Source organism: Mya arenaria, chromosome 7, assembly GCF_026914265.1.
Source record: "Mya arenaria isolate MELC-2E11 chromosome 7, ASM2691426v1".
NCBI lineage: Eukaryota > Metazoa > Mollusca > Bivalvia > Myida > Myidae > Mya > Mya arenaria.
In genome coordinates this window covers 46,168,037-46,240,125 of record NC_069128.1, presented here as the reverse complement: position 1 = coordinate 46,240,125, position 72,089 = coordinate 46,168,037, and the positions used below count along the sequence as shown (strand labels likewise).

At 33.1% G+C, this 72,089-nt stretch overlaps 1 protein-coding gene and 1 pseudogene across 1 annotated transcript; both read right to left on the bottom strand.

Moving 5' to 3' along the window:
- Positions 1–42,386: 42,386 nt before the first annotated feature.
- LOC128239917 (uncharacterized) lies at positions 42,387–45,718 on the bottom strand. The gene is made up of 5 exons (XM_052956370.1): positions 45,596–45,718; positions 45,186–45,254; positions 44,673–44,784; positions 44,321–44,439; positions 42,387–43,853 (listed from the first exon to the last, which is right to left on the bottom strand). The coding sequence occupies exons 1-5, from the start codon at positions 45,704–45,706 to the stop codon at positions 43,425–43,427; spliced, it is 840 nt and encodes a 279-aa protein (XP_052812330.1). The 5' UTR covers positions 45,707–45,718; the 3' UTR covers positions 42,387–43,424.
- An 832-nt stretch (positions 45,719–46,550) lies between these two features.
- LOC128241182 (BDNF/NT-3 growth factors receptor-like) lies at positions 46,551–70,239 on the bottom strand (annotated as a pseudogene).
- Between the last annotated feature and the right edge of the window lie 1,850 nt (positions 70,240–72,089).

The window sequence follows — 72,089 nt, the reverse complement described above, 5'->3', positions numbered from 1 at the left end:
TTCCCACTGTTTTTCTATGGCGTGAAGATCACGTTTGATAGAAAATGAAATCATACCAAAAACAATGTGAAATTCATAAATCAATACCCTTTGTCATACAACTTTCTACAGAAATACGTTCAGATAAATCGAAACGAACGTGAATATTTTTTAAATATAGTTTAATTTTAAAGATTTCTTTTTTAACTAGTTTGATCCGATTATTTTCCTTAACTGTTTATACAAACTTGGATCGGTCCTCATATATCAAATAATTTATTTGTAACAATGGGTGATCTGTTCTTATTAATTACATTTGTACTCGAAATATAATTGATACTTTTTGATGCTCGACCCATAAAACAAGCACATGAGTTCTCTGATAGCTCCATTAAACATAATGTTAAGTGTACATGACCCCATTTAACGTTAGTGGCGTGTGCAATGATATCATTTACTAATGGCAAATGTCCAGCACAACCTACCAAAAGTAAATAAACATAAGGTTGTTGTAGCTGGCATTGGAACTCTTTTTTCAACTTATAGCGAACGTATTGGCATATTTGAAAATAGTTTAAGTCAAAAAGAAATTGCTCGTTAAAATATTTTCTGTCAGTTTTCCGCAATTTCTATTTTCTTCACACATTATCGTTTGGAATGAAATCAAAACAGTACAGCGGTCATCAGACTCATACATTCTAAGGTTTTTCCACAATAATGTTCTAATATGAAATTGAGCATAAAATGCCTTAGGTGTGTTCCTACATTTATTTCAAGACAGCGTGTTTCATAAATTGTCGGAAGAGCTTCTAGCCTCTCTAAGGAAATAAGACGTAAACATTACGTGCGAATGCCTTGTTATTTAACCATTAACCAAACTAAAGACGAGATTTAAAGAAAACCTCGTTAACAAAATGTCACGTTGCCTTATTTTGTAATAAAGTAAAATAAATAAAAGTTAAAATTTTAACTAAGCTATGCAGCTGCAATATTACTTCATAAATCCACTATTAAGACGTTTGGGATTCGCAAGTCTCAATGTGATTATATGCAATATATATTCACATGACCGGCCAAACTAAAATAAAACCAACAGGTTCGTGCTGACCAGCAAAAAATAACCCTGATTGCTTATAAAGTAACACTGATCAACAGTTGAATATAACAGTGTTAAATACAAGGACAAGCCCAGTAGTCGACAATTGAAAAATAAACCCTGTTTAGGGACACAAGGCAAGTGCCCAATCAGAAAAGAACTATACACACAAATATATATATAAAAAAATCAGGGGCTCAGATAAGCTAGTTTTAAACATATTAACAGTACGTTTACCTATCTAGACAATGAGATATCTTACCATTAAAATAAACTAGTAAACATGGAAGCATTTTACCTACATCAAACAATATTTTGTGCATGTATTGATTTGAAAATATATTTGTTATCAGTTAATATTGGTCCACTGTATTGTTCCCCTACATTTGTAGCCCCATTCGAGCATTTTCCTGGCTTATAAACGACCTAATGTATAACAAAATCCGATATCATTGTCAAATAATTATATATTAGAATATAGTGTCCCAAATTAATTGCTTTGTATATTTTTGTATGCCAATGGTTCAAACCTTATCTGGCAAGGCTTATACGTAAAATTTGCTGCAATATATAGTGAATAATGTATTCAAAACACACAAAGGAGATTCAAACCATTTATGGCAACAATTGTATTTATACTCAACATTTGTGACCACTACGCCACTCTTGCAAGTGTACTAATGATGTGTTATTTTACATTGATATTTATAGTTATAACAAAGTATGTCAACAAACTTCGCCGTTTGTGACATAGACAATTGGGGAATACTAAACAATTCTAACTAATGTACACAATTAAAACAGTAAAAACAGCCGCTTTCTTACTCAAAATGATATAATAATATCTAAGGCTGTCACAGTAACACTAAAGTACAATGTTCAGATGTCAGCAGGCTATAATTTTAATCGCACAGTCGTCATTTCAAATTCACAGGATTATGTAACATTCTTAAGCTTAACAATCCGAGACACTTTACAGCGTCAAACGTGTCTGACTCGATACCTGGAAGAATAAATGAAGAAGGTGTCGGTTTACCTTGGTTCCTGCTTTTTATACGCCAAATCCATTTTATTGGCGGTAAATATTTGTTTGAATGAAACAGATAGCGGTTCACCTGGGTCCCTGGATTATTAGGACGCATCTGTTTTAAGTAAGGATAAAATGAATGACATAGATGTCGGCTTAAGTTGGTCCCTGGTTAATATTGCCACCTCTGTTTTGCTTGTGATCAATATGTGATGAAACGCAAAAGGTAACGGTTCACGTGCGTTCCAAGTGTTAATGGCGCTTCTGTTTCCATGCCATTCAATATTTAAATAAAAACATGAACATATCTATGTCGGCTTACAGGCATTGCTCGTTCATCAGGCCACCTCTGTTTTACCGGCGCTCAATTGTTAATGGAGTAAAACATACCTCGGGTCACCTGGATCCTTTTTTTATTAGTCGTTTTTACTAGCAGTAATATTTAGAATAATGAAACAGACGTCATTTCATCTGTGTCTTTGATTTTTATTCGACCATTGTCTTATCTGCGATATTGTTTTTGTTTTATTGTTAGTCAATTATTGCAAGAATGAAACAAATGAAAGATAAAATTAATGTTGTGTTTTTTCTTGCTTAATTAAGGGTGTATATTAGTATGTTTGTATTAAAGTAAATTTTACCGATCTTGCGACATTTGCTTACCCATCAAATGACAATTCTCATCTTCATTGTGTATTTTGTTGTAGCATAGTCCGATTCAGAATGCCACCGGGAAACTTACTTCACACTTGTTTCTTATGTACTTCATGGTACCTTAACGTTTACGATGTAAAACACTAATTCACGAGGAACACATTCAATCGGTGTAACCAGTCCTCATAGCGTCATGTTTCTATGCACTTCATTTTAAAGCCGAGCTCAAGTCAACATTTTTTTTCTTTGTAATACATTTTAGAATAAACGCCAGCGGAGTTTGAACCACTACCTTATCGCCTCCGAAGCGAACGCTTGTCAACTGACTCAAAGTGTACTAGCAAGAATAACAACAATTCTAATGCAGATTCACGGTATCAAAGACGCGCCATAATAGCGAATGTAGAATTATCGTACCGTAGAATTTAGATGCTACTTAGAGCACAAAATATTTCCGCAAGGCTAATGGTTTGAGTTTAAATTCAATCAACCGACTTTTGCATCCGTCTGCCACATATTGAATATTTCAGCATGTTAGACATTTTGACGTTGCGACACATGTTTTACCTGAAGTCATTAACGACCTATTCTAAAGAAGATTATGTTTACTGCCTCTCCAGAGAGGTTAATATATACCCTATCGACGTACAACATATCGACCACATTTCGAAAAATATCCATGTACTATTAAACTGCAAGCCTGATTTACGTTTCAAATATACATGACTAATGTTAAAAACGACAAATGAAGCAAAGCTGACTAGATCTCGTTCATTACAGATATCAAATTTCGTTTTGATTCCATTTAATAACAATTTAAAGCTAAATCACGCTATGGGCCAGACATGAAATTGACCTCAAAATGTGTTGTTTTTTGTTGGTGATTTTTTGTTGATGTTAATGAAAATCAGGTTAGGGCTACTTAATGCAGACTTGCAAAACGTTTTAACATTTCGTAATGTCTTGTTTCAAGAATTTTCCTTGCATGGTTGCACGTCTAGCTTAGCGCTAAAAGCTATGGTGTATCTGCCTGATGAAGAGACCATGATAGCAACAAAACCAGAGCGCTTCCGTAAACTGTCATCCCTCCATTCAATGATAGACTGCACAGTTATTCATAGAGACCCCCAAATATTTTTACCTACAAAGTGCAACTTGGAGTGATTATAAACACCATAACACTTGTTGCCTGCTTGTGGCCTGCTCTCCGAACAGTTCCATCATTTTCATATCCAAGCCAAACCTTGGACGAGTGTCGGACAAGGCCATAACATTGGATTCAAACTATTTGGACCTCATCCCGATGCACTGGGAGACAGGGCGAGTGCGCCTCCAGAAATATATCACTGTATGTACCACCCAGGCCATGAGGAACATCTCAGATGCCTTGTGACTGCGTCAGAAAAATTAAAAAAAATGCAAATCATATAATTTGATTGAGCAAGTCATCAGGCGTCTCACAACTTTTCGTATTCTAGCAAATGAGCTTCCAATATCCATTGTGTCTCACATTGATGATATTCTTTTGGTTTGCAGTGCATTGTGCAACTTAAAACCACCAATTTACAAGACATAGTAAAATGTGGATGGTAAACATAATGCTCACCTATTTGACAGTGTTGTATGGATATGAAATTGATGGCACCGCATACAGTAAAAATGAACTCATTTTGTCAATGTCTTTGTATTAAGAGTGATAACTATCTGCTTTAAACTTGTACAAGCAATGGTAATATTAGTGCAGCTATTATGATGTAATTAAACAATAATCTGTGTTTTATTTCTGTTTTTTGTTTATTTCGAAAATGTACACCCATTTCGAACTAAACAGACATATGCTAATGCATTCTCACCATAGTGGCATATATAATTATTAAATAGGATAAAGCTTAGTTAAAGCTGTCGAAGAAAGGTCATTTCGATTTATTACAACTGTTAGAACGATGGAGCTCTTATGTTATTTACCATCATTTTGATTATTACTACTTCAATGTTAAACATCCATTGTGCAGATCGTTTTTAGCTATGCCATCGTCAAACATTGAAAGAATGAAAGAAATACTTGCAAACGTTTCATATAATTTAATTCCGACCGTTATCAGCAAGGAGCATCATAGCAATGAGATCATCCAAAAATATAAATAAATATAATTACTATAACATCAAATAAGATTTAATTAAAGCTGTACCCTCACAAATTGGTTCTTTTGAAAACTTTTTTTGACTTTTACATTTGAAAATGCCTTTTCATGGCAAAAACCCTCACTTAGGCTTTAAGAAAAATGAACTTACCGGCAGTTGCCCAAACAATGTTGTAGTGTAAGTCAACTGATATGACTTAATTGAAGGCACTGATGATTTGTGAGAGTGCAGCTTTAAACATTGAGAACAATAACAATGATGAGACAGGGTATGATCATGTGAAAATAGAATGCAGCACATATATCAATGATTCGAAAAGATGCAAGAATAATTAAAACTACTTGAATTACTTAATGTCATCATTTCATGTAATAGTACATATCGGTAGCAACATATTTTAACAGCAAATAATGTTTTATAAGCATTTAATTCTAATAAGGCAAAAGCGTGCCTTAGCTTTACTCCATCAAGCCAGAAGGGTTATCAAGTAATAGTATACAAACAAATTTAACCCAATACTGTTGAACATATGTTTCTGAAACCTTTCATTAGTATATTAATTATTATGACCGACAAACACTCATGTTTGAACATTTACTTAGATCATATATTTTTTAAATCTCATATCACCGCTGAATGCTAGTAAAAAATATATCGGTGTGTAGATTAAACTGCCATTTATTGGTATTATGCTCTTGAATTTCATTTTTGTCAGTTTTTACACTTTTTGCAGAACCACTTGAGAGCAATGCTTACTAACTCATCTGTCACCCCAGCACAAACATAATGTGTCCAAACACTACATCCATAACCCTGAACAGACTGCTCATTCTCACTTTGTGGCTCATCCAAACAATCCAAACCACATATACCACAGAGGAATACAGGTGTCTTTGACTCCCCCTTTTCTGGTTTTCTTTTCCGCTTCATTGGCTGTGTGCTGATTGGAATCAAAGCACGTGGTGCTGATATACCAGGACGTTCAACATTTTGCTCAGCAGCACCAGGGATGGCGTTGTTGTTTGGGTCAGATCCTGTGGTTATTAGCAGCGGAGCCTGGTTTTCATCTCTGTTAGAAGGCTGATCATTCCTGTTCATCCCGCAGATAGCCTGGAACATGTATTAAGTCCAAAATGTACTAAGACTCTTTTCTAGCGAAGACAGACCAAAATTGCATGTGAAACATACTCTGACAGTAAGACTGCCATGCAAAGTATAAATGAATAGGTCACAGAAGCTTCGACTAAGAATGCCCATTTGTCCCTGTCTTTGGAAATAGTAGGGGTGTTTTGTATCGAACACTATTTTGCCATTCTCTTCAAGAAGATATTTAATATTATCTTCTGTTAAAATTTGGTCCTTCACTGTTTCTGGACACTTAATTTCACATAGGCCTTTGCCACAACACTCACATTGTACAACCAAGTCAGGACTGGCAGCCAAATATGGATGTTTCATGGAAACAGTCAACCCAATCTCACTAGCCTTGATATGCCTGTGTTTCTTCATGGTGAGTGTGTATTTCTTCTTGGCTATTGGTTCTAATGAAGTTCCATGCTTCATGGCAAGACTTGGATTGAAGGCTTTTTTTCCAAGAAGTGTGTCAGTCAGGGAAGTCACATTTGCATCTTCATCCTTTTGAATAGATTTTGCACGACTGGCCACGCGATGAAACAGACTGGCAGTAATTCTTCCCCTACGCTGATGGTGCAATTCTTTGGAGGATGCTTGCTCTACAGTTTGCTTGCATATGTTATCACTCTCTTCATGTGTCATTGATAAGGCTTTCGCCACTGATTCTATTGAATGATGAGGTTTTTCCATCTCGCTCAAAGTCACATCAACAACTGATTTTGGAAATATGACCTTGGGTGTAACATGTCTTTTTTGTTCTTGCAACTGTTCAAAACACGACTCACTGGCATCTTCTTTTAGAATACTAAAGAGAACCTTCCTCATAGACCCCTCATTTGTTACCTTTTTTGTTTGTTCCTTATTAAGTTGAGTAAAGTTTTGTCTTTGCTTTACCTTTCATCTTCCTGACATCGCTCTTTACCATAGGATGATTTCATGCAACTCATTTCTACTGCCTTGAAAGGCCTCATCACTCGCTTTGTTCTTGGTACATTCCTTGTTGCTAGGACATTGGTTTTGGACTTCTTGGCAATGCCTCTTTTCACCGCATCTTCGACACGAAAAAGCACAACAGCAACATGATTGCAGCTGCACAGCTGCAGTAAGACACCAAAACTCTCCCTCCAACACCAGCAGGTCTGTCTTTTTCTACTACTATCCATGTGTCATATGCTTGTTGGTTTATTGCCATTGAGGGTGTCACTTTGGCTTTTATTATACATTTGTCACTAGTCTCAATTATGTCATGCATATGCACTTTTTTGAAAATACCTGTATCCTTTTCCTTCCTTGTATTCATTCAATAACCTATTGACTATCACACTAGAAGTCATTCCATTCAAGTACTCTGCAATGTTTGTAATGTAAACCGAGGGCCAGGTAGCTAAGCCATCCTTCTCACATTTCCACCCAGATGTCAATGAAAAGGAGTCCGGAATCACTTCACCTCCAGGGTTAGGCTTAGCCTTGTATTCATGCCGATGTTTTGCGAGCTCAGCGTTGGCGTCTACTGGCTGGTTTTCATCCCAGGCACAAAATGCCCTGAAAAATCAAGATCTTGTCTTTAAAATCTCAAAGTCTCTTTTGGCTAATATAAATAATTGCTAGATTTTCAACCATTTTTTTTAAATGGGGGTATTTTGTTGTTCATTAGATAAATGTTTGTGCTCTTTCTTAATGCATACGGGACCATAAACATGAGTTTCTAGATGAACCACAATCAAGATCATAACATTTCTCCTTTTTTACAATTAAATGTTATGCATCGAAGAATAAACTCAGTTCCTAGACAGTTCAGGACTGATATGCAAATACATACCGGTACAATAGATCAACATTTTTATTTGAGTCAGTATTTCTAAGGGGCGGCGAAAAAAGGATGTCAGGAGTTAGTGTTTGAGTGATTATAGGTTCGAGCCCATCATTGGCCACACTTTTCCTCACAATTTTTCTGTTAAGTGTTATTGTGGAGGTTATTCTTTGATAAAATACAAGTAATTAATATCAAATCACTCACCTTTATCACTCACAATTTTATCTTCCTAAGTAGAGTGCAACACAGCATTCAATTAAAAATGCTGACTTAAAACAGCCAAATGTTAAGCAATAATATGGAATGCTGGTTGTTCCAATTTTCTTGTATCAAAAAATCCCCAATGTTTACAACCCGTCCAAGTCCTCGCAAGTATAACGATTGAATGGAACTGCATTATTGTTTGGTTAATCAATCTATTTCAACCAGCTGCTCCAACATACGAGCATGTTCGTAAAATTTTAAGATCGTTTTCATTTCATTATCGCTACAGTATTTTGTGCCACTGACTTGTCTGTAATTGACGGTTTCTGAAAGTAGTGTTGCCATGGCCTCCATTTTACATGGCTTATTTTAATCCAAGGGAAGTAACACGTTTATATTTATCGCAAGGATGCAGACTGACTTCATATAAAACACTTCGTGTCGCTATTCAAACCGACCTCGTAGATTTTGTAGGTTTAATTCTTATATCAATATGTTGGCGATATCAGAAACCTAGAAATATCTAACACTTTACGGAAAATAAAAGCAATGATTGTGGTAAATGGTGCAATGCATTGTGGTACTAGCTGGGCATGCGCACTTTAAACAAAGGGAGGCAACAAAGAGTCCACTTATTTTAAGGGCATTAATTCATCTAGCAACCATAGAATGGGCAGAACAGAGGCCGGATTCCGTGGTAACGGTAGACCGTAGAAACGCAATTTACGCTTCGTATATTAAACTTGAGCGCGTTTAGTAGAAAAAATGAATACAATTAAGAACTAGAAATTACAGTTCAGTTCACCTTTAAAACGTATTGTAAGACATTTCATTAATACCGAAGGGATTTGATTCTTGTGATAAATATGGTCTAAAGTATATACCCCTCAACTGTTTTATGAAATAGAAAATGAAATATGTTAAATGCGAAGCAAACTAAGTGTATTGTTGGCATATTATGCAGCAGTATTTAGTGCAAAGACGAACATTTTCAGCTATTTTAGGGATAAAACAATTCGAAAAAAGTCAATGTAGACGATCAGACATTGGCGGACACGTTGCCAAAAATGGAAATACTTGAGATGATTAATGATCCATTTATAATTATGTATGTACTGACGTAGTTTTTGAAGCATAAATACGCATCAAAATACAATTTATTTCCTTTTTTTTTAAATGCCAACTGTTACACAAACATCAATATCTAGGACAAACTCAACGCGTACATTATTTATTATGCATGTCATTCCAAAATCCAATTAAACGTTTTGGCAGCATGTTATTATTCGCAACTTTTATATTTTATTCAAACACTATTCGTAACAATAAAGAACACGAACCAGTTTTGCAAGTAATAGTCTTTTTTGACGTCATAATGATGAAAGCAGTAGTAATTATATGAATATCAATGACTAGACGAAAACTTTAATTCACAAGACACTTAACATGTGAACATTAAAACGCAGGCGCTGGGGCATTGAGGCCATGTCCATTAAGCATAAAATATTACTGTATTATGGCCATGTTATTTTGTTCTGAAAGTACCAATTTTCATTTGGTTCAGAATGGCATTCGTCTTATATGCAAGGAAACTCTGAATATCTAACTGAATATCAATATATCATCATGGTGACGCAATGCGGAATAAAATCATAAGAAGATGAACTATTGCGCACGATGGCTTACAATAAAATAATTGATAAAATGTTTTCGAAATCACTTATCACCAATTTATTTCAATTTAGGTTACATTTCCCCCTATTGTAGCAGCAGTACGACTGGTGATTTTAATAATTATAATTATCAAATGAGGAGTACATGTTGTAAGCTTAGAATGTGCTGTGGTGTAAAAGGGCCAATTCAAAATATGTACAAACAATACATAAAAACCTTTACATAATACCCAATTTTAAACATATAAAATCAATATCCAATTATTTTGTTTGGCCTTTAAGAGTCAACGTCAAAAAAACTTTAAAACCTAGCCTTTAAGAACGTATTTGCAATAAAATTGTCCTAGATGCTTGATTTCGGTCGCGAATAAAACTCTTACGTGGTTTAGGAATATCTATTTCTATTTCGTAACGCCGTCGATATTAAACTGTGAATGTATTAGTCCGTGGGGATTTGCGTTTGTCGACCGATTTGTAGCCTTTCCCATAAAACATTAAAGTGAATATGAAATACGTACTATGAATGAAAACCATGCCAATGTTAATGATTAAAGAAAACACAAAATACACATACTCCTATTCAAATAATATTTGATAAATTGTGTGGGTGTGGCCTAAAATGTATGCACTCATACGCTTGAAAAAGAAATATCCTTAACAAACTCGAGTATTTCACAGACATCAGAGTTCAGAAAGCCGAAACATATGCAAGTTAGCATATTCAAGCTATGTAACCGGGTAAACATTAGGGGGAACACTTACATACAGCGGTTTATGACTCACATTTTAAGTGAATGAGTATGTACTTGATTTTGACTCAAAATTAGCGTATATGATCGATGCAAGTGAGTTATAATAACAAATGTCTTTTTAGTTTTGCTAGTTTTTTTTCTAGTTTTCTAAATCATTATTTTCACATGAAAATCCAATATGGCGGCATTTGTAGCGTATGTACAATTTCATGACGTAAGAGTGGCGGAGCGTCAGATGGTGATAGTGCGGGGTTCTAGTCGAAAATATTACCCTGGCATTTTGGCTATATGTTCTATAGATGCGAGGTATAAACATCAGAGCTATTGTACCTCCTACAAATGTGTACATTTTTAATTGGAATCATGTGTGCCGTTAATAATTGGTATCCGTTAATTGGTTACTTTATGCAGACGTGGGTTGTCACTTAACGATATGTTTTCGATTATTGAAATGACGTTAACTTTATATTTGCATTTAACCGTCTAGACCTGTGTTTGAATAATTTCTCCATTAACAGAATGGAAAGACATTAATTTTAGTCAATTTAATATTGAGACACATTTTGCCAAAGAAAATTCACGTTAAGAAGAACAATATAAGCTTACCATATCACATCTACATGAACGGTCGTCGGTTGTTTGGACATAAGGCCGCCTGCGGAGATTACATGGTCTGGTGATAACTGCTTTTCTTTACCTCTAAACACAGTTATATATCCAAAATAGGATGGAAGCAATTATTTTTTAAGTGCTAACTATCCATTTCTTGCATATGACACAGCGGAAATTCAATCTTAAATATAGTGTTCCATTGTGGTCTATCATTAGCAAACCGGCAATCTGGCCATTCGGTCTTGTCAGCGTTGTCTGAATAAACAAACGTCAACATAATATTGACACTTATAGCCATGTATCAAATTGCGCGTCTTGAATATATCGAGTATAATTTCAAAATGTGTATCAAGCTTCCAGTTTCAGCTATATATATTACATTGAAAAGTACTTTATTTGACAAAATAATATTAGTATGTGTTTGCGGTACTAATACTTATTACCACCGTAAATCCCTTGTGGTTTAAGTTATCGAGGTTTGTCAAATGCAATTAGTTTAAGATGAAGAAGTTGTTTAAATTCAAATGAAATGTGTGAACTGTCGCCTTCATATTTATCGTTAAAATGAGAACTTGCCTAAACTAACCAGCTTCTATGTGTAGGTATGTGTAACATACAGCCCGCACAGCAGGAAAATGTCACATATCCTCAGTTATCCTTAAATATTATGAAAATAATATGTTCAAAGCCAAAATTTTGTTACCATTTCTAAATTGAATTCCTGCTTTAGCCAAACTAAAGTACGTCTCGTTTCGCGCTTTGCAAAGAAAAAAAAGAGAAATTGAAACAGAAAAAATAATAACTATAATAAATATTCCTCGCTTTGATTTAGGTGGTTTGATTTAAGTGGGATAACAACCTACGGGACGTATATATGAACTATATACGAGTACTCGTTGTCTATCCAATCCTGAATTTATCTAATCAGATAGAAACTTGTTAACATTTATCACCTGTATTTAATAATTGATTTTACCATTAAATATAACATAAAAGTCGTTTGAAATTACAATTACCCACTGTACAATAACGCTCCAATAAAACTAACAGTCTCCTAGAATACTCTACATCATTCCAGTTTAAGTCAAAGTGGTTTAACTCCTAGTGATTTTAGATAGCTGCGGAACTAGTTTATATTCAATTCAGCCCAAAGTTAACTATCGATACTTATTTAGATATGTTGCTTTGTATCCAGTCATTCAGTACACTGTCTGTCCAGGGCAGTTGCTAAACAACGACAGTCTTTATTACGTTCTAATATTCCGTAGGTACAAACATTTACTCATGTCAATAACATTATAATGATACTTATTTGTTGATTCTTGGAATCAGATTACATGCCTTAATTGGTACTCAAGTGCTGTGTTGTAGTTCATATACCTGATATATTTTATATAGGTTATATCTAGTAAATACAGTTAATACAGTGAATACAGTTGATATTGTTAATACCAATGACTTACCTCAACCTACCAATGCCAGTGAGAAACTGGTTCGATCAAACCGTGACTGATGTATTCATAAATTATATTTCTTCTTTGGAATGATCATTTCCCTGATGCTGTTTTACTTTGCGATGCACTGATTAGCTTAAAATACTTATACTTGCAGGCAGCATAAAGTTTTAGATTGTATGTTTTTCTACGTAACAGTGATTTATTTTAAGTCAATGGTATAAATGTTGTATAACTATTTTTTATATCATATATGCTGTCAAATTAAACAACAACAGACTTAGCTTGATTACATAATTCATTCTTTCATTATAACATTGGTGTACGGGTTAGTACACGCCCGTACATCGAAACCCGTATACTCCTGGATACTCAAGATGTACGAGCTTTATGAATATACGTGTCCGAACACACCCGTTTATCTAACATCCCGTACACTTACCATACACGTTTGATGTAAGGTTTCAGTACATTCACGTATATAAAACCATTTTCCGTAGAGATTGTTGTACTTTAAAATAACTCTTGTAAACGTCATTCAAGCCCGCTCTCGGGAGAAATTGAGAAATCTCAATTCGGAACTGTAATGAGATGACTATGACAGTTTTCACTCGAAGACTTGTGAAAAATTTAGTAAAAAATACGGACCTCTTTACTGATTTATAAAGTACAAGACGAAATAAATCGTTTGCAAAAGAAACAAATTGTTAACGTGCAAAGCAAACTAATTGTATGATTCTGAATTCAATTTTCTATTTTTGTGCCCAAAATACAGAGAATTAAGAAACACATTCTTCCCGCCTTATTGTTACCACTGGCCAATGATAAATACATTTGAATCCATGTTTAGTTATAACACAAAGAATACCGCAGATGGATAAGCAAAATATATCTACTTTGCTAACAAGCCAATGGAGTTTTCAATAACGAGCACGTTTTTCCTTTTATACCTGAGTTGTTGCTTTTTCATGTAATCATTCTAACAAATTTAGGTTACTTTTCTGATTTTATAACCACACTCTGAAAACTATAAAATATTATAACATTCATGTTAAATTGCTCCAGAAAATTGCATTTCTGTACGTTCTCCTTTTATTATATTGTATGGTTATATGCTATGAGCATTGTTTAATGTTTTACGCAATACAAGTTTCGTATTGTATTGGAATGTTATACAGAAGTGCTAAGTGCAAATACAAACATTATCAACTGTTTTAGAGATAATGAAATTCGGAAACTCGCGTCCCTGACGTTGTCATAACTAAAAGTACTTTGGGTGATGAATGCTCCATTTATAATTATGTATTGACGGATGTAGATGTTTGAAGCATAAGTACATACCATAATACAACTAATACTTATTTGAAAATGCCAACGGTTACATAGCTTAGAATCAAAAGGCTGAATGCCTATAACAAGTATATATAAATATTGTTCATGTTATTCCAATACCTCATCTTAAGTCCAACATGTTTTATCACCACGTTATTATTCGCAACATGTATATTACATTCAAATGCTATTCATCAAGTTAAGGAACCAGTTTTACAAGTTAGTGACATTTTTTTACATCAAAAATATAAAAGCAGTTTAAGTTTTATGAATATCAAGAAAAAAACTATCATTCACACGCCGCTTTAAATCTGCATATAACAATGCATGCGATAAGGGATATTGGCCTTTTCAACACAACATAAACTATTCAGTCTTATTGCCGAAATGGCTTTCATCTGTTATGCTATTCAAGGAAACTCTGAATACCTAACTGAATATTGATAAATCAAAATGGCACCGCAATGCGAAATAATATCATAAGAAGATAGTGGACTTAGTAAATGACTACTTTAATCTACAGTGTGCTGCATATCATTCGTCGAACAGCGTTATACTGGATTTAGTTTTAGAAGCGTGTACCTATAATATTTTAAGCTTTAACGTGATGTGATATACGAGGGCCATTTAAATATGCGTAGACATAATACATAAAACATTTGACAGAATGATATATTCAAACAATATCCATACAAATATCCAATTCATTTTCTTTGGCCTTTAAGTGATGTCCAGTGACGTCAAAACCCTTTGAAACCTAGCATTTGATAGTAACGTATTGGCAATAAAATTGTCCTTGTTGTTTGATTTCTGTCGCAAATGAGAACCTTACGTGGTTTTGGAATATCAATTTCCCTTTCATGAGGCCGGCGGTATTAAACTGTTAATGTATTAGTCCGTGGGGATTTGCGTATGTCGGTCGATATGCTGTCGTTCCAGTAAAAGGTTTCAGTGAACATAGAATACGTGATATAAATAAAAACCATGTCAATAAGTTTGATAATAGAAGTTACAAAGTCCAATTCGAATGATCGGATCGATGAATAATGTAGTAGTGTCCAAATTGGTATGCTCATATACGCTTGAAAATAAAATATCCTGAATACATTAAAGTATTTCACCGTCTACAGATTTAAAAAAAACATATGCAAAAAAAATAATATCCGAGCTCTTCAGGCCGTTTGACATTAAGGGGTTCAGTTAAATATAGTTGTTTCAGGGTTAACCTTTTAACATTTTAAGTATAAGCTTCATTTTGACTCAAATTGTGCTAAGGTGATACAGACTTTAAGTACAATGATATCAGTAAATCCCGTTTTCGTAGTGTATTGGCATTTTCATATGTTCTATACAAGTGAGGTATATTAATAAGTGTCTTTTAAGGTTGTCCTGTCAGTATTATTTACCATATTTACACTGAAATCAAACATGGGGGTGTATGTGTAGACTATTGTCAATTTCATGGCGTAAGAGGGTAACAGTGCGGCAGATTGTGATAGTGCGGGGTGAAAGTAAAAAATATTGCCCTGGCATTTTAACTTTATGTTCTTTAGAAGTGAGGTATAATAGTCAGTAGAATTGTATCTCCTACCAACACGTGTATTTTTAGTTGCGAACATGTGTGCCATAATTAAAAAAAAAGTTGTTTACTTCATCCAAATATTACAGTTAAAAGTACATCCGGTTGACCTCATCAGTGTCCGTTAATTGGTAATTTTATTTAAGACTAGGGTTGCCACTTAACGATATGTTTTTGAATATTGAAATCTCTTTAACTATATTTGCATTAACCGTCTAGACATATTTTTCGATAACGTATCCAAATATATACGGGAAAGACATTAGTTCAATTTAGTACTCAGACATACTTTGCCAAAGAAATTTCACGTCAAGATTAAAAGAATAATAAAGAATAAGCTCACGACTTTAAGTCTAGAATATAATGTACATATAACAGACAGTATATGATTATGTGAGTGCAGAGTCTGCAACAGACGTCAGTGCTCCACCTTTTCTAAAATCAATTGTAAACTTCATTTTAAGATAGGAACTTAGTAAATAGAACAAATGATAACCAATATTTAAACCTCAACTTCCATTCTTTAATTGAATTGCTTTTTGACAATTGCGGTTATCATCCGATGAACGCAACATCTTCGGATATGTTCTGATCGCGAATATCATCGCATTACAATAGACATGAACATTGATGATCTTGTTATTGTTTGTAGTCTGTCAGCAAGTCCCGTTAACTATAAATAGTCATTTGAGAAAGTTTTAACTTATTATATGATAAATATATTGATGCCATCAGTGTTTCAATGTTACGTTTAAAAGTGATTAAGATAGTCGGGTCGTTCTATTTACAGAATGGGTAGGAATGGATTACTGAATGTTTTTTTGAATGAATTAAAGTATTTTCGGTATAATTATTGAGTGAAATAAAAGACGGACGGCGAAAATATAAGTAATGAATTGCGGGATTTATGTCAATATATGGGATATGAACGCAATTGGGCTGGTCAAAGTACGCGTGAAGTCCATCGGATAACTTTTCGAATGTATGGAGCAATAAGCATGCAAAGCAATCAAATGTAATAAAAAAGACAACTCCTATGAGACATAGATAACTCTTCGGTAACGATGCATTACCCGAGAGACGGTCGTTGTTCACCGTAGTTAGAATTTTGCTGCCAACGAAATGTGTTCTTCGACAATTTGTCGTTGAAGAAAGTTGACTTGACTTCCGATTATGTCCAATGGCGGACAGTGTTTACATCGCTAAGAAAAAAACATGATTTGTTGATGTTTCCCTAGATTTCTGGAGGACTTGAGAATATCGGTGATATGTACAAGTGTGTGTTTTAACAATGTGTTAGTCTACTTTTGATAATGGACAAGAAGTTGTTGAATAGAAACACTAAAACTGTGTAAGGTTGGTTTATCTACATGTATAGTTGAACTGTATATTGACTTCTATTGAAAGGTCATTATATATGACGCGTAACACTGCCCTCGCTCGAATACTTGAGTATACTGCGGATCTTTAAAAGCGTTGACATGTAAACTATACAATACCCAATATGAACACTTATTTATCGTTGTTATAATGAGTTTGTCTGCTTCTACGCCGATCAGCACTGTTAAATCAACTAAAAGAGATTTTTAAGTATTATCATCACCCGAAGATTATTTAGAACTTAAGAAAAATCGTATTGGTAGTGGAACAAGTGAATCAGGAGATTTATATTATTATACGATTGACGACATGGCCGAGGCACAACTTGAACCTGCTATCACTTCAATGATTACTAAAGTTGTACAGGATTCAATTGGTTCAAATATTGAGCCTATGGTTAAATCTATTGTCGCTGGAGTTACATCAGGCTTATCAGCACAAATATCTCAACTGACTGCCGAAAATGTGGAACTAAAAGTCCGCATTTATAAGTTGGAAAACAAAGCTGATGCCAGCGTGCAATACAGCAGACGCAACAATTTGCGATTCTCTGGAGTGTCGGAGGAGAGAGGCGAGGACACTGACAATATTGTTATGACGACAGATTTGTTCCGAATACCAGCCCCCGTTACATTTTAGTTAAGTTTGCTACCTATCGAGCGAGGCAGAAGGCGTACAAATTGAAATCAAAACTAAAGGAGTGTGGCCATAATAAAGTCTTCTTCAATGAAGACTTGATAAAAACACGTGCAAATCTGCTCTTCCATGCTCGTGGGTTGGCAAAGTCTGGTCATGTCGAAGGCGCCTGGTCTTCAGATGGTTCAATTCTTGTCAGGGTCAAGCACGGTGACTCCTTCGCCGTCAAACGGATTGATTGTATCGACGACTTAAACCAGATTAAATCTTATGCAGATATTGCGAGGTCGCCTGCACCAGTAGGTACTTAACTTTTTACCTTAAGTATACTGTCTGCACATCCATACGGCTTAGTGACTCTCGATTCAATTGGATTTATTTCGCTCACCTATTTGTATAAGAGCTTTTGTATCATGACTAGTTAATACCTTAATCGGTCACTGTTACAAATATTATATATTCTTTACTTAAACTAAAATATTACCTTCAAAATCATAACCTATTGAAGCCTTTCAAATTTACCTACATAATTAAATTTCTATCTTTGCGGCTTCTTAAACAAAAATGATTAATAAACTACGATACAAATTGTTTTTTTGTAATATATTTACAATGATTTAACAATTTATGCTAGGTTAAAGAATGATCAAAGTTGAATGAAATAGTAAGATTATATACTTATAAGAATGTGTTTGCTGTTAATATCATACATTACATGCTGGTGTATTGTTGCATGAAGATGATTATCTGTATAGACTAATGTACTTACTTTTCATAGTCATCTTGAACAACTTTATTTCTTTTGTCTTCCTAAACTTATAAAATTATATATTATGGTTTGCTAATATTTACCATGTTTAATTAAGAAATATACTTCAGTATATTTTGTGTTTGCTGTTAATATCATACAATTCATGCTGGTGTATTGTCATGAAGATGATTATCTACATAGAATAGTATATTTTGTGTTTGCTGTTAATATTATACAATGCATGCTGGTGTATTTTTGCATGAAGATGATTATCTACATAGACTGATGTACTTTCTTTTCATAGTCATCTTGAACGACTTTATTTCTTTTGTCTTCCTAATCTTATAAAATTAATTGATAACAAAGTCATTTGATTTGTTAATATTTACCATGTTCAATTAAGAAATATAGTTCAGTATATTTTTATTTTTTTTCGCTAAAAATATACACATAATTTGTAAAAGGTTTAAAATAAGTTTTAAAATGCAGTCAACAAGGTAATAACATATGATTTTTGTTTATATGCATGCTATAGAGCAATACTTATTTGCAATACATTATTGTCTGTAGATGGATTTACTTCTTAAATTCTTGTTATTAACATGAAACACACATTTAATGTTTTCTATGGAATGTCATTGTTATTTTTAGGCATTATTTTTTTTCTTCATTATCAATAAGTATTTTCGTCTGTTTACGTGTGATTCAGACTATACGCTCTCTTTATATTTTGTCAAAAGTCCTCTTATAGATCTATGAACATAGACAACTTTCTTCATAACTGGTACAAATTCAGATATACAATGTCCTCCATACACACTATCATATGATTACTCATATATATGCTTATTGCTTTCTTTGCACTGTCTCTTTCTCTCACTTTCAGTGTAGTGGTGGTGTGGTTCTGGATACTTCACGGTCGTACCTTGTTTGTAACATTGTGTTGCCGAAAACACTAGCATTTATAATTTTTATTAGTTCAATTACATGAATAAACAAACAAAATTTGGCGTTTTCCAAAATGCTAAATATATGAACAACAGCCGTTTCCATCTTACTGTGAATCTTTTTTTCCTTCTGAGCCTAGCAAGCGACGCAAGTTATGTTTACTCTTTAAGGTTAAATCTCAAAGCTTCATCTAACTTAGGTATTCTTGCACGTCAAAGATTCCAAGTTAAATTTGATCAACGTATGCGATCGAAGAGCAATTTTACATTAAGTCACACGGCAAGTGAAGCGTTTAGTACAATGCAAGCTTCACAAAACATTGCTTGTGCTTTATGTTTTCCATGGTAGTTTTAACTTGGTTAAATATTTTTCTTTCACTATCAGGCGATAGTCACCCTAATCCAGGTCCCGGTTCAAGGCTCGACACTTCCCCTGGTAGTTCATATAGCGATCTGTCCACTAATCTTTCAACTTGTCTGTGTTGTCCCAACTACCTTTCTATTATGCTCTAAAATGTTCAAAGTCTTCTACCGAAACTAGATTTATTGTCAACTGAACTAAGTTCTTTCGATATCCTTACATTTTCTGAAACTTGGTTAGCTGATACAATCACAGACGACCAAAATTTAATCCCTGGCTTCTCAAGAACAGTTAGGCGTGTTCGGCAAGGAACTTCATATGGTGGCGTTGCCGCTTATATCAAAGAGGGTATCAATTTTAAAAGAAGGGATGATTTTGAGTTAATGGCACTAGAGTGTCTCTGGTTAGAAATAAAGATACGCATATCTTAACGTGTACTAATCGGTGTGTTCTATCGTCCTCCTAACTCTGATAATAACTATTATAGACTTAGATAGATTGAAGATTCTATAGGTTTGGCAAGAGAAAGTGGTATTGAGGATATTATCATTACAGGTGATTTCAATCTGAACACTCTTGTCGATAGTTCGGGGCGCAAAATCAACTCTTTATCACAATAGTTTGCCATTGAACAATGCATATCAGATCCAACGCACTTTACAGAAATTTCTTCCTCAATGATCGATCTCTTATTTATTTCCAACTCAAACTCCTTAGTCCATAGCGGAGTTGGAGAGCCATTTCTAGATCAAAACATTCGTTTTCATTGCCCTTTTTTTGGAATATTTAGATACAAAAAACCGGTTAAGAAGGTTACTCGGCGTAGAATATGGAAATACGACAATGGGAACTACACGCAACTTTGCCAGAAGCTTTTGATACTGATTGGTCACTAGTTAGAAATACAAATATTTATTTGTTCACCTCTGAATTAACTAAATCAATTGTTGATATTTCCTACAGCTGTATTCCCAACAAGGTTATAACTTTCAATCCTATTGAACCTCCTTGGATGAATAACGACATTAAAATAAAAATTCGACAGCGAAAAAGAGCTTATAGAAAGGTCAAACGCACTAACAATTCAATACATTGGACTAAGTTTCGAAAATTGCGTAACGAAGTTGTCGCTCTTATTCGGAGTTCAAAATTGAAAAACTTTGACTCCCTTGCTTTGAAACTTAAATCCAGTGAACTCAGTTCTAAGGACTTGTGGAAAACACTTAAGTCATTTATCACTCCGGTTAAATCACGAGGCATTCCTCCACTACTCAACCCATTAGATGGTCAGTGCGTTGCAGACGACCAAGGCAAGGCCGAAATCCTTAATGATTTCTTTGTTCTTCAGACCTACGTTGATGATTCAACTCAAGTATTACCTGAACTTGATTTAACCAATGATGATGCTAAACCTGATTCGATTGTTATCGTTCCTTCCGAAGTCAAAGATGCTATAAGTAGTCTCTCGGTTGGTAAAGCATCTGGACCTGATGGCATTGATAATCGTATTTTACTTGAAGCTTCTTCAGAACTTAGCCAGCCTTTGTGTGAATTGTTCAACTTCTTGTGTTGTTCCGTCTAATTGGAAATATTCAAATGTTTGTGCTGTCTTTAAAAAGGGGGATCCTTCCAACCCATCAAATTATCGCCCAATCTCTCTTTTGAACACTATGGAGAAAGTCTTTGAAAGAACTATATTTTAACATGTATTCAACTTTCTTCGCGATACCAGTTTTTTACTCGATCCCAATCCGGCTTTCTACCAGATGATTCTACTGTCAATCAGCTTACCTACCTATATAATAGTTTTTGTCAAGCTCTCGACAATGGTCTTGAAATACGAGTTGTCTTTTTGATATAAGTAAAGCATTTGACAAAGTTTGGCATCGTGGTCTACTATATAAACTCGAGAGGGCAGGCATTTTTGGTCACTTACTGTCTTGGTTTTCCAACTACTTAGAGAATAGGCGCCAGTGTGTGGTTATTCCGGGAGCCACTTCGGCATTAAAATCAATTTGAAGCTGGAGTTCCCGAGGGCTCAATTTTAAGTCCTCTTTTATTTCTTATATACATAAATGACATAGTAAACGAGATATATTCAAATGTAAACCTATTTGCTGATGATACAAGTCTATTTGTTATAGTGGACACCTCCCAGACTGCAGCTTTAAAACTACAGACAGATATAAACACAATATCTATTTGGGCTGATAAGTGGCTTGTAAAGTTAAATCCCAACAAATCTGAATCAATGGTCATATCTCGAAAACGTAACCAACCCATTCATCCGTCTGTGTACATGTTTGACACTGAAATCCCGTTTATTGAATCTCACAAACACCTGGGTATTTTTCTTTCAAATGAGGGAAATTGGCATACTCACATTAACTATACTAAAAAAAAAGCTTGGTCTAGAGTAAACATCATGAAACGTCTACGCTATCAACTGGATAGGAGGTCTCTGGAGGTTATTTATTTTTCTTTCATAAGGCCAATCTTGGAGTATGCGGATGTCATCTGGAATAATTGTAAACAGTATGAAAAAACGATCTTGACAAAAATCAAAACGAATGCGAACGCATTGTTACTGGTTGCACTCGCCTTGTTTCTCTGCGTCTGCTTCACATTAAATCTGGCTTTGAGAGCTTGGAAGCAAGACGTGAAAAACACAAGCTTTTACTTTTTTACAAAATGAAAAATGGTCTCTCTCCTGATTATCTGTCAAGTTTGGTTCCTCAGACAGTCGGTCAAGCATCAACTAGATCACTTCGAAACGCATCCAATATCTCTAGCATTCGTACACATACGTCACTCTATATGAATTCATTCCTTCCTTCATCAATCTCAGCATGGAATAGTCTCCCAGCTGAAGCACAAAACATTGACACTGTCTCTGGTTTTAAAGCGTACCTTAAGTCGGATAATTCCAAACCAAATACTCCGTTTTATTATGGGAAACGTCGATTACAGGTCTTCACACTCGCTTACGGAACGAATGCAGTTCACTGAACCATCACCTTTTTGTTAAACATATTGTGCCCTCATCCCTTTGTGCATGTGGAGTTCAGGAAACAACATATCATTATCTTCTTATCTGTCCCCTTTATACTGAATAAAGGAGACTTCTTCTCAACTCTGTGGAGGCTTTGACTAACGCAACGCTTCGCAATTTACTATACGGTGACACTGCCCTCACAGAAGAACAAAATAAGACACTGTTCCATGCAGTTCACCTCTTTATTCAAATGACAAAAAAATTTGATAGCCAGTGACAGTCACATATTACCTGATATCAATCCCTTCCAGGATTATCTCCTTTCTGTATACATGTTATATAATACTACCAATCAGGGCTCAGTGAAGAAAAGGCACTGGAAGTTGTTCATCTAAACCAACCACCCTACCCTCTTTCTTCATTCTTATCCTCTTTACTATCCTATTCTGCTCTCAAACAACATTAACGACTTTTGTATTTGAAAAGTGAAAATAAACTAAGCTTATTATAGCTTGGTTAATCACACAAAATGTTTAACTTTTAACTACTATCTTGTCTGTGTACATCGTATGTAAACAATCTTTAAATATTTGATAAAATTAAATGAAGCCAAATCACATTAAACACTACCATCTGATATAATCCAACAATATCAATATCATTGTGTCATCTACATTGTAAGCTGTACAAATGTCCGTCATTAAATATGTACTTCTGCAAAAGTTTGGAGAAGAACTTTTTAAGATATATTTATTTTTCGATCTAATCCTTTTCTAGATTGTACATGTGTTTTCTGTTTGTCTTTATAATATGTTTGTATACGTTGATGAATAACAAATGTTTAAAATAAAGTTGACTTGTTGTATGTAGGCTAAACAAATAGCGGTATGCTGTTTCCGGCAAACATTATTTCCCTAGTTAACTTTTATTTATCTTCATTTGATATTATAGTTTATCATAATCTAATTAGTTAGTTAATAGGTAATAAAATTTTAAACTTGGGAAAAATATGTGAAAGGAATACTCTTCCTAACAAGATATGTTAAAAATATAAGGTTTACTTCCTACTACAATTCAAGAAATATAAAATGTAGTAAGAAGCCTTTTGGATACAAAAATGTCATATGCCTATTTCATTTTACACGGTATAGCTCTCATTTAAGGCATCGCCTTCTGTGCTCTGAAATGAAAATGAAAGTATAAATAAACACTAAGAAAGTACTATAAAATAGTCTAAGAACGGTTGTGTTCAATATATAATTATATATATATATATATATATATATATATATATATATATATATATATATATATATATATATATATATATATATATATATATATATATGTATATATATATACAATTAGCAAAGTTTTTGATTATATATCATGGAAACAGTTTGAGGTTTTTCTTTAATTTGTTTCTTTCAAGTAATACTCTCGTATTTGTATATTTCTGTACTGCAGTATATTCTTATTCCTGCTAAGTCTCTTAAGGGCCATTGCCTTGCCAATATATTCAGACAAATGTCGCTACACCAACATTAAGCTATACACGTATATGTTCACATTTTTATTGATTGTCTGAAGCTTTAAATCTTCACAATGTTTAATACGATTTATAACTATTATCCAACTTTGCCGTATTGCTTTATTAAAAGTAGAAATACTGTTCACATCTAAATTATTTTCAGAAAGTACCAATTTGAAGTAGACCCGTATACCACAATGTGTCGGTAGTTATATCAACTAATATGGGAATCGGAACATATCATCTCAGAGGCAAAGAACAAAACAAAGCTGATTCAAATTAATTAATCAGATTATTTTTTTAGATTTATCAGATATTAATCTAAAAAAATATTCTCATTAATTACCATCATCAAAAGAATAGCAAAAACACACTTTTCTTTATATTATGAGATTTTCTGTTCAGATACGACTAATTAATTTCCGAATGGAAGCAATTTGAAACATGTCAACGTTATAAAAAGGTTTCACTATTTGATCAGAGGGATACACGCATACGTATTACGTTACAGAAAGATAGCCAGTTATACTGAAGTCAGTAACACGATGTTTAAAACATACTAAAAATATTCGTGTGTGTAAATAACATGCTAGTCAGTACATTAAAGTTTGCCTTATTTGCAACGAGAACGGTCCTTTTTTACACATTTGAAATTGTTTTTCATTTATAACATCTCCTCAGATTTTGTTTATGGCTTTACAACAAGGCATACGCACGCACTGTTTACATATTATGGCGCAAAGAAGCTACAAATAATCACATACAGCACGAACAGACGAGAAAATGACACCAATCATGACGTAATTCAGCTAATTCCGAACGCTTGCATTATGTATTCAGTTGCAGATCCAATTGCGGTCATATATTATCTGATTATCACGAATGAAATACAGTCGAAGAAATTATTCCCTACTTTATCTTGTAATATGGCGTCCTTCCAGTTTTAGATATTGTGCCTACAAAAATTTGACCTCAAATTTTCTAATGTTTTAAAAGTTTTCAACTACATATTGCTCACTCTGCTTTTAGTTGAATTGTTTTTGCAATGATAAGGGGAACATATTTACTCTTAGGCTATTGTACGTTTTAACATGCTTTTGGTGTCATTATTGGAGTATGAGTACAGTTGGGCTGGTTAAAGTGTAAGGTGTCCGACTCCACGTGTACTTTTGCCCTACTGCGTTCATATCCCCGATTTTGACATCAATCACGCAATTCATTATTTATTTTAACACCAAAAGAATTATATCTTTCAAGAAAAAGAGACTTCATTTTTAGGAATCCTTACATTTTTTGACACATTTTGTAAATAGGACGACCCGATCATAACCGGATTTTTTTATCATATTACGTCACAATAATGCGTGAAAAAATAATCACTTCAAATTATAAATACGCGATATTTCGCGATCCGAACATTCCGAAGATATTCATCGAAACATAATCCCTATTGCCGATAAGCAGTCCATTTAAAGTATGTAAGATGAAGTGTAAATATTTCGTATAAAAAATTCATTTACTTCTTGAGAGAAAATTATCGTTTAAAACATGGACATGGTCATCCACATACATTCCTTTCTACTGTTATTAAGAGTTAAATATAAATTACTGGTAACGCTAAATCATCCTTAGCCTTACAGTATAACTCGCAAAATTCAAAACTTTTTTTGAAGCAAAACTGTTAAATGTATGATAAACTTTCTTCGCATTAATCTTTGAAATTTGAATTGTCCTTTTAATTATTTACCTAAATTTGCTTTTATTTATAAAAAGTCAAATGACAATTATTCAGTTGTGACCACGTTAACTGGTTGGAAGTCCTAAACTAATTTTTGCTTGGTTGTTATAAATAACCAAGTTAGTAATAAATTCACCATTTTCAATCAAGATCTTATTTTGAAGCACTGCTCTGTCCCATCTATTTAATGTAGCAATATAGCGATGTAATGTCTGTTTTTAAATGATCTACGAAATTATTTTTTTTCAAAAACATAGATTCATGAACGAACGAAAAAGAGTAGGATTTTACCTATCGATGTTTAAATGCCATTGATGCTATTTATAGCGGGTTTATATGTGAGTTGTTTACATTGGTTTGTTTTTGGGATGAACTATTTCGTTTATAAATATTTAGTTATTTTAATATTCTTACTTTCTTATGATTTAAGTATGTTTGTCTGACATAAATACTCATTATACCAACAAAAAAAACATAATTATTTACTGTTTTTTTTTAAGAAAATGATAAAGCTGACAACATGAAAACATTTCTTATAGATTCTGAATATCGTCGATGAGTAATGAGTCGACTATCCCCTTTTTCGCTTAAATAATCAAAGCAAACATTACAAACAGACCCCTAGAGCACAACAGATATATGCTATAATTCAAACAACTCTTGATAAAATACTACAGGGAACCGTGATTTTTATCACGAAGACAAATTACGTGTAAAGCAAACCTGTTTAATGAAACTGGGCTAACATGTAGCAGTATGATTTGTATAAAGAAACAATGTCAGTTTATTTATAGATGATGCAATTTGGAATAGTCTTACAGTTTACAATTAGTAAGAGAAAGAGACACATCGTCTTATTCTTAACTGCAATTCATAACTGCAACACACGCGACATTATACTGAAATACACCGACGAAGTGTGCAATAAACCTGTCGACAATCATTGACATCACAAATGTAAAAGCCTTATGAATTATATGCATATCAGTAACGGGAAGAAATCAAAACTATAATGCACAGCCGTTAAACATTTGAATAATACAATTTAGGCGCTAGAAGATAAGGGTACATACTGAGAGAAGAACTCTGGTATTATTGTCCCGTTAAAGGATTTCATCTTGTTGTGAAACTACCAGAAATAATTCGGCTCAAAATTGCATACATATTATATGCAAGGAAAGGAAATTTGAGCACATGACTTATATTAGCATATCAAAGTTGCGCAGCAATGCAGCATAGAGTCGTAAGAAGATTCGTATTATAAACAAAGGAGTAAAGGGTAAAATCATAAACGTAATAATATCGATGTATTCTAAACTCAAGGGATAACATAAATTAGATAATTTTGTTTCCTCTTTTGATTAGGTCATTACAAATGATGACGTAAATGCAAAAATGGTTTATACTACTGGGGGTTTTAAGTGTAATATTTGGACAAAATAAGGTGATTTGTATTCTCCAATTTTATTCAATATTTTTTTTATTATTAATCTATGTCTTAAAGATAATTCTAACAAGAGTGTTTTATCACGGACAATATACCTGATATTAACTGTTTACTATACGCAGATGATGTGACAAATTTTGCCGACAGTGCTATAAACCTTCAACGACAAATACACGCTATTTCCGATTTCTGTAATGATTATGGGATTCAGATTAATCTGAATAAAACTAAAATTATTGTATTTAGAAATGGAGGCCCATTACGCCATTATGGAAATTGGACACTTAATGGTAGCAGCATCATAATTACATCGATGTACAAATATATGAGTTAATTGTTTACTCCAACATTATCATGGTGTGCAGCTAAATCTGAATAAGCAACAACGGCAAGGAAAGCTACTTTTTAATTAAAAACAACCAGTTGTCATTTGGTACGTTTAACCATAATGATTTTTAAATGGTTTGACACAGTGATCTCCCCGATACTGACATTTGGCTCATAAATTTGGGGTTTCAAGGAATGTAATAAGATTGAATGTTGAAAGATACCTTAATATCAGTTTACCGTTTCCTGTACGAAAATCACTGACTAGATATAGAACCTCTAGTCATAAACTCCAAATTGAAATTGGTCGTTTTTTTAGTATATTAGAGATGATCGCATTTATATTTATTGTTTATTTGACAAAAAATACTTGCTATTGAAGGAGAATATCATGTATATTTTAAGTGTTCAAGATGTAATGACATCCGTGAAAATTATTTGTTCTATTGGTTTCGAGGACATTGTTCATTTCTATAATCTGATGTCATCGAAAATTGTTACCCATATTAAATCCACTGCTCTTTACGTCAATAAACTCATGTTAGCTATAGACAACACTTAACTTTTTAATCAAGAGACACAACTCGTATTTAGTTACCGATATGTATTTTGTTATATTTGATTTGCATTGTAAGAAGAAACAGCCGGGCGCCTTTTATTGAATAAAAGATCGTTCTTTCCTTCGTTCTTAAGAAAAATACATAAATAAAATCATCGATACCAAGTTTTTCTAAGCACAAAAAGACTTTTTTTAAGTTTCCTTCGGCACGTTTTCAGAAACATCTATGCTGGTGATCGTTTTTAAATTGTATGAGGAAGAGTTTAATGTGCTTATCGAACGATACTATTTGAATTCTGTTTGAGTCAAATGAAAGCTAGAAAATTCAGAACAAAATAAAATTCTGCAACGCAGCAATAAGACCAGACTATTGTATGTAGTATGGTAAAAACTTATATCCTTAAGCGCCTGCGTTGGTATATGACAATGTAAAGCGGCTTTCAAATAATAGTTTTTTTCTTGATATTCATATAACCAAAACTGCTTTTATACTGCTGATGTCAAAATTTGGCTTTAACTTGCACTTGCGGTTTTTTGTTTTTTGTTTTTTTTAATTAAAATAGTTTGAATGTAATATATATGTTGCGAATAATAATGTGCTGTTGAAAAATTGTTGTTTTACTTAACATGACGTATAATAATAACATTAACAATACATATATATACTCGTTGCGTTTTTTCAGGTCGTTAACCTTGACATTCTAAGCTCTGTAACCGTTTGATTTTTCAAATAAGTATACATTGTATAGATGATGCGTACTAATGCTTAAAACATCTACGTTAGGAAATACATTATTAAAAAGATCCATTCATCAGCCCAAGTACTTCCAGTTATAGCAACGTGTCCATCAGTTCGGCTCTGCCTGATTGTCAGCGGTGAGAGTTTTCCGAACTGCATTTTCCATAAAGCGGCTGACAATGTTTGTCTTTGCATTGAATACTACTCCATTATAACTTAATCGATACAATTATTTTGCCTTGCACGCTAACATAATGTGTTTAGTTGGTAATGGACATATTTCATTTTGTACTTCTTAAAGCAGTTAAGATTTATGTACTTTAGACCACATTTAACGCATTGATAAAATCCCTGCGGTCTTATAATGGCTGTTGTTTTCTGGACGGAATGTGCTGTTAAGATTAATAAAAGTATTTGAGCGGAGAGGGTATGTCTTATCGTTAGGTTGCACATATTTCAGATTATACAAAACCTTTCTAGAGCGGGGTTGAAGAAGTACAATTGATGGAAGCTAACCACAGATACGTTTGTTCAATATGGTAACTATATCAACCTAAAAAAATTTTTTCCGATGTCCACATGTAACATCGGAGATCATCTATATATTTTTATTAGCTGATATTTAATCTGTTAATTGAAAAAAAAAATATACGTTATAAATAAAGTTTTTACAGTGTGTATATTTTAACTGAAACAATACACAAACCACAGATTTTAAATTTTGAAAAATAAAACACTAGTGTATTGATGTGTTTAAAGTGCTGATTCAAACATATTATTGTGTTTGCACACTTAACCGTTTCAAGTAAACCAAACAAAGAATCGGGCCAACAACCTTCATTAACCGAGTCTAGCTAGTTTGATGCACAAGCCAAGCAGTCGAAAATAAAAAAGCCTTTTAACCTTATGGGTGTGTCGAAATATAAAAACAGCATCAAAGGAAGGATCCATCGAAGGATGAAATTACGCCCAACGAATGAACACCTCAGCCCCTGTTTGATCAATAACGTTTATTACAAGCTTAAGTAGACTATAAGTATATTCCATGGCCGAGTGTTAGATAGGTTCATCCCGACCAGAGCGTAGGTTTTTTTGCGGAAACGACGTTTACCGAGTTTCCGCAAAACACCCTGCGCGATTGTTGGGATGAACCAATCTTACACGAGCGGCTATGGAAGATGCTTTTTCTCCCACCTCAGTTAATCAAAATTAAGTAAAAATGTACTTTTTACTTGAACAGTTTTTGTGCGTAGCGATAAAATACTGCTTAATATTGCCACTAGACCAGGTTTTGATGATGCACATACAAATTATAGGATTGATAAATATTGATGATTGGATAATCATTGACCAAGTTGTTCTTTTAAAATCGTTTTTGTCATTGAATATAATAAAATAAATGAAAAAGGAACAAGAAAGGTCCCTCCGTGATTTTAATAGTTCATTTTTGATCCGAATACAACGACGTGTTTCCGAAAGGCGGTCATCGAAAGGCGGCAATGTACTAGTCATTGTGATCTAATTTAGTCACTCTGCTAACTAGGCTAGTCGGTGCTTTATTTATAATTGAAATCAGCAAGGGAGAATATCTTGCTCCTTAACAATAACCAAATCCGGAATGATCTAAAAGTGTTTGATATGAAGAAAAATTGAGATTCAAATGCTTTCAAAACGTTTTCCTCTCAGAATTAACTAGGAATTACTAATTAAAGTGCTTTCAATTTAGAAATTGCTCGCTGTTTGTGCAATGGTCTGCGTCTTTAGATTCCAATTTTAAAGTAAAGTACGTTTGTAAGGCAACAACAAATTGCAAATTCTTTTAAACTTATATAAATCCAGTTATCATACTTATTTATACCGGACGTGCAAGTAAACAAAAGTTTACATTATAAAGTTTTTTTCATTAGGGTTTCCGTCATCAGTACAGGCTTCCGGGCGTGCTCTTTGGTCTGACTTTTCAATTCATACCGCGCACATATCCAAATTTCACAAATAGTCTAAAGAAGTAGTCTGGTTTACGCTCGAAAACATCGAACACATCATACGATATAATCCCAAGACTTCAATTGCATACACGGCTCACAATTATAACATTGTGTGGGCCTGTTATTGATTTCTAATTGCAAATGAGTACATTTATATTTTATGATCGAACTAGTAAATATATTTTAGCTGTTTATAACTTTTTACTTTAATTCCAATTTTGGCTATATTTCAATGGATCACCAGATGTTCACATCACGACTTCAACAAGTCATTAATGAAGATAGCTGACTAGAGGTTCCACAAAATTCTCGATGTAACAACCTCAAACTGGTTCTGTGAGAGTTTTGCATAGGAGGAAAATGGAATGTGTAATAATGTACAATTCTCAATGCAAATAAGATCAGCGTTCATTTTCTGTCTAGAATACAACAGATGCCCGTTTATCCTTGATAATGAACTTTGCATAAACCTCAATTGCATTGTTTTACGTTTAATTTTCTGTATGTTTTAACATATTACAACTGACTTCAATATTACTGAGAATCATTCTGTAATACATGGCGTTTGCGTACAACGAAAATACAACATCAAGAAACCTATTTATAGAGTTGGCATCTTTCAAATTACTTCTGTTCTGAAACTAATTAAGCGGATCTTAATAGAAAAGATAAAAACACATTGAATTGTGTGTTTTCCCCTACTATTCTGTTGATGGTTTTAACTGAGGAATTGCATACACTTTGTTTTAACAGACTATATTACATATTTCCTCAATTGAGCAGAACAGCATATTAAACATGTTGATATAATTAAATTTCTGATAATCAATAGCAGTGAACTTGACCAAGAGCTTAATTATTATCGTTTAAATAATATCGGTTTTTGTCTTCACTTACCAAATTAATGAAGGTTACAGTGTTCCATCAGAAGGATAGCAGTTGTTCAGAATGTATTTCCTTTAAAAGGGTAACTAATACAGGAAGGATGTTTTTTCATTGTATTTTAAACTCGTTTTATATTTGTTGATCGGTGTAGATTTAAAAACAAGCAATAATGTTTTTATGCTGTTCGGCAAGAACCTGCTGTCTTTATGGTAGGTTTTTGCCGGTCATGTGAGAAGTCCTCAGAAAATATGTCCGTTGACATTACAAATAATAATATTTACTGTAATCACATTTAGACTTGCGAATCCCAAACGTATTAATAGTGGATTTATGAAGTAATTGTGTAGCTGCATATCTTAGTTGGAATGCTCATTTTATTTTTCATTTATTTTACTTTATTAAAGAATAAGGTACTACGACATTTTGTTAACGAGGTTTTCTTTAAAATGTCTTCTTGAGTTTTGTTAATGGTAAAATAACAAGGCATTCGCACGTAATGTTTACTTCTTATGTCCTTAGAGATGCTAGAAGCTCTTCCGACGATTTATGAAACACGCTTTCTTGAAATAAATGTTATAACAACCCTTAGGCATTTTAAGCTTAATTTACATTGTGGAAGCACCGTTCAATTTATGTGTCTGGTAGAGTTACATGTGAAGAACAAGAAATAGTGGAGAATAAACAGACAATATTTTAACGAGCATATATATGTGAATTATGTCCGCTTTCAGATAAAATAAAGAGTTTCAATATCAACTACCACAACCTTACTTATATTTACTTTTGGTAGAATGTGTTAGATATTTGTCATAAGCAAGTTACACCTTTACACATGCCCCTAATGTTACGTGGGGTAATTAACTTATTTTACTTATTTTGGGGTCGAGCATCAATAAGCATCAATTATATTTCGAGTACAAATGTGATTAATAAACACAAATCATATTCATATTGTGATTTCGATTTAATATCTGAACTTCTTTTTGTACAAAGTTGTATGACGAAGGATGTTGTTACGAATTCATCCTGTGTTTTGTTTGATCTCATTTTTATCAAACGTGACCATCACGCTATAGAAAACAGTTGTCCTATAAAATAGCCATATTAAAAATTGCCATATGACCCTATACAATTGTGGTTGTTGTACCATTTGAATGCGAATGTATTTCTTATTGAAAATGAGTACATGTATATTTTATGATCGAAAAAGTAAAGATAATTTAGCAGTTTATAACTGTGTACTCTAATTCCATTTATGCTATTTTTTAATGCAACCAAACTCTGTTTTCAATACACATTTCGGTATAACATACACGTATTTTATCTACACATGAACCCTTTTTAACGTAAAGAAAATCATCATGGAACACCAGATATTCAAAATGTTCATTTTTGCGTATGTTATACCTTTATATGTTCCAATGTACAACCAACACTCCGTTTGTGGTTAATTTATTATTATTTTTCCATCTGACGAAAGTAATTCGGCGGACCAGTTAAAGTGTTTTTCTTAATAAATTAAACAATAATACAAAGAAAACCACAGGAAAATCAAACATTAAACGTAGAAATGATCAAAGGAACAATTACCAGAACCAAACAACACATCACGACTTTAACAAGTCAGTGATGAAAAGAGTTGACTAAGGGTTCCAAACAGTTTTCAATGTAATAATTAACCTCACACTGGTCTAGGAGGAATATGGAATGTGTTATATAATGTACTATTCCGAATGCAAATAAGATCAGCATTTATTTCCTTGATAAAGAACTTCGTTGTAAAAACGTCAATTGCATTGTTTCACGTCTATTGTTTCTGTAAGTTTTAACATATTGCAAATGACTTCGGTATCACTGAGAATCATTCTGTAACACATGGCCTGTGTGCGAACAACAAAAAACAACATCAAGAAACCTATTTAGTTGGCATCGTTCAAATTACTTCTGTTCTGAAACTAATAAGCGTATCTGACTAGAAAAGATAAAAACACATTGAATTGTGTGTTTATCCCTACTATTTTGTTAATGGTTATACCGGAGGATTTTCATAAACTTTAATTTGTGTTAAGCCTCTCTAATAGATTAATTTGAATCGCATAATGCAAAGTATTTCTTCTGGTAGAATTGTGCTACATTGATCATACTTCATTTCTTTCTAAAGAAATCAAATCATAATAGACTACACTACTTCAATTGAGCAGAACAGCATATTAAAGATGTTGATATAATTAAATTTTTGATAATCAATAGCAGTGAACTTGACCAAGAGCTTAATTACTATCCATATAATAATATCGGTCTGCATCTAGTTTTCTATATCGTTTACTTACCAAATTCATGAAGGTAACAGTGTTCCATCAGAAGGATAGCAGTAGTTTAGAAAGTGATCTTTACGTCTTATGTCCTAAGAGATGTTAGAAGCTCTTCCGACGATTTATGAAACACGCTTCCTTGAAATAAATGTAATAGATCATCTAAGGTATTTCAAGCTCAATTTAAATATTAGAACATTATTGCGGAAGCACCGTGGAATTTATGTCTATGGTGACCGCCGTACTATAGTGGAGCATATACAGAAACTATTTTAACGAGGAAATTTGTTTGCGACTCAAAATATTTTCAAACAATTATGTAAATTAAGTCCGCTTTCAGATAAAATTAAGAGTTTCAATAAAAACTATAACAACCTTAGGTATATTTACTTTTGGTAGTGTGCTAGATAATTGGAATAAGTCAGTTATACTTTTACCCATGTTATATGGGGCCATTAACACTTAACATTACGTTTAATGGAGCAATCGCAGAACTAATTTGCTTATTTTTGGGTCAAGCATCAATGAGCATCAATTGAATTTCGATTACCAATGTGAATAATAAAACAAATCACCAATTTTGTAAACAAATTAATTGATATATGAGGACGGATTGAAAATAGTTTAAACAGGTAAAGAAATTAATCTGATCAAGCAGGTAGGTGTGTCTTATTATTTTGCAAAGCTCATAAAGTTTTATACTAAATTTTGCATTTTCGTATGTTAGAAAAAACAGAGATGAGGATTATCGTACTTTATATTTAAAATGAAAATGATATGAAAATCGTAAATTAACAATCCATTTTTTATCTATACATATCAAACGTATAGATGTTTTTTTTTTTCTATTTCATGGAAAACGCTCGTTTGCGACTTGTTGTTGAATAGGTACAACGCATTTCAAACATTGTTGCAGTTGTCTTTTCAATATAATGCTACCATGACTACATTAAACAAATGTATGAAGATAAAAGTGTTTATAAAAGTGACATCTGACGCCATATAAAATAATTTCAATACCATATTATATTCCAGGGTGTATTCATTTAAAATTAGGGTGTTTCATTTGTTCATTTAAATAAAAATAGTCAAAAGCCTACTGCTATTGTTGTTGTTTTTGTTTTTTATTTCAAGAATTGAATTGTTTCAAATGGTACATTTATATGATTTTCATATATTTGTTCTGGTCGCATATTTGTTACAGTTTGTGTCTCGTTGATTGTGTGTTGAGCATTGTACCGTATGCCTTCAAACAACCTGATGGTAAACTATTTGACTGCTGGGCACCAAGTAGTTCACCGTGTATTTCCAACAGCAAGGAAAATTACCTAAAGCATGACACATGGAAATGCGTTAAACAAACCATCAATTGTAAATCCCAGCTTGTCTCCAATGGCATAGAACGTATAGAGTTAAAAAAGTTTATACCTTGCGAAGGAAAATACATATCTTAGTGTCGGCAGGTTCCTATGTTTCGTACAACAAGTGATATCACTCGTAAAATGACACAAAGGTCTGTTATATCACCAATCATCGGTTACAAATACAAAGCGTTTCTCACAATTTTTCAATGACTTTAATTGTAACTAATTTAAGATGGTCAATCCAACACAAATTATGCCATGGAAACTTACGATCCAAGTGTTTTTTGGCAATTGCATCACACTTTTTTCAAAAGTATAACGTTTATAATAGTTGAACATACCAAGCATGCCTTAGCATTCACATATATATTCCTTACCCATGCCATGTCCACGTTTTGAACTATTATTCTGCCTAAATAAGTAAATACTTAGTTGCAGTAGAGTATGACAAGTTTAATGTATCATATATTTAAAGTATGATTTTTTTCCTTATGTATTTATAATAAAATACAACTAAATCCACGGTGATCGATATGTTGTTAAAAAACGTCTTTATCATTTATAAATTGGCGGTCAAACCACAATATCAAATTTTAGAAGGAAGCCATTCTGCATGTTGCATAATAAAGTTAGTATGATGTTTCATCGGCGAGAGGAAATGCTTAGATAATAGATGAACATCATTGATTCTGGAACTGAAGACATAATGTCAGCGTATATAATTCGGAATTTGTGTATTACGTCAGACTCTGATTCATCATAAATGCGCGAGACTCTAGGAATATCAGTACTTAGCATCACAATGCGGGTCGAATAGCAAAATTCGAGGCTATCTGAACTATTCGTTTTTTAAACATTGAACTATCAAGTCATATTTTTTATGAATGTAACTACGCTTAAGCATAATCATATAAACATTGCTGCCGTTTCAAAGCGCTCAAAATTCAATAGATTTAAACACAGTTTGAAAAAGAATTTGTTAAAATGTGCTCCGTTTTCAATGGAAGATACATTTGTTGAAATCATCCATCCTCATCCGTTTGGAAAGCTGCTTCTACGGTGAAAAAGTGAATAAATCTGTTAAAATATTTAAAAAGGGACATATATTTATCCCTAATTGAAAATAAACTTTTTCGATATTGAGCAGGTCTCATTTGAAATAGAATAATTTGACCGAATAGTACAATTTTCAATTATTATTTAATGGACGTGACACGTTAATGGTCCTCGGTATCATACTAGTGGTTAACAAGGCAGTCCAAAGGATGGCTATATCCCCACCCGTTGTTTTTAAGTATATTTTGTTTTTCTCGCAACCTGACTCATACGTTTAATCTGACCAAAATCGTACATAGCCACTGGTCAATAGTAGGAATATAGGAAATACAAGTTGTTTGATCGGTAACCTAAATATTCTTGGATATATGAACATATTACAAGAGGGCAATGATGGCCCTATATCGCTCACCTGACTAAAAGTGTTTAACCTTTGTAAACAATATAGCTTGATATTTGTTCTCAAAGCTGTACATATGATCAACATGTCAAAACTGTAGGTTCAAAAATAAGAAAGGTCGATAAGGTACAATAAAGGTAATCCAAGCATAGCATTGATATTTTGTCTTTAAAACTGTACACATTTGTCATGGTGAAAAATTCATTGCTGTAGAATCAAAAATAAGAAAGTAGGCTAACAGGTCACAGTCAAAGTCATCCAACCACAACATTGTTAATTGTTTACAAAAGTGTGAACATGGTCAAAAATTCTTCGCTGTAATTTCAAAAATAAGACAATAGGTCAAAAAGGGTTGGACCGAGCTTGACCCAAGGGGCGTAATTTTCACAATCTAGGTAGAGGACAACTATATGATGCTGTTCGTAACAAATAATTAAAGGTCTGGGCCTAGCGGTGTCAGACGACAAGATTTTCGATAGGTCCACAGGAAACCTCATGCCATAGAGAGTTTTACCCCAGAAGCATAATTTGATTTTCACAAGCAAAAGTGTATGACACAGGAACGACGGACAGCGCACCATCCAATAAAATATGTTATAAACTATGCATATTTGATAAAACTACACTCTGCACAACTTACATTTACAATGTCTCAATTTCCATCCAACACAACATGGATTCCCATTGTGCATGGGAATTAAAGTCTTGTTTCTATAAATAAGGTGTATTCACTAACCACATAAAATATAAGGTAATTGTTGTAAATTACAATGGTCGATTTAGTCCACAGGAAACCTCATGGCATAGCGAGTTTTGACCCTAGAGGCATAATTTGATTTTCACAAGCAAAAGTGTAAGACCCAGGAACGACGGACAGCGCACCATCCAATAAAATATATAACTGCTATAAACTATGAGGATTTGATAAAACTAATCTGTGAACAGCCAACAGTTACAATTTCTCATTTTCTATCCAACATAACATGGCATCCCATCTATGCATGAGAGTTAAAGTCTTGCTTATATAATGTGTATTCACTTAACACATAAAAGATAAGATTCTAAAGTACATTGTTTTACATGTAGTTAAATGGAAAAATCTGATTATAAAATTCATCATTGGGTAAAAATGAAATTCTTCTAGAAAAAAAAGAGATATGATATTTCCTAACTTATAAACCTATTAAAAGAACAATTATTACTGTAGAAGTGACAAAGAATTAATAACTATACCATATATTCCCTTGTTACTAAAAATAGAAAAACTAAAAATAGACTATGCACTCTTCAACAAAAAGGAATATCATAGCAAGATTTTCCTCCCTTGCTTCACGAGCAAACTTTACATAACTATCAAGATTTTAACAAAATGTTTTTATAGTGAACATTTAACCCACAAGGTGGGGCCAATTTTGACCCCAGGGGTATATTTACTGTAGACGATTGGCGTTTCGTTAATATTGTAGAGTGTATATAAACATCCGTTTAAATCTCTGAATAAGTACAGTTATCACCAGACTCTGTAATGATCAGCAAGCGGTCTTTTATCCAAATAATCGAGAAACATTGAGAAATGTGTGCTTATGTCTTTAAATGCAAAATAGTGCTCTAGTAGCGCAGGGTACTACATGTTATATAAAAGCGATACGACGATAATATTCGATGCTGATGCTGTAAGCTAGTCGCATTGAAACAAGTCTATACTTGGATTGTCGTTAGATTTCTTGCTTACGATGGCTCACATTGTTTATTATTGTGTGCTTTTAACATTTAATCTGTATTCGTATCATACCATTTCACATTTGTACATACACTTAAGTATAATAACTGAAAGCTAAACGATCGATGGAACACTGTGGAACATTTCTCACACTTTAGCGTATGTATACTCTGTCAAAATATAACTTTTTACAATAAATTGTTTACACTTTTAGTATGATATGTTTTGATATGTTTTAGATATACTAGCCAAATGCCGTACATAGTTGCACAGCTTAACTGTTTTGGCCGTCCCTAAATTGATGCAACCTGATGGCGTGGCTAAACCCTTCACGGTTGATGATGTAGCTAAAACCTTCACGGATGCGGGTGTTAAATTAAGGAACGTACACTTCACATTTGGAATATAATTAGTTTTTAAAACAATCATTTGTTTCATGAATTGTGGATGTGTCACTGCGTTTGAAACAGGCCTTTAATGTTTGTCCCTCTTTAAAATTGATAATGACGAACGTTTTTAACAATGCGGCAAAAGTCACCGCAAAACAAAACAGTTGATACGTTGTCTAGTGTATTTGCATTGGTTGTACTTTAAAAGCAAATGTTATCAACAGTCATCACGCCCGCTACCAGAAGCAATAACGAACGCTGGAATATATGCAATTATTTATGCTGACTTAAATTGGTCAAAGACTTAAAAACAAATATCAAATATAACTGGTTCCATTTAACAAAACATAGCTATAAAATATATGTTTGCGATGATTTCAGTGTAAAGTACAACCGCCTTCACTGCTTGATGAAATACATAAGTAAATAGGACTTTCATCAAGGAGACATGCAAAACTATTGTATCATTTGTGGTAATTATGCAGTATACAGTGCAACTAAAAACATTGTCTGCAGTGTTATGGGACATTCAATTTGACAGTATCATATTTGACATTCATAATGAGAAACAGTGGCTGACACGTTGCCACATATGGAAATATGTTTTTGATGTATGACCTGTTTATGACTATGAACATACGGACGTAATTAACTTAAGCATTAGTGTGAATAAAAAAAAGCAATTGCTATGGCGTTGAAAATAACTTAACGTAAGCTAGTTTAGAATCACAAGGTTAAAGGCCTAAAAATCTCAAACAGTGTATGCGCCTATTTGCTGACGTTGTTTACATTAGCCTTTAAGTCCAACAACAAATTATAACATAACGTAATCCTTCTCAACAATTATACTAAATTCCCAAATGCTTATCATAAGAATAAATCACGAACAATTTGTTGCATAACAAAAATGCCGCCAATTGTTAACAATCCATATGGTATGAGGTTTATAAATATCAATGACGAGACGCAATTAGAACTAGTATGCAACTGGCGCTAAACATTTGCATAATATAACGCTAAGGGATAATGACTTTGTCCATACATAATAAAATAATCTGGTGTTATTGTGGCGTTGAAGAATTTCATCTTGTAGTGAAACTACCAGAAATAATTTGGCTCAAATGTCAATTATATCATAGGTATAGCAAGGGACAACTGAAAAACTCACTGAATATTAGCATAGCAAAGTGCCGCTACAAGTCAAAAACAAATCATAAGAACTATGTACTATTTTGTGTGATGACAAACAATAAAAAAACTGATATAATGTTGTTTTTGTTTCGAATCACTTCTATTTGGCGGCTTTATTATATGAGCATAACTTCTTGTGATCGTTTTATTGTTTGTGAGAAACATGTTTATTCCACAACAATGCCCTTTGAATTTGAAATTACATCTACAAATAATGAGGTGTTCTGTATATCTATCGTGTATCAATGTTAGACTGGAATCGTGAAACGATATATATTATTCAGCTTAGATTATGATATAATGTATATATTCTACATGTATATAAATGGTACACATTTTACGACGCTGAACAAAATCAATCAAGTTGTTTTGCTTTGCACTGCCATGGTAATCATAATGTTATTTCATTAAGATCGTAGATGTGAATTTATTAAGTGAACTTGTATCCATTAAATACCTTTCAATTTCATTTTTCCTTCGGCTATATTTAATAGACATCACGTTATGAGATTTTATTGGTATTACCACTTTATTTATGAAAGGTTTTAAGATATCTGCCAAATAGAAATGTTTGACATGTTAGCTATCTTTTTTACATAGAGCGTTGAAATTCAATTTCTGCATGGCTGATACAAATATATGATAATTGTATATGGCTTATTATGTCGGGTTCTTTTTCAAATTTACTAGTTTACCGGATGACATCACTCTACGTTTTCCACTCTCAGCAAAATAATATCCACTTATTTTCGCTGCTGTTAACAATAATGAAGAATATATTTTTTTTCATTACTTTGACGTTTTGCCATAGTCAAAAAGAAATTTATTTACACTTTTGTCATAGGCAGTTGTGAATATATCGTTAAAACATAACTTTCTGTTATCGAAGTAAAAATATATTTTTGTCTGAAATTTAACCAATGAATCGCCTCCAAATATTTACAAAAAAAGAATTGAATAAAAAAAACAACGATTGAATCAGTTTTTTGTTATTCTCGGGCCGCATAGCATGATTATATTTTGACGTTTGTTGAAGTGTATGCGATTTTAAACATGGCAATCGAATGACAACCTATATTTTTATACATAGTTTTATATTTTGCGACCAAAGCAAATGTGCATACCAAGTTTAATGAATCTGCACTGAGTAGTTCAAATGTTGTTGAATATGAACAAAGATATATATCTAGTAAATGGATTCATGACTTCGATCCGTCCCCGTATACTCCGGGCTATCTTTTTATAATGATAAAGGAGTGGACCATGTTTAAGACTCTACACCGATTTGTTAAAAGGATTGGTAACGAAAGTGAAACGACGATGAAGACGTCGCCGCAGCCGACACTGACGACTCAGGGCAAAGGAATTCTTATATGTCTGCCATGCTTCACAGGTCACACAACTATAACCAAGAGTTACATTTCGTAGTATTCTACGCAAATACCCTTTTGAGTTATTATTAATGTGCCATCATATGTAGGATTTCAAGTGAAAGGATTTTCATCTCAGAGTTGTTTTTCTATCTTGCAAGTTTCGCAAAGACGACATTATGCTCGTTATTATTACAATGAGGTAAATTCCAGACTGAGACAATCAATTCAGCATTTTTATAATAAATGCTTCATTCGATCCTTGTTCCATATATTTCAACCTACCAAGCGCCAACATCTCGTTCTTGGTTTTATGTCATCTGTAAAAATTGTTCCCAATTAAACCATTTGTTAAATGACGTACAAGCTTTGGTTTTTGCATTTCACATTGATTCAAAATAAATCTCAAAGACGAATATCCCAATTGTATAATCTATAGACAAAAGGCATAAGAAAGACACTTAACACAAGTTTTGTCTCCTGGGTCCAATACGTGTATTTTGTCATCTTTGTAATTAAGACTTACATATGTCTTATCGAGAACATGCCTGCAATATTACTATTTCTCCTACCCCAGATAAGTAGGTCCAAATATTTGGTCCAAAAATAACCAAACTACTTATTAATACAAATTTTACTTTATATGTGACCAAGTCTGCGAAAATGGGTCCTAATGAGGAAAAATGACATTTTCAGGTTTTTACATTTTCTGAATGTGCTATGTTTCAGAAATAAAGTCCTGAAGTTTAAAGCTGATACCTTTAAAATTGACGGATTGAGGACAAATTTCGCAATACCACTATTTGTTATAAAATGGCGAAAAAAATGAAGGAAATGGAAACATAAGTAAATACAACGTCCTTGATTTTAAGAGTCTGTATTCCATTAAAATTGAATAGAGCATTTTTTATTTCTGTGGAAACATTATCATAACATCAATAACATCATTTATGGAAAATATAACACTACATGTACATTTCATAGAAACGGTTGCCATGACTACAATTTTTTCACGAGAAATATATCCAAATAAACGCAAAAGCAGCTCAAATAGATAAAATCACATTTGAATTTGATAGATTATGTTTGCAGGAAATATTTTAGTACAGCATTAAAATTTCAGCCAGCTATGTAGTAAAATAGAATGTTGACAGCAATTTTCCATAGACCTGTAAAGAAAATCTGCCACTTTTCTAAAACAAGGTTAATTGTTCAAAAGTAGTGCAGCTTATCCTTGCATTAATCAAAACAAAAAACATATTATTTTAAAACAAGCAATTATTTAAAAGATGTAACTTGTCTGGTGAAATCAATTATTTTTAAAATCAATAAGAATGTTATACTTGGTTGCCATAGCAACTGACTTATACCTAGAATAATTCTTTTTTTTTGCTCATTTCATTCTTTTGGAGTTGTAAGATGACACAGAATGAAATGTTTTACAAGAAAAGCATTGACACATGCCTTATTTGACAAAATTGACAACAAACATATGCATGCAAGGATTATTGAAACTATATTAATGTATAACTATTAACATATAGACTTATAAATGCACACTTTCACATTATACTGCAGTCGTGTATGGAAAATATAAATGTCATCATACTTTACTTATAGATGGCCGACTGTTCAATGATATTCCCATAATTCAAATACATGTTTATACACAAGTATTTAATGATCAATCAAGTGTGTTACTTTTGGTTGCCAAGGAAACCATACATTCCTAAGATCATGAATATTTTATCAATGTAACACAAAGAAATATATTCTTTGAATGTAAATAAAACATAAAACTTTCACTTACACATGCCAATATATTTATAGCAAGAAACAAACTATAACTTTTGCTGAAACACACACAGAAAGTGTTCTCAATAAAGTTGCCTATTTCAACTTTTGTTTTTTGGCCTTTGAATAGCCTTCTTTTGCAACTAATGGCAATGGGCATGTTGTGTTTTTAGCAGTATCTGATCTGCAAAAGTCTCTTTTTACATCATGCAAGTACCATTGCCTTTCTGCACTTATTCCCTCACCAAAGATCTGCTCTGGCAGAACACCAATATCCACTTGGCAGTTTTTCAGTATGTTAATTTTCTCCCCAGGGGCATCAACAAACTTCTTTACTCTTAAAACCCCAGGCTCGTTAGAAGACACCTCAAATGAATGGTATTTCGAAATGTTCTTCAATGGTTTGAAAATGCCTTTGAAGAAGGTGCTCCAGTCATAGAACGACACTTGTTTGCTGTTGCCATCAACAATATGTGGAATGTTGTGGCCATTACGGGATGACATGGCTTCTGTGGAAGCCACCTCCTGTATTGAAGAAAAGCATTACATGATGAATGAATTTCAGACAGAAAAGATCCAATATGACATATTATATTGTCACCTTAGTGCAAGAACTCAATATCTGCTTCAATTTCTATATGCAGTTATCGTCTTATTTCACTATTGTGATTATACTGAGCAGTACCCTTCCACTATGTAATGCCTACATGAAGTATATAACATCAGTGAATTTATTAATTACCTATTATATCTAAATATACATGATAATAAATGAACTTATTTTATATAATAATCAATTTAATATAACATTAGTCATATATGATTATTTTCAATCTTAACTATAAAAAATCCCATTTTCTTCATGCCACTTCTTATTAGTTTATAACTGTATTAAAAAGAAGGAAATTAATCAATCTTGAAACATGTGTAAGTAATTTATGTCTATAATTGTTTTAAAATATTTGTGTGGTAAAATCTAACTCCCTGAATACCTCAACTGTCTCTGCATCCATGTGTCTCATTCTGTTTTTCCAAACTCCAAAATGCCAGTCGCATGAAAATTTGGTGTGGCCGGCTAGCATCAGTGAGTATTGGATTGTCTTATGCCCTCCTGGAATAGAATAGTTAATTGTTAATAAGATCTCTTTATTTCAAATTAAACTCTGAAATATATATGTTGTTTATTTTTTAAGTACAACAAATCAAAAGCTTTTAAAGCTACACATCTGTTTCACTCATCTAAAGCGTTACTGAAAACCTTGTGAGATATTTAAAAAGCAATAACATAATTTAGTTTACATCATGAAACATATTTTTTTTCCACTAAAACACAACAACTCTCACCTGTCAATGTTCTCCACACAGCATAACCAAGAACGGCATTATTTTTGTTGTCCTTGGCAATTGTCAAAGTGGAACTGAGCATGTGCCTCACCCAGGCAAAACACCTGTTTCTCTGAAAAATATTTATCCTTCTTATCACTATTCTTAATCATCACCATCATCAGCAACAGAAGCAAAAATTTAACAGCACCAGTATTTAACATTAATACAACAAAACATTTAAAACATTTCTCATAACTAACATATACCAAATAATTGTTCAGATACACATCCAATTCCAGATTGTGAGATGTGCATGATGGCTATTGACCAATGGAAATGTTACATTCTTAATCAGTTTGTTTTAATGAAGTAAAACATTTATTGCTAAGAAGTGCCCCTTCAATTCTCAATTATTTGACATCAGGACATCTTATAATGACACAGAACAGATTGCAATTTAAAACTGTAAAAAAGTGAATTCAGATTTATATATATAAAGTAGTGAGTCTCAGTCAAAATGAATAAGCTTACCAGATCCTTCACAGCAAACTCCAAATACCTCACATCTCCTCCGGCAGTTTTGAAATACAGGGGTCCAACCTGTAGTAGATAAAAGCTTGCATTAAATTTGACAACAGTATCTGGTAATTAGAACCAGCATTTTATTCTAAATATTGAAAGATTCAATTTCTAAATCATGTAAAAAGAATTCTAACATAAACACTTTACATTCAATGAATACACTACCAGGTATGTAACCATTTAAGTAGAAGCATACATTTACTGCAGTAAACCTTAGGCACTCACAAGTATGATACACATGCAAATTACTGCACAATAAATCCTTTAAAAAAAGTTAATCTCTTGCAATAACTTGATAAATTCAGTAAAAAAAAAAAATTGATTATTTGCTTGTACTTGATAGAAAAAAATCAACTAACCTGTTGGCTATGGTGTGGAATATGAACCTGCTGTGCAAAGTCCCAGCTGAAGTGGACGGTTGCATCTAAGGAACATGACTCTAAACCTAAAATATCAATAGAATTTAACATATATTTTAATTTTTAGACTAGAAAATATTGAAGCATGACATAAGACAGCTAAAACTATAGCGCATAGAAATTTATTAACCAAAGCACACCTTCAACTGTAATATTTTCACTACATGTAACTTTAGAGTAATCACACTGCATTCTATATTGCTCCCTCTGATGTCTAGCACTTTCAACATGACTTTCATATTCATCAAGAAGTGTCATTTTATCATCTTCAGAAAGGGCACCACTTTGTGAAATATTAAAATAAAAGGTTTGGCATCTAAAACACAAGTCTGTTTTTGGTTTAGCTAAGACTATATGTGGGCACAACTCACGCCATAGCTTCTAGCACCCTCTATTTTTTCATATTCAACATGAATGTCTGCTTGTGATTTATCAGATGGCAACAACAACACTTTACTATTGCGGTGGTTTGGAAGTCTTCCGGGAACGGGCATTGCATTGTCAGATGCATAGCAGATGAGGAATTTTCTTATGTGTTCTCTTTCCTCAAATGTGATTGCATTATGAGGTAGTCTTTTAATATTACCATGAGTCCTAGCAATCAATCCATCATTGTCAAGAGAGCGACCAATTCTTTTTAGTTTCTCCTTTCCGATGTTGTATGCGAAACAGAATACCTCACGGCAAACTTCAACTCCCTTAATATAAAACTACTGACTGGGCCTAACCCTCTCCTGCCGTTTATGTTTACAACTGTCAGTTTGTTGGCCATTTTTTCTGTGGCACAACATGGCTGATTTAATAACAAGATCAAGTTCATCTGTCTGCATACCGGCTGAATACATACGTAATTCATTAATATCATTACCATCGACAACTTGACTGCATGGTTTGCCTAAAGTTTTTCACACTTGCAGGTCTGAGCAAAGAAATCATCAGTTTTCTTTCTCTGTCTTAAATCCTCTGCAGAAGGTTCTAAATCATGGTCAAAACTTTCACACTGAACAGTCTCTGCATTACATATATCATCATCTGATTCATCATTGACAGCATTACTTTCATGGCTAGAATCATTTTCTGAATCAGACTGACTAAATTCTATCTCACTTGCACCAGAACTCTCTGGACACAAAACATGAAAATAAAGTCTATCAACTTCTAATAACTATTCGCGAAATAAATGGTCTTGGCTTAATTCGTAGGGGGTGGTGCTTGCTTGACTCAACTGGGACATTTTCATAAAATGTTCAAGTGTTTTTCAAATTTTCCGCCATAATATCTGTTGCTATTAGTAAACCGTATTTTGTTACGGAAAAATACTTCCGGGTCAAAGTGTCAAAAGGTTATTTAAAATAAACATCAAATGACAATTTAAATAAAGGATGACAACATAGATAACTGCATACATTACCTTCCAAATAATTGTTTCCGTGTAATTAATCCGAAAAGCATTCTAATGCCGTGTGGATAAACCGGCAAAACCGTCATATCTTCAGTACGGATTTCGACATGTTTCCATCGAAATGGCGGAGAGCGACACCTTCAGATCAAGGGCGATTAATCATGATTTAAGGTCAGGCAGCATGAATATTATCGACAACAATCAACTGATAGCAGAGTGATGTGCCTTTATATTGTTTATACACTTCGGTTATGTAAATACTTTGCAAAATAATGCCAAATTAGTTAATTGACAAAACGATAATTGCTCAGAAAACGTGTTGTGTTTTTTTAATCTCGCTTTATCTCGGTAACGTGATTACCTCAACAGGACTCATTTTCGCTGACGACGTCACATATTGTTTAGCTGAGATCGGAGAAAAAACACATCTCCAATGGCTGCTCGTGTAATATATCCATGCTTGTCCTTACGCAAGGTTTGTACGCAAAACACACTACACGGGTTTCGATGAACTTAACACTGTTGACAAATGAAGGCAATTAGAGTCTGCATTGGTTCTCTAATGTGTCATTAACCTAAAACGATTCTCTATTACAAATAAGCTTTCATACTACGATACTTGTAAACTAAAGATGGCTAATAATTGAACACACCATAAGTGTTGAATTTCGTTATTGCCACCATTTCAAAAAGGTATTTATATGTAAACATATTCCATGTCAATAAACTTACCAGAGACACGGGAGTAGATGGAAACTTGACTGACCTGCAAGGGTAGTAGAACCTGTACCATTGAAACACATGCGTCATAAACAATAATGTCAAGTTCTTTTCTTACACTTATATAATTTCTGGATTACTGGGACTATGTCTGTAATGTGCACTATTTTATGAATACCAAGTACATGATTTTTCCAACATTAAAAAACATAAAATACATAGAAATATAAAGTAAAAGGATTCCTTAAAGACGCAAAAATCCATGCCCAGGTAGGGATACTTTTGTAGGCGTATTTATCAGATAAACATATTATCGCGCATGCAGGGGGATGCTTAACCTGTACCAAGTATCGCTGAACTAAAGAAGCACAAGAGCAGACAATAAAATTTACTTACTATGTTATGCAATGTACAACCTTTCAATCCAAAACAGGAAAGTAAACGCTGCCACGTGTATTTATTTACAATCTGCAGTTCATGACCCCATACACTCCTACCCGGGATTGTTAAATATTTCACTGTTTAAGTACAATAAAATTCTTTTTTTTTCATGAAACGTTTCTGCTATTTCATTTGAAATGTTGCACAGAAGCTATATAAAATATTTCTTGTTTTTTTTTCAATATAGGTAAAAGCGCTATTATGTGTGTAAAACGTCAAAAAAAATAACAAGAAAAACAGCCTAAGCGCCATCTAGTGGCTAAAATGTCAAGTTCGGGATTTCAACGTCGAAGCAATAACAAGATTTTGGCTAAATCTATTATTTTCATGACACTGTATGTTACAGTCATTAGCATTTCCGCGCCATAAGATGCAATCATTGCTTGATGATGTCTAACCATTTACCATACCCATTGAGACATTTATAGCATCTCTAGTTAACCAACCTCCACGATGTCTTCACATGTAATAATATGAAAGGTCGACTGAGCATTCAAATAAACAATGCGGCTACAAAAACAGCCTGGAACTGGACTCTTTAGTTATCCGATGCACAAAATTAGCCTTTATATTACAATCCCATTCTACTGTATTTCTTATCAATATTACACTTCAATACCTGATAACTTAATAATCTTACAAATAACATCAGTATCACTTAGAACCATTCTATAACACATGACGTGTGCGTGTTACCGCACTAAGAAAACGCTAGAAGCCTAATATAAAGGTGGCATGTTTCAAATTACTTCCATTCTGAATTTAATTAGGCGTATCTGAAAAGAAAACAAAGAAACATAAAGAATTGCGTGTGTTAATTATGCTGATTGTAATGAATCAGGACTCGCATAATCTTTGTTTTTGTTTTATACCTCTCTTTTTATTGCATATTGCGTGAAAGGTCAACTGGCATAATTATGTTTTATGGATCTTGTTTCAAATGACATTGTTTAAAAGGAGGGAGTACAATAAAAAAAAGTAAAATTGTGCCTTTTCGTTCAACTTTTAAAAAAGAAAAGAAGAAACTGGTATTTCATTTCTTATATTATATCGACCATTGTAGCATCCTTTAAGATCCATACACACGCATTTAGATATGAAGCACTAACGTAACAATGGTTATTTTCTGAGGATGTGTTTTGTGGAAACAATTTTACGTTGTATTTTAAGCAGTAAAGCTATTAATATATAAATGGTCTAAGGGTCGTACTTACTGATAGTATTATGGCTAAATACATTGTCCAACCATTATATTCATCGTAATGCTAACCAATTGTACAACATTAATATATGTTGTCAATATGACAGCTTTCAGATACAAATTATAGGATTTATAAATACTGATGATTGAATAATCATTGACCAAGCTGTTCTTTGAAAATCGCTTTTGTCAAAAGATATAATAAAATAAATGAAAAGGAACCAAAAAGGTCCCCCCGTTATTTTAATAGTTCATTTATGATCCGAATTAATTATACAACGACGTGCTTCCGAAGGGCGGTCATCGCAAGACGATAATGTTACAGCCATTGTGATCTACCATAGTCTCTCTGCTAATGCACGGTTGCAAATGAGTTTTCTCTATGTATAATATGTGTTGTCTTCTTTACATAATTGTTCTACTCCATACATGAAAAAACGCTCTTGTGTTATATTTTCAATAGCTAGGGTAGTAGGTTCTTTATCTATACCTTAAATCACCAAGGGGACTATTTCTTGTTCCTTAATAATTACCAATCCCGAAAATATTTAAAAGTGTTTGATATGAAGAAAAATTGACATGCTTTCAAACCGCTTTCCTCTCAAATTTAACAAGGAATTACTAATTAAAGTGCTTTCAAATTAGAAATTGCTCGTTGATTGTACAATGGTCTGCGACTTTTGATTCCAATTTTAAAGCCAAGTACGTGGGTATGGCAACAACAAATTGCAATTTATTTTGAATTTACATAAGTCCAGTTATCATACGCATTTATACCGCATGTCCAAGTTAACAAAAGTTTACATTACAAAGGTTTTTTCATTAGAATTGCCGCCATCAATACTGGCTTCCGTGCGTGCTCTTTGGTCAAGCTTCTCTATTCGTACCGCACACACATCCAAAGTTTCACAAATAGTCTAAAGAAGTAGTCTGATTTACGCTCGAAAACATCGAAAACATCATTCGATATAATCCCAAAGCTGCAATTGCATACACGGCTTTCAATTACAACATCATGAGGACTTGTTCTTACAGTGTCTTACGCTGACACAATCGCTGGACCAGCTTGCAGGTGTATTAATGTGCAGGCGTCAGTGAAACACGAGATTCAATTTCCGCTGCGTCAAAAGGTAAGACAATTGATAGTTTACTGTAGACGATTGACTTTTAGTTAACATTGCAGAGTATATATGTACGTCCGTTTATACCTCTGAACATGTACAGTTATCATCAGTCTCTATAATGATTAGCAAGCGGCCTTTTATCCAAATAATCGAGAAACATTTAAATATATGTCCTTATATCTTGATATGCAATATAGTGCTTAGGTAGCTCACGGTAATACATAATAAATAAAGTGATAAGCCGATTATATGGGATTGTGACGCTGTTAGCTAGTCGTATTTAAACAAGTCCATACTTCGCCTGTTTTTGTTGTTATTTTTTGTTTGCTTACGATGGCTCACATTTTGTATTATCTTGTGTTTTATACAATAAAACTGTATTCGTATCATACTATTTCACATTTGTACAAACACAGTATAATTATCGAAAGCTAAACGATCGATGGATGGAACACGGTGGAACATTTCTCACACCTTGCCGTACGTATACAATGTCAAAATAAAACTTTTTACTATCAAATGTTCACATATTTAGCAACCGTGATAAGTTGTAGATATACTAACCCTTACACTCTGCATTTGACTTTTCATCTTGATCGGTAGCTTGGCAGCCAAAATGCCGTACTTAGTTGCACAGCCTAACTGTTTTGTCAGTCCCTAGATGGTGTGACTAAAACCATCACGGTTGCTGATGTAGGTAAACTCTTTAAATTTGCGGGTGTTAAATTAAGGAACATACACCTCACATTTGGAATATAAAATTAGTTTTTTTAAATTATCATTTGGTTCATGGTTTTATTTTGAAGCGGATTTATATTTGAGTTGTCTATATGTCATTGCTTCTCGGTTGCGATATTTTATTTAATAATATATTTTGGTGTTTAAAAAATATTTCATTGGTTAAGATTAACTTGTTTTATTCTTTGTAAATATTTGTGTTTCTCTAAACCTGCATAATTATTCATTATGCTAACAGAATGAATAATTAACAAAAACAATAATAAAAAATGATAAGGATGGGTCGACGTTCACTCAAACATCGACGACAATTTTACTGTTAATAACTCGTTCTTTTCTGTCGAGTTGTATATGTTTTTGGCGTCAATGGAATCCGCTTAACGGTCAGAGAATATGAACGCTATTATAAAAGGAAATATTTTTAAATGTATGATTTGTTGGTCAACTAGCACAGCCGTCTGTAGGTTTAGACTTCATAACGGTTGACAGCATCTATTTTAAGAACATGTTACGGAATTATTGTCTTATACAATGATAACACAATACGCAACAGTCAGGTCAAACTTCAGCTTAACTTTCAAATTCTTTCTTATAAAAATCGCCCTTTTTGCAAAATTAATGATGAAGATATGTGCACAATAACTCGTAATAGCGATACCTTGTGAATGGTATAAGATATGTGCACTATTACTGCACTTTAACTGTTTAAACGTTGACTCGTTGGTGGTATAAGATATGTGCACTTTACCTGCTAAGGGATTTAACTGCTGTGTGGTATAAAATATCTGCACTTAACCTGCTAAGGCCTTTGACTTGTGTGTTGGTATTTCGAAATAATATTTGCGAAGCTGACGGCGGAGAACTGCCAATACTGAGATACAGCTGCTAATGGTTATTTGTGCACGGTCCATAACAATGTCATTATTAATGGGATTCAAAACTATGTTAACCATTAGATTTCATAGGACATGGATCTCGCTGGACTGTTTCAGTATTATAATGTAAGACAAACCGATGTTAGAGGGCGTGCGCTCCATTTACAATTGAGGGGCATTCCTCCGGCCTTTGTAGTAATATGTTCTCTTCCAGAAACCGAATTACCTTAAACGCAAAGGAAATCATTACATAACGTGGTAGAATTTTAGGTTAAAGGCACTAGAATTAAGGATCTATATCAACAATCACTATATTTTTGTTCATACAATTCACTTACCATTGCTACAAATGAGAAAAATTCCTTCCCTAACAAAATTAAATTTGCAAATTGCCTTGACAGACGTTGATGAGTTTCAACTGTACGCCACATTTGAAATTGTTTATATGTGCATACAGTAAATAATATTTAGTAAAAAAGTAAAGTAAATTCACTTTGTTTTCTGAACCACATCAAAACTATACCTCCTCATTCGTATGCCCGTAATACGGTTGTCTTCCAAAACTGAAAATCTCCCATAATACCACTCCGAATGCCCAAATATTTCTCGGTGTTAAATTTGGCCCATTTTACCGCTTCTGGTGACAACCACCTGACCGGCAACATGCGAGATCCTCCTATCTGTAAGCAGCAAACAAGATCACATAAGGTTTTTGTTTTGTTTTGGGGCATTTCTTTATATACTTACTTATACATTGCATTGTGATATCAGAATGCTTTACGATTAAAAGTTTTGTTAAGATATACAACATTTTAGGGACACTGTTTCCAATATATAAAAATAAATGTTTAAAACTGGTAACATACTTTTTTTCTGTATGAACAATTTGTACTATAACACAGTACTTGGTTCAATTAATAATAATTAGTAATTTTAGCAACAAGTAACAACTTATCATAGTTCTTCATAAAAATAACGATCCTGGAATAAATTGTGAAAGACCGTGCAGCTTGTCCCCCGAGAGACTCGATTTAACTACGTATTTAAAAAGCGGATGTCTATTGCAATATACCACTCTCTTGTCGATTTATGATCAATATTGTTAAAATAGACACACGTTTTTACATATATGGCTCACACGACATTAGCAAAAATAAGCTTACCCTGTAGCAATCACATGTGTAGATATCACGTGACATGCCGAAGTCGGATATCTTTAAAGTTAAGCCCTCTCCAACGAGACAGTTCCTGGTTGCTAGGTCACGATGAACGAAATGCTGTGACGTCAAATATTTCATGCCATTAGAGATCTAAACAGATATGTCGATCAAGTCAATCTGTGAATACAATTAAATGTTAACACATTGATTAAGTGAATACTGGGCAAAGGATTAACTATCAGCTAAAAAATAAAGAGTTGATATTGTACAAACATAGATGGTAAGAACGATTCATCATTTATCATATATTTAACCATCACACCAAAGCCAGCAATGCAGTTTTGTGTAAACCTTACAGCATAAGGCGAGTTAAACTGTATGGGTAAGGATTTTTATGCTTTACTAATAAATGTTAATAAACTATACAAAGCATCACGATTTAAACATTAAGTTCGTCTCAATAGGTACAAAACTAGTTTAATTTCAATAAATTGCAGGAGTTCATTAGATTTAAAACAGTAAAATAGCCATAAAGTCAGTGCTTTTCCTAATTGATTGAAACAAATGCAACTTAAGCCATTGTGGTTAATATTTGATTGAAAAGCTTCTAAAACATTATTAAATTGTCAGTCAAACCTTTGTAGGCACAATATCTAGAAACCGAAGGAAGCCATAATACATAACAAAGTACGGAAATTGTGTCTTGTGGAGGGATTTCTTTTTCATCTTTTGTTTTTATTTACTAAAACGTTATTCCAACAGTTCAAGGTAAAGTCATTCAAATTGCAGGATAAATATTTTGGAAAGAATGTCATCTTGGAAAATGTTTTAACAGCAGAGGTAGTATTTTGATGACAGATAAACACCATTAATTATGCAACTGAAGACACAATGCAAGCGTACATTGTTTGGACATTATTTAGCTTTAATTAACTGTATAACGTCAGACTCTGATTAAGGACAGTAGTTAAAGCCACTTTATTGTCATCTTTGGAATACATTGGCCATTAAACATGACAGGATTATGTTTATAATTTGCTGGAGGCATTAATTCCCACTATTGTGAATTATATTGGGGAGCTATTTCTTTCAAATGCCGTTATAATGTACATGAGGAACGTTTTATTCCGCTAGTTTGAACCAGTTAAGGCCCGTATCATCTTTGTCGATATAAAGCACATGCAAGTTGGTAAAACTTCACAATGTGATACAGCAAATGAATATTCATTTATCAATACCCGATGATTCTTAAACAACATGTATATATACACTTCATCATCACTCTCCGTAAACGTGGTAAGAGCTAAGAATTCCATTATCTAATTATATTTTTGGTGACCAATACTGAAATAAGATATGAAGCTCTTCGTCATTTTTTTTTTAAAAATTATGTCAATATTGAACATTCTAGTCGTAAAATTATTAAAAATATTACTATGATTAATGATAATTACATGCCTAGAGTTTAACTTTCACTGCGTGTGAAAATAAACAGATACGGTTTAAAATTGTATTATATTTTGCTACTAATAATATCTGTCATGTGTAACGAGGCTTGCCGAGTTACCGGCTACGCAGCGTGCCCGAGGGTCGGATTTTTCTATCCGGAACGGACACACATGATAGATATTCTTTCTAGCATACCTTAAATAACATTTTTTGTGAAGGAAATACATAAGAAAGCGCGTTTTTGTACATTTCACCAAAAAAACGCGTGCGATGATGTTTGCTGACGTCATGACGCGCAGTAATTTGTATTCACTGCATACGTCAATAAGTTTCTTCGCTATCACGTCTTTTAAGGGTTATTTTGTTTTGTTTTTAAGGAATATTTTTGTAAAGTTAATGTTTATGGAACTCATCTATTAAAATCGCATAACTTTGGTTACATTTAGTGTTTAATAATAGAAATTGAAAGTATTACGTCACAGCGCGTGACTCATCTGGCATGGGGGATGCCAGATGGAGTTTTCCAGCACGGCTGAAATCACCGGAAATGCCTATCTGGTGTGCTAGAAAACTGTGTAACGTTTTCGATGAAAGAATCATATGTTGCAGCTATCAATCCTAATCGTTTTGTCAGAAAATAATTTTTTACCTTGAATGAAAATATTAGCCAGGTTTTTAATAGTGTGTGTAATGTTAAAATGACTGAAGCAAGGGTGTGAGTAAAACCTCAATAAATCTGTAAATCATTTTGTAAAGGGTACATGCATCCCTCATCTTAAATTAATAAATTCATAATTAAACGTAATTTATCTAAAACTGACGTTGATCATAGATTTCCATTTATAGATATCAAGGTGCAGACATTGAACGTAGGCGTTTTTTGTGTTATAAGCAAGGGATATTTAGAGGCCTTTTGTTCACGTGCAATGAAGCATTAGAGGCAAGATTTCCATAACAACTGTATATGATTTGCATTCCTTCCTCTTATCGTGGTGCGTTGTGGCCTAACATTACATAAAAAGGGCGCGTTAGAATAATTCAGTTTCCAAGCATTGGCATGTAAGATATATTCCGCTTCCTCACAGTAGCACGTCGGATGCCCTTCATTCTATAACAGGACTTTGTTTCACAACAGTTGTGTACAACCAAGTTAACCCCCTTTTATAGTGGTTTTAGATTCCTAACAATGGCACATTAATTGGCTTCGCTTCCTTTTCAGTTTGCCGTAGCAAGACTACACATGATAAACATAACTATGTTCATGAATATTAAAGTGTTTGTTTATAATGTTTTACCAATAAATTACCTTTGAATCAGTAAAATTTCATTCCTGTTTGAATACAATAAGTATATGAGTAAGTGGATGTTTTATCAATAAATGATATTAGCCAGTTGATGCAATGCCTTATCTCAAATCCCTAATTTTATTGATTAACCATTTTTCATTAATAAATTGATGGTCATTTTTCATCAATTTATTGATTTGATGTTTACAATTATTGATTTATTGACATACCTTTTGAAGTTGAAGAGTTTCCTCGGTTTGTGGTACACTGTGGGCATTTTTCCGAAATAGCTCTGCCAGGTCTCCATGTTTCATGTATTCAAATACCATGTAAGGGGTGTCACTGTTGTCTGAATCATAACGTGTTCAAACCATATGCAAAATGCGTCGTAATAAGAAGTGAAAAGTTAGGTTATAAGAAAACGCATTATCTCCTCGTAAGCTCATGTTTCCTCCTGAAGGCTGTAACCTTACTTGCGCCTTGCTGTTAGCTCGTTAGATATGTATAGGGCATTAAGCCCTGTGTTACAAGATCCATTACATATATACATTCTTCTAACCATTTAAGGACTGTAAACTTACCATCGATAAGAAAAAAATTGAGAGCTTATTTAATCGAGACCGTTTACTTTGTAGAAGCCAGTGTACATGATTAACTCCCCTGACTCTTTCATTTCATGGTTAAGATGCAGACATCCGAACCACTGGAACACCGTTACCCTCCGTTTCAATAGTATTAAAATCACAGATGCATACGTCTTCCAAGTTTTGTTTTGTATCTGCATACATGTATGTAATGTTCACATATAATACTGATTTGAAAATGATTAATTTCGTTGATAATGTCATTAAAGCCAACACTGATATGTCGAATCGTCGCCTTGTACCGGCAAAAGAGGTAGTTCTTTTTTAAGACACTAGTTCATAAAAAATGCAGGACCAAACATCAACCATAATCAAATATTTGAGTGACAATCATGATTTAAAACCTAATAGACTTACCGGTTTGAACAGTTCCCAAGAGCTTTAGAATGTTATCGTGATCAAAGGCACTCATGATATCTACTTCACGTTCAAAGTCCTTCCTAGCCTCGTTTGATACGCCTTCTTTCAACACTTTAACCGCCACATTCCGGTTTTTCTGACTAATGACTCCAGTTCAACTGTGTTATGGTAGATAATCAGTAATACAAACATTTCTTAACTGTATCGTTTTATTCTATTATACATAATTTTTCAATAAAACCGAATGACTTCAAAATGAGTCGTGTTAAAATTTATCGTGGGTAATGTTCCCTGAAATGTTAAATATTTCGCCAAACCTCAGGATTAACGTCAATTATAAAATGAAAAATGAAAAACAGCGAACATGATAAACATTATACACTTAAATCACCTTCATAGTTATATCTACATAAAGGAAAATGATACTATTTACTATGAACTATTTTTCTTGTTTACATGCAAATTTAGGTGTGTCACAATGATGTTAAGATGCCCGTTTCCCTATATACAACTCATCACCTTTGTATACTTGTTCAAACGCTCCTTCCCCAACAACCTCCATCAATTTGATATGTTCCACAGGAATATTAACAACACCGGGTGTTTTCTTGTAGGTATTTGTAATGCTCATTAAATAATTTGGATTATTGTTCACAACGTTTATTTTGTCCAAAAGATGGACTCCTTCACTTGCTTTAATCACTGCAGTATTTTTTTCCCGTGGACTTTTTCGACAACAACCGAATCCTCGTATGATTACAACAATTAGTAGGGCACTGATAAGGACTGTTCCAGCGAAAGGAATGAGTATTTTGATGCTGATGTCGGATGTGCTTAATGTATTTTGGTAAATTGTGTCGTCTGCTAAAGCATTCTGTGTTGCCTGAAAAAAACACTATATATAGCATATTGAACTTAAGATCTTGTCAATAGATATACTCTTTTTAAATGAAATAAACTCGGCGCATTGCAAAAGAAAACAAATAAATTTTGCGATATGACTATCTGTAAGCGCTTACATCCCCTCCATGATAATTTGATATTATATATTCCTTTTAGTTGTTATCATTAATAAAGAATTGGAAAATAAGGGGAACCAAACTAAAATATCGCATTATTAACGCTTTTCAATAGCAGTTCTAAACGATTAAGTGCAGAACATGCTGACAGTTAATGGACGAGTTCATCTACTAAAAATTGTAATTAGTATAACCTTACGTTTGTGTGCAATCTTTATGCAAAAAGCTACAGAAACAACCTCAGTAGCAAAATGTTTAAACATAAACCCGGTTTAGTGGCACTGGGCAAACGCCAAAGACATAGATCACAAAATCAAAAACAAGAAACATAGAAGAACAGCACAAAACTCCACAAACAGCACAGTGCATACATACTATATAAATAAAAAATAGGTATGTTTATCAAGAATTGTTAGGTACCGCCTTGGAACGATCAGTAAAATGTAAATTTACTGGGGGTTTAAACCAGTTTATGTGCACAAACCAAGCGCAAGTTTATCCAATGAAACAACATACCTGTTGGTTAGATATGTAGTCATCGCCCTTATGCACATCACTCTCGTTTGACAGAGCCGTGTATGCCGGATTCTGGTGAAAGCCGGACCCAAATTGCGTCGGTAACCGGATCACACCGGACGACGCCTTCTCCTCCGGTCTGTGAACGTTTTCTGTAAAAAAAAAAACGTTTATTCCTTTGTAAGCTTATCGGACTCTGGATTAGAGGATCCAGAATTTTAATCACGATCAGATACTCATCCTTCGTGAGTACTAGTAATCACCAAGGAATTAAGAATGGTTGTTATTCGTATGTATATAGCAGCTTTTTCAGAGAATAGGTTACTGGCTCACAATTGCGACGTAGGATACGATTTACCTTTGAGAATGCAATTTCAAATATAGAAATAAACTCAAGATTAAAACATGTAATGAGATATATCTAATTTCACAATGGTTGCAATAAAAGCCATAGAAGAGAAATGCGTTCAAGCCAATACTCATTTTCTATTACAGCGATAACAGCCATTTATCAGGTTATCTGGTATCAATTTTCAACATATACCACTTATTGATGGATGAACTGCAAGATCGATGTTAATGTCGGGATATGAACGAAGCTGGTCTGGTTTAGTGGAGTCCAAAGAAATCCAAGCGTACTTTAACAAGCCAAACTGCGTTCATATCTCCGATAATAAAATAAATGACGTATTTTATTACTTATTCTTACACAATAAGTTCATTATTTCCTTTCAGAATTTTTAGAAAAAATCTAATTTCATTTAAAAATAAAACATACAGTAATTATTTTTTTCTGTGAATAGAACGACCCAACCATTACCGGAAACTATTGAATGATTTACGTCACAATAAAATTTTAATGACTTGATAGTTTATATTTTAATCACGTTTAAACGTAAAAATGAAACACTAATGACAACAAGGCATTTAAATTATCATAATTTAACACTTTCCAACACGTTGATTTTAGTTGTTTGTGGCCGTCTGACAACGCGATGAGTTTAGATCCGAACATATCCACAAAGATGTTGCCTTAATCGGAAAATATTCGCTATTGCCGAAAAGACGTTCATTAAACGGATGGAAGCTTGGATTTCGTTATACGTCGATGGTATAAATTCAACTGCATTTGAGTTTTCCTGGCATTAAATCACATTATACTTTAAATTCTGATACTTCTAGGGTTTATGTTTATGTTTAAACTTATTGCTACTGAGCTTGTTTTTCACATAAGTATTGTAGTACACATGAAGTATCACCAAATTAAATCAATACATGTAGATTGATCGCTTCAAAGTTCAATGTTTATGTATTATCTTAACTTCTCATTTTTAAAAACAAGAACAACACCAAGACAAACATTTCACATCTTCAATCGCATGCAAAACAAAAACAAGTTTAATAAAGACAAAGTCTTATAAAAAAATCCATAATAATTCCATGATAAATTGGATTTCTTAGCAACTCTTCAATTGTATCCGTTACCTGACGATTCCAGACACGTTTCATTCTGCATGACCGGCACGAGGTTGTCCACGCATACACATATGTTCTTCATCAGGATATCCCCCGTCGGGCACTTGCCATTGACAGGGCAATCCCCGTCATCCTGGCACTTGATCGCATTCGTCAGATCTATAAATAGAAATAGGATTTAATTGACAGTATGTTTTGCATATAAATAAATGGCTGCTGATTAGGGTATAATTCATCATCATTCAGTTACTGGTAATTAATCAATATCGAGACACACTTCCATGAACGACTCTTTGCTGGAATATGTCGAATTTGACGTTATGACGAAAGAAAAATGAGATCTTCCATGGGTAACATGACAGCAAAATATTCCCAATACGTTATGCAGCAAGTCCACCATACCTAAAATGACGTCCCTCAAAATGTTCGTTTAATGAAGGCTTCCATATATTATAAGAAAATACATTTGAGATAAATGGGTTCTTTAATTTATAACATGACATGATGTTTTAATATATGTGGACTAGTCCTTTTTGAACTGGATGTCTCTAGAGGTTTGTGTAGTATTTTTTGTGCCCGTCTTTATTGATATCGACATAGCCCTGACCGTGTGTCACTAATTGACGACATACTATTGGAAAACTCATACGTTTATCTAAATAACTGATTTTGTTAATTAAAATTCAGCCAGATTAAACATGTATTAGGAATATAGATGGATGTACTTGTAGTATGCATAAATGTATGATTGGGCTGCACGTGTTTCATATACAATGCGTCACCAACGTATATGCCTTTCAACGAGTTTTCCAGACTAGTTCCATTACGTTATGTAAATGCAATATATAATACACTTTGCCTTTATTTCTTTCAGCTCATAACAAGAACATTGAATTGAGTTTTAGAAAATGACAATCGCATCAGCAATTTCATAATAAATGTCTCATTTGCCATGGAAAGTTGGTACATATATATATATAGTCACCAACCAGTCGCGAATGTCACATTGTCTTCTCTGACGAATGTCTCCAATTGTACCATTTGTAAAGCAATTGTCAACTGTGGTCTATGCACTTCAAAATAAATCAGAATCAACCACAAAGAGAACAATCCTGTTACAGATTATATTTTTTTTTCATTAACAGAAGACATGAGACAGACACCTAAGACACTATTTGTCTCGTTAAGAACCTTCTGTTCCCAACATTGTATTTCTTAATTCCTCTATGGTCTTAATACATTAGACCTCAGAATTTAATTTTATCGGAAACGTGCCTGCAGGGTAATAAGGTTGCTTTGGTTTCCTTATTTGTCGTTGACCTTTACAAATACTGTTTTATAAAATTGACAGATGATTGCACAAACCATAGTGATGGGCTTCTTAATTGCCATCATTTTAAGATACAACTACAGATTCAATAAAAGGACTAGGAACACGTGTTTAATAAGGCTGCTTTGGTTTCCTTATTTGTCCTTATTTGTCCTTGACCTTTACAAATACGGTTTTATAAAATTGACAGATGATTGCACAAACCACAGTGCTGGGCTTCTTAATTGCCATCATTTTAAGATACAACTACGGATTCAATAAAAGTACTAGAAACACGTGTTCTGAGTCTATTAGATTAGGAGCACTCTGAAACTGCATGACAACTTGACTGGTTATCGCATGGGTGGTCCAATGTATACCATTCATGCACATGTGAAATAGATACAAAAAATCACATTCTAAGCTCACGATGATATAGGATAAAGTTTCTAATATGAAATCAATTAAAAAATTACTTCACGTTAGATATACAACATACTTAAAATGAAGTGGTAATTTAATTCAAATCAAAATTCAATTATTATCATTTCAGAAACATATGAGATAAACATTTTCTTCATAAATAATTTAAACCTATAACAAGCCGTGATGCTGCGAACATAGAGCCTGGGAAGACCTAATTAATAGTAATGATTGATTTATGATTGAAACACCATTATCAATAGCCTTAATTAAATGTCAGCCTATAAAACAATGAATGGGTAACTTGCTGTGATTTGATTTTGCAATCTTGCGCCACAAAGATCTACTTATATTAAATTAGGTATTCAACCATCTGTAAAAACAGAAATGATTAGAAATGCATCTGTAAGTCATTAGCACGTATAGCTTTTTTGCGTTAATTATTTCGAAATGAACTCCGTGTTAGACTTTGCGTTTGAAAAATTGGTATGTGAAGTTAATTTAATTCCATAAAGAGCTTTCCCTTTAAACTTAATGCTATGGTCATTTTACATGAGGTACAAAGAGTATGTGGTTATAGCATTTTTCATTCATTCCTCAAGCAATCATATTCGGACTTGCAATTTATCGCTTAACATCACGGTCTCACAACCAATTTGTCCCTGACTTCATTTCCAATTGAATTGCAAATTCATTTTTTTTAATCCTGTCTCGCATGTACTATGAACAACATTATGAAACAAATGATTTGTGGCTGTCTCACTTCAAGGGGGTTTCTTTAATGCCAAAGAAAGATGAGAATATTCTACGCTGTATGGATAAGACCAATAGGCATTAGCGCTTGAGTTGTAATATGCAAATATTTTGCGGCTGGTGCTATATGGTTTTAATTTTGTCCCGTCATTGATATTCATATCGCTTTTATATCCGTGATGTCAACAATTGGCGACGATTTTATTGCAAAACCGGCTCGTTTAACAGTGCGTTCGATATTATAATTTGTTGCATGTGTTGTGAATAATAAAACCTGTTTTTGTTGAGTTTGTTTAAGGCATTGAATTTTGTGACTCTAAGAAAGGTTATCCATGGATTTCCAAAGTGGTAATCGTTGTATTGTTATGGGTAATAATGCTTCAGATTATAACATGTGTAATATCATAATTATTCAATGATCAAATATCATCGATAGTTTTTCCAACTTTTTGCAACATTTGAGCCAATTTGACTGTCTTATTATCATATATGAAGACCTGCTTTAAATGAAGCATTCATAAAGCAACACTGTCAGTGTTGGTCTTTGCACTGAAAATCAAACAATTTATATAGCAGTTTTGCTCTACACGTTAAACATAATTAGTCTCATGGATATAAGCCCTCTGCCTACGAAGCTGCTAACGTTTTGTACTTTAGCTTGAATTTATCTCAGGGATAAAGTGTCTGCGTTAAAAACACAGCCCTGTTGTGCCAGACGAAATCTGATATTGCATTTGTTTTAGACGTTTAACCACAAAGGGATGTTATTCTCGTTACGTTTACATTTTCTTCAACATTGAACACAATTGCACATGTTTCGGAGATCACAATAATGCTCATGGGAACATGTTTTGATGGGTGTTTACAACCGTTATCATTAAAATGCAACCAAGATAGAACACTAGACATCTCAAAAACATAAACCGGTGTGTTCAGTAGATATATTCACTAATATATTTTAAAGGTTTTCCTTTTATTAATTTAGAATAAAATACTGAATGATAACTTGACCTATTGTTGCCAGCTCAGAAAAAAATCACAATTGATAAGCATGGACCTTATTAAACATTTCATTTGACCAGGGTGCTTTTACTTGTCACTGGTGCATGTATCTATTAATTTTAATGAACTTTTTAAATCCCATTTACACATGTACAATTAAAAAGTCAAATTGAATATTTCAATCAAAGTCAAATTTTTAATAATAAAATGCATCGTTCATTTTCTTTCATGTAATAGAAACCCCATTTATTGATGTTTGGCAACATTTTATTGCAAAATAAATGTTTATGTCATTGTAGGGACACACGAAGGCAAACAATATCTAAGTTAAAACAAAAATGTTTAATTCAGTGAATTATTAAACTAATAACATACACATTATTGCTCTGTCGAAATAATTACATCGTGATAGCTTAATTATGAATCAGCTTCGAAATGATCTTTAACTCATTATTACGTCGTAAATGGAAACAACGTTTTAACATTGTCACATGAATTCTCATTAATTCATGAATCTGTATCATCTTTTAATACCAACTTGTTTTTCAAGAGTCTTAATTGACAGGCGTGACGTTTGTTTATTCTAAAAATATAAAAATCGTGTTCGCTTATTAGTTAAACATTAGCTTGTTGACTATTAAATATATTTTGATGTTGTGGTAATTTTATACCCTATTCAATTTCATTAATAACAATTAATCATAAAAAACACGTTAATGTCCTTTGTTATGAGTAGTATAAAGGAATTCACATCTCCGCCTACTCGATCAAGGAACAACAGTGCCTATACGCAAGCGATATTTACCCAAATATTATATTGAAAGACCTAACATGATAAAAATTTTAGAGTTGATAAACACAAGAAATGAGACACTAATTCTGAAAATAGTGACTTTCATAAATTGTGCACGTAAAATACGAACTAATTTGTTAACTCAATGATGTGTTGTTGTTGTTTCGTTGATATTGCTTTTTTGTATCATGTATGTTTCATAAAAATAAGACTTAAAACTATGCTATATGCTCATAAATTGAATATTTGTTATCATTGATACAAGTATAATATTTCATTTGATAATATGTTTTGATGCATGTTCTCCTTAGTAATAGTATATATTTGATATGTTTGTAATGTATTCTAAATGTAATACTAAATGGTATAATGACTATTGTATATATGTATGATCATGTTGATGGATGATGAACTGTATGTTTAAATCCAAATAAACTATTCATCTTCTTCTTCCTATATATAAGTTGATCTACGAAATAATCAATATGCTTCCTTCAACGATACTGCAAGTAATTGTTTACGTTATCGTTATTGGCAAACGTGTTTGGATAAAAACAGTCTTGTTAAGTCTCATGACAAAAACGAATAAATACTTACTTCTCATAGTTAAACAATCACATAAATTTCTTATACTATTTTTATTTAATATCATTGTAATGTTCAGACAAACAATATAAGATTTGATTGAAAATTGGATCAGTAAACTTGTATATGTCGAGAGCCAGAATCACGTTATGCACATTATTGTTAATGGACTTCATTGCAAGAGAGTCGCTGATTTTTAAACACATGACATCTGCGTGTTAGAGAAACGATTATCGTTATAAACCTATTTATAAAATTGGCATCTTTCAAATTGCTTCCATTCTGAGACTAATTAGGCGTATCTAAATGGAAAAGATAAGAACGTTAAGAATAATTTGTTGTTCCCCTCTATCGTTGGTAATTAATCAGACTTTGACTTAGCTACGTTTTTTATGCCACTCTGATAATTGAAAATAAAGTGCATATTGTCGTTGTTACTGACATATTTATGAAATGGACCCAGACTCGTCGGTGTTTTTTTTAAATGATTAAACGAATCCGACCGAGAAATACAATATAGATTTTCTAATAGTTCCATTAATTTTACGTCAAATTTTGATGCCTTGTGACCTCATCCTATTTTGTATGTTATGAAAAGTGCGTGCTTGCTAACTCCTCATATGTTGACTTTATGAACATACGTTATTCATAAAGTTATAACAGTTTGAATATTTGTTTATATTTGAATTTGACCTTAAATTACCTAACTTGCAATCTCCAAAAGGACTTCTTTGTTTGGTTTGGTTTTCAGTATGAGTTTTCATATTTTATTCTTCTGAGTTCAACACTATTTGAAATGATGCGAACATAACACTGGTCACCAAGCTAACCTGCAATGTCCAAAGGGACTTCTTTGTTTGTTTTTGTTTTCATTATTTGTTTTCATGTTTTATTTTTCTGGATACGAAACTGTTTGAAATGACGCGAACATAACACTGTGTCACACAGCATCGTCAATTCTATATTTGGAATTTGATTCTTAAATAGTTCATGTCCCATTGTATAATTTTCAACTTTATAAACAAACAAGATTATCAGGTAGAGTACAGAACTTTTAACGCGACCTTAAAGGCTAACATTACAGGCACTGAAACCATTATTCTCGTTAAGTTCAATTAGAGACATTGCCCCAATAATTGTACTTTTCAGAATTTCTTAATATACCAATATGTTTTGTTACAGTAAACCCTGCGGTAAACGAAATAAAACGAATTTGGCCCCAGGAGCGCATCGTTATCTTCTTGAGACCTGATAGCAATACATAATAGTTCGACAAAAAAAAATAACCTGAGCATGGCCTATGATATTCGAACATGGCTAATGTGCATGTCAATATTTATATTAAAAACTATAGAAACAAGTCCAGCGGTTGAAAGTTTAAACATAAACAATTAAAACAATCACAAACCAGAAACATGTTACAACAAGACAAAACTCAACAAGCAATACACTACATATAAAACACATATAACTAGGGGTGTTTATCAAGGATTGTTAGGTACCGTCTTGAATCGGTCAGCGTTATGGTGGTTTAAATTTGATGAATCCACGCCGAGTCGTACAAAAGTTAAATATAAACAAATGCACACTTGTGATTTCAAGTAATCGTCACAATGACGATGACCATTGATCTATTAGCCCTATACTTTATTTTTTACTATTTACAAACCAGTGCTTATGTGCGAAGCAAGTTAATGATTCTGAGCCAATTCGTTGGTAACTTATTCAAAGTGATATGCCAACGACGATTCAGGACAATGTACTCTATTAATGTATTACATGCGCCCAGACGACACAACAACTTCAGTAACAAAAAAATTATGTTTTAAAGATGCACTCTTACTCCCAAATACGATTTACCACAATAAATAAAGTTGTTTTAATAGTCCTTAAAGGATGAATAAATGTCGAAAACAATGGTACTTATGAAGGATACCGAATTTAATTTGAAAGAAATGTGCATAAAACATGGTATTTCTACCTTAGGAGACTATAGGAGATCACAGTTAATCTTTTAGCATTCACCAATCATTTAATATTTTTGTGCTTTCTGCTGTTAAATATACGGTTATAATATTGTTTTCGGTAATTAATATTTTCCATAATTGCATTATTTAGTAAGTAGTTCAAGGTTTATCACTCAAAATTCATGTTTGTTAAACAAGCGTATGCATTGATTTTGAATAAGAGTGTCACTTTAAGATGTAGAATGACTAAGCAAATAGGTTAAAGCGTTATCATAAAGGCTTTAACTGTTTTGTAGGGTTTTAGTCGGAACAGGTTTTTATAAAACCCGCCAAAATTTTGTAATACATTGAAATATGAGATCAACCGGTTCTGATGATTAGACTTTGGTATTTGTATTTATATTTATGTTCCTTTAATTAATACAAATAAATACATTAAGGTTCCATAGTGATAGAACACCTACACTCTTAGATGTAATGATTTTTTTCTTTTATTTTAGCATTTTAATCTTTCTGTTGGAACACTTTTGTAAGATCTAATTAGTGCTTATATAGAATGTTCATTTTTTTATATGGTGTATTGACATTTTAAGTTAATTGCTAGTTTCTACTTTTCTGTTGGGTTTAGTGGTCGTTAAAACGTCTGAAATTTTTATACAGGCATTTTTTCAACTTTACTCCTTTTAGGTTAATCTTTATTTTACCCTTTCTATCAAAATGAGTGTGTTTTCTAAACGGTTTTCATACAAATATTGGAAACATATAACACATTAACATTGGTTTAGATTTAACAATCGGAAACATAAATATAATAACGGTAACGCATTTCTTTTTTGTACCGAAGCAAGTAAGAGCTCGTTATTCAATGATCATCATTTTTTAACTGCTTAAGGGGAACTGTTATAAACAAATATGTTTTTAAAACTTCTTTATCTTACATTTTGTTCTCTAGAAGACAATCAACAAAAGCCTGAACTATCCCAATACAAATCTGTAACCCACTCATGATATTAAACAGACGCAATAGCATCTCATTGAAAACTGTTTTTATTTTGCTTCCGTTATCCATAAAAAATATAAACACATAAAATAAAGCCATAAACAGCTTCCATTAAAATACATTATCAATGCATAAAGCGGTTAATCATTTCAATCGATGCAATGGGATTGCTAATACCTAATAAAAAACAGATCATGACAAGTTGTGACTCTTATGTCATCTCAAAATAACTAATAATGTGAGTATAATATATTCTCAATGCTAATAAGAAGGCTTTATGGGTTTCAAACAAATCATGGTATTTAGAAAATCCTTTGAAGGACAAAGTATTAAACATTATTTAACACAAGGTGATCATTTTACAATATAAAATATCACTTCATGTATTCTAAATAAAAAAGAAACACATCTTAAAATAGATTGATCTTAACGTATTTGTAAACGTAGCAGAATCTTTGCACTTAAATTCACAATGCCAGAAGCAAATTGAACCTTTATTTGGTTTGGACAGTGGTAAATAGTCAAAGATTGGTGTAAAAACGTGATGTTTGCATGCTGCATTTGAACTGATATTTTGTTCACAAAAACGAAGAAAAAGCGGTCGTGTTGGGTACTAAGGTATTCAAAACAACACATTATAAACGTTCCGATTATTATAATTGCAGAGTTGTGTGTTCATACTACTATTTTACCTTATTATAAATCAAATATAAAACCAAGTTTATAGGCACATAAAAAGTAGAAAGGACTCAAACGGCAAGAGCGAGAAACACAAACGTATAAACATAACAAACAGACCACACAAAAAATAGCTGAATTTATTACTTATGGCGTTATAATTACTTGAGGGGATGGGGGTAGACTCTAGTTGATTTGTCCCCACATTGAACATTATTACCAATTTTGAAGTTACATGCCAGCATCACCTTTAAAACAGCGAAAAATAGAGTAAAAATATCAAATAATCTAGTTAAGTAATTCGAAGTACTCAACGATCGTATACAGTATTACAGACAACAACTGCACACAAATGGATCAGGAGGCAAACAATGCCAACTCTTAAGAGGCATGATACAGTCACCGTCTCCGTAGCCTAGTGGATAGGCGTCCGCCTACGGAGCGGGAGGTCGTGGGTTTAATCCCTGGCCGCGTCATACCAAAAGACGTTAAAATTTGGTACAAGTAGCTCCCTTGCCTGGCGCTTGGCATTTAAAGGGTAGTGCTTGGAAAAGTGGTGTACTCAGTACTGGTTTAACCCAGGAAAGTTGTACCCCGTGTATCGGTACTTTACACCGAGCACGTAAAAGAACCAAGGGGTCTCTTCGAAAAAGAGCTAGGGTCTCGCACCCGGACTTCCTTGTATCCCACCACTGTCTCTTCAGCGTGCTGTCCCTTCAGCAAAAACAAAGGACCCCGTTGGAAATAAGTGCTTGCACTTTCACGGGTTATCCTTGATCGCAAGGTCTAAAGAAATACATACATACACAGTTATCCTACAGCAATCTGACAACGGTCGCCTTAGCAAATTTAAGGTTTGAAACATATAGCAAAGCCATGGAGATTTTGAAAAGTCATTGATTGCCATAGCCACTCAAATTGTTTTGAACATCAAATGGTATCATAGAGCAAACATATTTTGTTTAAAAAAAGGAACATTACCTAAAATATCCGTTTTGAGATTATGAACTAAGAATGAAAGCATTGAATTCTTGCAATTGGATGTTATACAACATGTTTTAAAAATATTTTGTAATGATTTAAAAATACGTTTTAATGTTTTCATCAGGGAATTTTCATATTCATTGTCATAAATGAAAATCATCTAAATCACAATAATATGCACAAAAGGGCTGCCTACTAAGTGAGCTAAGTCAAAAAGGTTTCGAGTGGAGGTAATTTTGCAGCGGTCTCATCACTGACCAGTAATAAATATATATATTTTTACATTCAACTTCCGATAATCAAGTAATACTAGAACGTTTTAAGATATCACTGAAATGACATATGTTGGAACAGCTTACCGGCGTATATTCCGTTGAAACCCATAGTTTTTCTGTAGATATATCAATTACTGTCCCATATAACTAACATATCACGTTTTTAGAACGATACTCATGCTATCTATTGTATCATTCTAGGCTTCAATATATAAATCATCCTTCTAAGATAAAGACATATACCATAAAGTACAGCGTTTAGGTACACATGTACTATGTCTTTATAACAATCCTCGTTTTGTCCATTTCACCATTCTAAGCTTTAATATATGATTCAGATTCTGAACAAAAAAACACATGCACAGTGAATGAAACGTTTAGGTTATATCCCATTATTAGCGTCCACGTTCTATCATTATTCAAAGCTATTATATATACATCAGATTTAACACATGAAGACAAATGTAGAGTGTAAATAATATAGGTTTTAAACCCTGTCTATCAAAGTCACCAATGATTTAACATGTAAGACCTTGGTAAATATCAAAGCGAAGATATACACCGACTGTCTGTGTATCATTAAATTAATTATTATTTTGCTTTCAAGTTTTGTTTATGATTTTCATCAAACAAAAATATTACTCTGATGTTGTTTTTTTCATATTTAAAATGTTGATATTGTATGTGTTCTTTTTTATATTCTTAACAGCATTATTCTTGTTTGTATATTAAAATAGTATCATAGTATCCAGTGTATTGTTAACCGAATAAGCAAAATACATTGTAAAACATACAGTGTTCGGGATATTTTTTTAACAAAACCAATAACAGGAAACCCGATTCAATTCAATTCATTTCAATCATAATATCAATAAATAAAGACGCCCAGACATATGAGGGACATAAACACCATAAAAGCAGTGTCTCATAACATCAATATATAAGTTATCAATATACTTTCATCATTTTACAAAAGTGACAAAATGCCGATAATAAGTTCTAGAGGCAATTCTTTATTGTTCAATCTGACACTGAAGTGATAAACCCTTAACTACTTACTAAATAATGCATTTATGGAAAATACTAAATACTGGTAACAAGATTGTAACCGTGTATTTAATAGCTGAATATCAAATGACTGGTCGGTCCAAAAAGATTTACAGCTATCAATTATCGTCTGATTAGATATAAAGACCGTGCGCCTTCTTTCAAATTTAACACGGTATCCTTCATAAGTACCATTGTTTTCGATATGATTTTAGGTAAATTAAAGCAATTGTAATAATTGTGGTATATCTCATTTGGGAGTAAGAGTGCATCACTAACATTGTATATGAAAGGCTCATTTAAGAGTTATTTATATGGAAAAAATGTGCATTCCTATCTACGTAGTATTCGATTAACTCTTTATGTACCAAAATCACAAAACAGAAATAAGAACACATAGTAATGGTCATAAATAACGGAATGTATATATAAATCCTTAAGACTGTCCCTTTATATTGAATGTACATGAGAGGCTGTTCACTTATACCAACATTTCTTAAGAATTATAGGTAATGAACTGGACGCGGAAGTCAAAGGAAAGCTGTAATCATTGTTTCTCCGGGCATCTGGAAATTCTATTATTTCAAGAAATGTAACGGAAATCGTATTAGTTGTCGCGATGAATGCGGCTGAAATCCAATAACTAGTTTGTTATCGTCGAAACATGTTACGTTTGAGGGAGGTAAACAAAGCCCAAACAATTGTTCTGCTTATTTGCATTGCTTCTTTAACACGTTAAATGGAGGCTTGGCTAATTTGACTCTCTGTTGTATGTCATCTCCTTGGTAAACGTTTGGTCTTTAAAACATAACAAATATATTTTATATTATGGGTTTTTTTCCGTTTGTCTGTAGAGATTTTTAACGCTTTCACTGTTTTAAGTAGTGAAAACATCAATTTTATATGTTTCACTGTTTAGAAATTTTAGCCCATTCTCACGTCAAGATAAAAAAAATCAGCGCGCAGGACAGGAACATAATATCAATGACGTAAGTCATTTTCGAAATGACGTTTCTTTTGCATTAAACATTCGTTTCATCGTATGATAACAGAAGGGCGAGATCCTTATTTTCTATACGGTGGCTCACTGAAAAAGATGAACATATATAACTAAATTGTGATCATGTGTGAAATAAGTGTTTAGACTATATACGTAATTTTGATGGTATATGATTCAGTAAGGAAAATTATTTCTAGTTCGAGATTC

Coding starts and splice junctions, on each gene's coding strand:
- LOC128239917 (XM_052956370.1), bottom strand. CDS start 45,706: ATGTTAAATTCTATTGATATTTTAGGTTTAGAGTCATGTTCCTTAGAT. Junction 44,785..45,185: donor AGTTTGCTGTGAAGGATCTG/GTAAGCTTATTC, acceptor AATATTTTTCAG/AGAAACAGGTGTTTTGCCTG. Junction 43,854..44,320: donor TGGATGCAGAGACAGTTGAG/GTATTCAGGGAG, acceptor TCTTCAATACAG/GAGGTGGCTTCCACAGAAGC.